This window comes from Plecotus auritus, assembly GCF_963455305.1.
Source record: "Plecotus auritus genome assembly, chromosome: 5".
NCBI classification, from domain to species: domain Eukaryota; kingdom Metazoa; phylum Chordata; class Mammalia; order Chiroptera; family Vespertilionidae; genus Plecotus; species Plecotus auritus.
In genome coordinates, this window is record NC_137776.1 from 89,349,375 (window position 1) to 89,420,740 (window position 71,366).

General features: G+C 49.0%; 1 protein-coding gene across 1 annotated transcript; it reads left to right on the forward strand.

The window, feature by feature from the left end:
* Positions 1 to 2,891: 2,891 nt before the first annotated feature.
* On the forward strand, positions 2,892 to 38,275 carry MARCO (macrophage receptor with collagenous structure). Its single transcript, XM_080669001.1, has 16 exons — positions 2,892 to 3,134; positions 14,037 to 14,138; positions 14,954 to 15,175; positions 16,487 to 16,522; positions 19,873 to 19,917; positions 21,033 to 21,077; positions 21,369 to 21,467; positions 24,822 to 24,920; positions 25,027 to 25,062; positions 25,472 to 25,570; positions 25,661 to 25,723; positions 33,509 to 33,553; positions 34,394 to 34,492; positions 34,991 to 35,035; positions 35,586 to 35,762; positions 38,021 to 38,275. Exons 1-16 carry the CDS (start codon positions 3,026 to 3,028, stop codon positions 38,149 to 38,151), a joined length of 1,452 nt encoding a protein of 483 aa, XP_080525127.1. The 5' UTR covers positions 2,892 to 3,025; the 3' UTR covers positions 38,152 to 38,275.
* The last annotated feature ends 33,091 nt before the right edge of the window (positions 38,276 to 71,366 follow it).

Sequence of the window (71,366 nt, forward strand, 5' to 3'; positions counted from 1 at the left end):
GAATCACAAGGTGATCACTTTGGAGAACAGCAGAGCTTGATAAAACTACAACAGAGCAGCTCTGAGCACACATATAGATTCTCCAATCCAGTCATAGGTAATCTGCTAGAAAAATAAAGCCAGCCCTGTATTTCTTGAACAACATGTAAATTGACCACTTCATCTGGTGCTTGGGGAAGTAGGGAAGTAGCAGCCAGATCCGTGCTCTCGAAGACAAAGGTGTCTGACTGCACAATTTCCCCAAATTGTGTGCTTTGTACATTATGGAAGATCTAGGGGGCTTTTAAGGGTAACCTTGACAATGCAGGAGTTTCACATTAGGACGTGCAGCTCGATAGTAGATGCTGTTCTCCTGAGAGCCTTTCATTCACAAATGTGCTTCCATTTCTATCTAGTTTCATCCTCACACCCACGCTCTGGGCAGACAGGGCAACTACTGGGACCCTGCTTTGCAGTGGGGTTGCTGGCATGCAGAGTAGTGCGCAGGGCTGGGGCCGGGGAGAGGGAGAGATCTGTCATTGCAAGTGCAGCATGGGATCCTGTCTTTACTGAAAACAACCATGATTTGTTCATGATGGGCTTTTTGCATTAATTTTCACTATTAAAATATTGTGTTCACATATTATTTACCTTGGTTACTGAATCTTTTGCACCCCAGGCGAGTGCCTCAGTTGCTTCACTCTAGTCTTGGCCCTGCAGGCTGGATGTATTAGCCTAAATCCTATGAAGTGGCATTTATCACATGTCAAAAGGGATGGATATCAGTAATTTTGTATGGTTCAGCCTAATGGATCCTCCCAGGTTGGAGTCGTGAAGGCCCACACGGGTCTGCGTGCTGCCTGTGACGGCTTCATTGTTCCATGCAGGGGCCTCAGCCTGGCTGTGCCTAGAACCCACCAGGGGCTGTTAAAGCCAGAGCCCCCGGCTGTAGGTGGGGACTGGCATGTGTGTTTTCAAAAAGCTCCTTTGGGAAAACCTCTGGCTTCCAGCTCCTGGATCAAACTGGGCTTCTGGGTTTGAATTCTGGTGTCAACACATTCTAGCCACAAGATCTGAGGCAAGTCCCAAGTTGTGAGTGTTGAGTAATGTGGGTAAAGTCTAGCACAGTGCCTGGCATCTAATAAATCCTGGGAAGTGGTCGATGGTTCTACAAGCCATTACTGAGTGCTGAGGTTCAGAGAAGTTACGTAAGTCAGTGAGGTCACACAGCAAGTTAAAGAAAGAGTTGGATTTGGATCCCAGGTCTGTCTGGCCCCGTAGCCAGAGCCAAAACAGCTATACTTGACACCCACTAAATGTTCCCTCCATGGCTGGTGGAATAGGAATGGGCCCACAGAGTTTTCCAATGAGCCCCTTTCACACCGCCACCCAGGAGGATGCCCCTGGCCAGAGCTGAGCTGGCCAGGCAGAGAGAGGAGGCACTGCGGTCTAAGCAAGGGGTTTCTTAGCTGGGGGAATTTCCTCCTGCAGGGGAAGCCCCCTGAGCCTCTATTAGCTTGTGCGGTCCACCCAAAACTTCTGCCTGAGCTACCAGCTGCCTTCCCGGATTCACTTCCCAGAATCTCCTTTTAACATTTCTGTCTGGCTTCCGTTCCTAGCCCTCAGCCCAAACCAGAGACTTCCTGAAGATTGAAACTATGGGCACCACTGGGACCTCTGCCTCATGGGACATTTTTTCCCTTTTCCTTTCTGCCATGCCACAGGGCAAAGAAAGTGAGTTAGCTGGCCGAGGCTCATCTCCCATCACTTCTCCTCCTCACCTTCCATCCCAGGTGGCCCAGACGCCAGGGTTCCCTCCTATGTGAGGCCGTGCTTGCCATTCCTCCTGCCTGGAGCCCTGTCTTACCTTGTTCTCCAGGTAAACCTGTGGTCATCCCGCTAAACCCAGATCTGATCGAAGCTCCTTGTGGTATTCCCAGCCCTGCCTCCCCCTCAGGCCATGTCCATCCTCTCCAGCGCTCCCATTCCCACCACACTTCACAGAAATCTTCTGGAATTCAGGTGTACCCACCTCCATCCTGCAGACTAGAGCGCCCCTTAGGGCAGAGGCTGTTTCCTTCATCTCCCTGGCACCCTGCATGGCCAGTGCTAACGGTGCTAACGGGCAGCAGTACCTTAGTGCTCATTGCCCACCAGGCACCTTGCCTGACTCATTCATTTAACCTGCATAATAATTATTACACTCTTTCCTATTTTACAAATGAGGAACGTAAGGCACCTAAAGCTGCAGTGACTTGCCCACAGTCATATGGCTGCTATGTGGAAGAGGGGAAATTTGAACCCAGGCATTCCAGCTCTCAGGGTCTGTGCCTTAACCACTGCCCCACACGACCTCCCCTCAAGTATCTCAGCTCTTACTGGGGCCAGAGCAAGCACATATGTGCACACATGGGACATGAGAACACTGTAAGGGGAAATGTAGCTGCCTGCTAAACCGTGTGGCACAGAGCAGTGCTCTGCAATACTAATGTGTACATACATCAGCTGGGTGTCGTGTTAAAGCACACGTCTACGTCAGACCTGAGACTTCATTTCTAACAAGTTTTCAGGTGCAGCCAATGCTGCCAGTCTGCGGCCCACACTTTGAGTGGCAAGGATGAACTCCAAGAGGAGAAGGAGACAGGGGAGGGAGAATTCAGTGTGGGCTGGAGAGGCCCTGGGGCAATGAGTTGGGTCTGGGCTTAGGTAGGAAAGGGGAGGTAGAGAACAGCCTTCCGGGGTCATCAGCGATCCGCTCTCAGGAGCCTGGGAGCACGGACTTGTGCCAAAAGCTGCCTGGACGCCCCTTGACAAGCAGCTGTACTAAGCAGGAGCTGCACACGTGAATGGCCCGTTTCTGGGAAATGCCTGATCCTGATCATGGCAGGAAACATTTTGCAAATTCAGAAGTCAGAGCCAAAGGGAAGTGCTCCGTGATCTACAACCAACTACCACAGTCAAATGGGAACAATCTTCCCCCAGTGGTTCCCCAGGAGGGTTGCATTTCTGCTGGCTCCAGGACTTTGACCCTCTATAAAGCTTAGCGATGGAACAAAAGGAAATTCTCAAGGAGGAAGAATGCCTAGCTAGCACTGGAGAAGCAGCTGCTCTGGACCAAACCATGTTCTCTACGATGGAGTCCTTTGAAATCAATGGTAAAGTACTACTCCCCAGTGACGACCTTGCCTGGTGAGGTAGGCTTTCTGTTGGTGATGAAGACTGGAGATGCCAATAGAAAGTCTGGGGTAGCACACAGACTCCCACTAATACATTTCTGGAATGTTCAATCGAGAATTTGTGTGACGCTAATAAAGGATGCTGTATTTTTAGCATATTGTGGGGTTTTTCAAGTTTCACAATTTCTTTCAATTGCATTTCTATAAGATTAATGTTAATGCTTATTATACGCACCTTCTTTTTATTAGTGTTTTGGTCTGACACACAGGTTGTGTGATGAAATGGCAATGCAAGAGGAATGAGAAGCTTCCACAGAATGGAAGCCAAGTGCTTCATATTTATTTAATGCATTCCTTTGAAATGTTTTAAGGTGACTGCTGTTCTAGCTGTTGTGTTGACTAGGGAGTGCTTTCTCTAGCTTCATATTTAGTTTGTTTAGGTTAAACTCAGATTTTAAAAATTCAGTCAACTCTGTTGTCTTTATTTATTTATTTTGCTCAGTGTTATGCGGGTGTTGCATTGTTTAAATCTTCTAGAATTTGTAGCATTTAAAGTCACAGGTGAGTGCTTCCCACAGGAAGCTCTGGTCTCCCATTCTAGAATATCCTCTGCAAATCATCTTCCAAGTTGATCAGCCTTTCCCACTCCCAGTCTTCCCTGGAATGACTGCAGCTCTGTCCGCTGGCCTCGGTGCCCCTCTCAGCCCGCATCTGCTTGTGCAGCTTGCTGGGTGGATTTACGGGGGGACAAAGATGAAGGGTCTGCTGTGCTGCAGTGCAGGAACCGTGCTTGGGAATGACTTTAATAACTGCTGGCTGTTCAGAACTTTGGGGAATGCAGCATTCTGGATATATGACTTCTAAGATACTGAAGTGTTCAAACAAAGTCAGCCGGTCAAACATATTCAGCACCTGCTACCTGCTGGGCATTGCACCCAGCACTGAGGAAACTGACACCAATAAACACAGCCTCTGGCCTTAGGGAGCCCACAGTCCTGTCGGCGGTGGCAGGAGGCTGGCAGGGTGAGCCCACCATAAACTACTTCTATACAGTTTACCCCCGGCTAGAACTGATACTTGCACAGGACATTACATTACAGATGAGCCTGGTGTGGGCCCTGGAGGTCAGAGCTGAGATTAATGGATAAAGGGGATTAGTTAGAAAATGGTGTGGTGGCTGGGATGGGGAGAAAACCATATGTGCAAGATATATTCGCAAGATATAAAATGCAAACAGCTCGATGTTGTTGGACCAAAATTGGGTGGGGAATGCTCAGTGGGGATTGAAACGAGGGCAAATTTGAAAGGGTTGAAGCTGGGCAGAGCGGTATTGGTGTGCATTTAAGATTACTCACCATCATAGATGGGGACAAGCTAGAAAGAGTAATGCTGAGGACAGAGGAGCATGGCAGCGACAGATGAGCAGCAGTAGTGAAGAAGGAAAGGGAGAGTGGTCTGGGGAAATATTAGAAGCCAAATCAGTGGGACTATAATGGTGGGACCCTGCAAGTGAGGGAGATGCAAGGGTCAAGGGTGAGTCTCAGATTTCTGACTTGGGTTGTGGATGACACTGACTAAACAGCTAACCAAGAAACAAAATCACTCCAGTTTGGATGGAAGGACTATTTTCCTGAATGCATTTATGACTGCCTGTCTTCTTGTACAGAGATCCTGGAACAAATGGAACTTTCTAGACGAGTGCCATTATGGACAGTAATCTCTATGGAGCTCTGTACTATAGCGACTCCTCAGGTCTGTCACATCACATGATTATCAGTTCTTGTAGTGTTGAGAGCAATTAAGACCTAGTCTCTCAGTAAGTTTGATCTTCATAACAGAGTTCTGTTGTCTATAATCACTGTACTGTGTATTGGGTCTCCAGGATCTACTTATCTACTTGTTGCAAGTATGTACCATGTCTTCCAGCCCCTCCACTTCAGTCCCTGGTAATTTATATTTATCTGCATCTATCTTTCCTCGTCTTTGAAGAACATTCTTCTTGACAGAGAAAACCCCCAAAAATAGAAGTAGAAAAGTTATAATTTTGCTTTTGTTTTTTTAAAATATTCACCTGAATATATGGTTTTATTGATTTTTTTAGAGAGAGAGGAAGAGAGAGAAAGAAACATCAATGTGAGAAACATTGATTGGCTGTCTCTCATATGGGCCCTGACTGGGGATTGAACCCAACAACCTAGGTATGTGCCCTGAATGGAATTGAACCTGTAACTTCCAGTGTATGGGATGACGCTCTAACCAACTGAGCCACCTGGCAGGGCTGTTATTCGTTTTAATTAACATTAAGCATTGGCTCCCAGCCATGGGCCTAGCTCTACAGATCATTAAAAAAATTTCCCAACACCTTAACCCTGGAGTCCATTCAGGGTCAGCCCTGATGATGTGACTACTATTTGTTCATGTCACTGTTCTGACTTTGTCCTTTGTTGTGTCACTATTTCTCAGCATCCTTTAAACATCTGGCTGTACTCCAGAAGTTTTTTTAAGCTTTATTTAGAAATAATTATAGATTCACGGAATGTTGCACAAAAATGTACAGGGAAGTCTCTGTGACCACCCCAAGTTTGCTCCGGTAATGACCTTTGGATTGCTGTGGTACAATATCACAACCTGGAAATTGGTATTCTGCAACCCACAGAGTTTATTTAGATTTCATTGGTTTTACATGCACTCATTTCTGGGTGAGAATATAGTTCTTTCCAATTTAATCATATGTGCATATCTGTGTAACCACCACCCAAAGGTACAGAGTGTGTGTTCAATCACCACAAAAATCTCTCCTGCTACTCCTTCGTAGCCACACATACTCCTCACTCCCCAATCAGCAATCATCTCCCACAGCCACTACTCAGTGTTCCGTTCCTATAATGTTGTTATTTAAAGACTGTTATATAAACAGAATTGCACAATATGTAACTGTTTTAGGATTGGCTTTTTCCCACATAGCATAATTCCCTTAAGATTCATCCAAGGTGATGTGTGTATCAATAGTTGGTTCTTGTCATTAATGGTTATTCCTTGATGTGAATGTACCACAGTTGAACAGTTCACCCATTGAAAGACACTTGGGTTGTTTCTAGTTTGGGCTATTACAGATAAAGCTGCTATGACTATTAGTAAACATTTTTGTGTGAGCATGAATTTTTATTTCTGTAGGATAAATGCCCAAAAGTGCAATTGCTGGATTCTAAGTGTGTGTTTGGTTTGCAACAAGCAGCTGATTTATTTTTCCAGTGTGGATGTAACATTTTACATTCACACCAGCAATGTACAGCTGATCCCATTTCTTTGCATCCTTTCCAGCAATTGGTATTATTACTATTTTTACTTGAGCCATTCTGCTAGAAGTATGACAGTGATACCTCATTGTAATTTTAATTTGCATTTTCCTAGTGGCTAATGATGTTGAATAATTTTTGTGTGTTTATTTACCATTCATGCACTCTCTTTGGTGACATGTCTCTTCCTGTTTTTGCCAATGTTCTAATTATATTGGGATTTTTTATTGTTTACAAGTCCTTTGCTGCATATGTGGTATGCAAATATTCTCTCCCAGTGTGTAATTTGTCTTTTCATTCTCTTTAACAGAGTCTTTTGCAAAGCAAAATTATTTAATTCTATTGAGGTCCAACTTGTCAATTTTTCTTTTCTTGAATGTGTTTTTGGTATCAAGTCAAAGAATTCTTCATCTGAGGGTCTTCTCCAAACCTTAATCCTAAAAGGTGTAGAGTTTCACATTTTAAAGTTAAGACTATGGCTTACTTTGAGTTGACTTTTCTATAAGATGTGAAGTTTAGGTCAAGGTTTTTGTTTTGCTTTGTTTTGTGGTGTGTGTTTTGTTGTGGTTTTTTTTGCCTATTGATGCCCAATTGCTCCAACACCTTTTGCTGAAAAAGCTATCCTTCCATTAAATTACTTTTGCCCCTTTGTCAAAATCAGTTGGGTATATTTGTGTAGATCTATTTCTGTCTTGATTACTGTAAATTTATTATAAGCCTTAATTTCAAGTTCACACATTTTATTCTTTGTTTTCAAGATTATTTTAGCTATTCTATGGCTTTGCCTTTCTATTAAATTTTAGTATAAGCATATCTATATCTACAAAAAACCTTGCTGGACTCATATAGGAATTGAATCACATTTACATACATTTAAAGAGAATTTACATGTTTACTATATTCAATATTACAATCCATGAACATGGCATGTTGCTACATTTATTTAAGTCTTTTGCTTTATTTTTTTAAATCAAGATTTTGTAATTTTCAGCATATATTCTACACACTTTGTTAAATTATATCTAAACTAGGGGCCCAGTGCACGAATTCATGCACCTTGAAAGGAACTGTGGGCTGTGAAGCTGCAGTGGGCACAGGGGCAGGTCTTGTCCCATCCTCTGCACCCCTGCCCGGCCCCTCCCTCTGCACCCCTGCGGCCCCCCGGTTCCCTGTCTGCTGGCAGCCCTGCTCCCGTCACCATCGCTCCCACACGCTGATGGTGCCAGCCCCACTTGCACCTGCTGATGGTGCAGAACGATTGGGGCTGGCACCAGCAGTGGGTGCAAGTGGGGCTGGTGCCATCAGTGGGTGCAAGCAGTGGCTGCTGGCCCTGATTGCCCTTCAGGATCAGGGGGAGGTGGAGAAGCCCTAAGGGTCGATCAGGCCAGCAGCCGCCACTGGCACCTGCTGATGGCACCGAGCAATTGGGGCCAGCGCCAGGTGCCAGCAGCGGGTGCAAGCTGGGCCGGTGCTGGCAGCAGGTGCAAGCGCTGGGTGGGACCACAGCGCAGGGGAGCAAAGAATTTTCAGTAACCACCAGAGGCTCTCCCCGATGATAGCGACAGGCACCCTGCCTTGGTCTGGCACCCTCACTCACCTGCTCCACCATCCCACCATGGCCAACACCTGTCATGTTCACGCGCACCCCCTGGTGGTCAGCGCACATCACAGCAACCAGTTGTTCCACTGTTCGGTCTATTTGCATATTAGGGATTTATATATATATACTAGAGGCCCAGTGCATAAAATTCGTGCACTCAGGGGGTCCCTCAGCCCGGCCTGTGCCTTCTTGCAATGCGGACCCCTCAGGGGATATCTGACTGCTGGTTAAGGCTCAATCGGGCCTAAACTGGCAGCTGGACATCCCTCTTGCAATCCAGGGCCACTGGCTCCTAACCACTTGCCTGCCTCCCTGCCTGATCGCTCCTAACCACCTCTGCCTGCCTGCCTGCCTCATCGGCCCTAACTGCTCACCTGCCTGCCTGATCACCCCTAACTGCCTCTGCCTCGCCCCCTTCCCTCCCTCCTCCCCCCCCCCCCCCCCCCCCGCTGAAGCTTCATCCAGACAGATATCCGGAATGACATCCGGAAGATCGTGCAGCTGTCCAGTCTAATTAGCATATTATGCTTTTGTTATTATAGATAGATATTCTGTTTTCTTTGGAGTGATTGTAAATGCCATCGTGTTTTAATTTTTATTTCCACAGGTTTGTCAGTAGTTTGTAGATATGTGATTGAGTAAGAGAGTGAGAACAGACATCCTCATCTTGTTCCCAATCTTAGGAGGGAAGTGTCTGTCTCACCATTATTTATCAAATTAGCTTTAGGTTAGAAAAAGCTCTTAATTGATGTTGCGGGAATAAAACAGTCACTCGGAAATGCATTGATAAGGCACTTTACTTCTGCAGAAGGATGCTGCAACTAGCAGCAAAAATAGGCAGCACAAAGCAAGGGAGTCTGCTTCCCTTTTATCCAGGACAGTTACTGCACTGACCCCAGATTGATTTAAGGGCGTAGTTTCACAATCTGGTATGAATGTCTAACCCAGTGGTTCCCAGCCTTTTTGGGCCATGCCCCACATAAGCATCTCTAAAATCCTGAGGCCCCCCCTTCCCCATGACATATAATTCTTATTATTTAAAAAGTGAACTATTCACATGGGGGAAACCTAAAAGACCATTAGCTTGGTCTAAACAAGTTTCCAAAGAACGTGACATCCATGAAAGAGAAAAATAAAAGAACAAAAGGACAGTTGAAGTACTGAGGAAGAAATCACTAAGAAATTGTTAAAAAATAATAATAATATGATGTGATATGAAAAAATTTATACTAATAAAAGGGTAATATGCTAATTAGTACAGACATCTTCCGGATGTCCTTCCGGACAAAGCCACAGTGGTAGGGGTCAAGGCAGAGGCGGTTAAGGGCTATCAAACCAGCAGGGGAAAGCAGTTAGGGGGCCATCAGGCTCGCAGGGGAGGGCAGTTAGGGGATGATGAGGCTGGCAGTGGAGCAGTTAGGGGGCAATCAGGCTGGCAGGCAGAGGTGGTTAGGGGTGATCAGGTTGGCAGGCAGAGGCAGTTAGGGGCGATCAGGCTGTTAGGGGAGCAGTTAGGGCACCAGGCTGGCAGGCGGAGGTGGTTAGGGGTGATCAGGCAGGCAGGCAGGCGAGTGGTTAGAAGCCAGCAACCCTGGATTGTGAGACGGAGCAGGCCAGGCTGAGGGATCCCTCCATGCACAAATCTTGTGCACCGAGCCTCTAGTAGCAAATAAAGTTTCAAAACATATAATAGAGAACTGAAATGCATAAATATGTCACTATATTATTATACTGTATATGAGGCCCCTAGAACCATAAGAAATGCAAAAAATTCTCTGTTAATAACTCATTCTTGAATTGCCCCCCTTAAAAATCAAACTGCCCCCCTATGGGGTGTGTGCCCCAGGTTGGGAGCCCTGGTCTAACCTGAGGAGGGCGGTGCAGCAGGGATGGGGGCTGTTTCAAATGCCTTGCAGGGAAGTGGTACAAAACTACTGGTATATCTTTGTCTCCCACAGGAATGTTTGTAGTGTTAACTACCTGCTAAGCTTTAACTGCTGCCAGAAAACGGGAAGCACTATGCCTTTGTCTTTTCCAGGAAGGGAAGCCCGGATTGATTTGAGTACAAAATGGAGGGGAGGTTATAAAAGGGAAATGTAGTTAATATCTAAACTATAACTTTTGATAGAAAAGACTTCCTAATCCTTACATTTAAATATTTTGTAGATGTTCCTTTTTTTAAAGTTAAGGAAGTTCTCTATTTCTAGTTTTCTGAGAAGTTTTATTATGAATTTATTATTATAAGAGTTGAGATTATGAATTATAATTATGAGAGCTTTATTATAATTGTATTTTGTCAACTGCTTTTTCTGCATCAATTAGGTGATTATGTAATTTTTCTGCTTTAGTCTGTTGATTTGGTGAATCATATTGATTGATTTTTGTATATTGAACCAGCCTTGCATATCTAGAAATCCCATTTAGCCTTGATATATGAATTCTTTTTATACATTGCTTGACATGGTTTACTAATACTTTATTGAGAATTTTTGTGTCAAATTTCATGAGAGACATTGATTTTTTTTTTTCTTTTCTTGTACTGTCTTTGCCTCATTTTCATGTCAGAGTATTCCTGACCTAAAAAAAAAAAAAAAAAAAAAAGAGTTAGGAAGTACTCTCTACTCTTCTATTATCTATAGGAGATTGTATAAAAATAATGCTTATTCATTATTAAAGTTTTGTCAAGATACTCCAATAAAATCACCTGAGCCTGGTTATTTCTTTTTCAGAAGTTTTTTAATTAAAATTAAATTTATTTAATAATTACAGGTATTCATACTATCTATTTCATATTGACTGAGTTTTGATAGCTTATGTTTTTGAGCAATTGACCCTATTTCTTCTAAGTTGTAAACAGAGTTAGTAATTTCATTATTTTCTTTTTAATGGCTGCAGGATCTGTGGTAATATCCTCTGTTTTATTCCTGATATTATGATTTGTACCTTTTTAATAAAATCTTTGTCAGTCTTGCTAGAGCTTTATCAATGTTAATGATTTTATTCAAAGAACCAGCATTTTGTTTTGTTAATGTGTATTTTTGTATTTCTATTTTAAATCTAATTGATTGCTGCTTTGATCTTTTTTTTTAATCCTTGCCCAAGGATATGTTTATTGATGAGAAAGAGAGAGAAAGAGAGAGAGAGAAAGAGAGAGAGAGAGAAACATCCTTCAATTGGCTGCCTCCTGTATGTGCCCTGATTGGAGATGGAACCCATAACCTCAGTATGTGCCCTGACTAGGAATCAAACCCTCAATCTTTTGGTGTATGGGACGATACTCCAACCAACTGAGCCACCCAGCCAGGACTGCTCTGATCTTTGTTATTTCCTTTTTTCCTGGTTGCTTAGGATTTACTTTGCTCTTCTTTTCTAGTTTCTTGATGTTGGAATTTAGTTTATTGATTTGAGATCTTTTCTCATTTGTAATGTAAGCATTTAGTCCTATAAATTTCCTCTTGGTGCTGCTTTAGCTATATCCTATAATTTGATATGTTGTATTCTCATTTTCATTCAGTTCTTTTTTGTGTTTTGTTTGTTTAATTTTCTTTGAGACTTTCTCTATGACCTTTCCATTATTTAAATGTGTTTTGTTTGTTTGTTTTTTAACTAAAATAAAATAGAAACAGACTCATAGATAGAGAACAGACTGGCAGCTCTCAGAGGGGATGGGGGTTGGAGGGTTGGGTGAAAAAGGAGAAGGGATTAGGTTAAAAAAATACCAGCTCATAGAGACAAACAAGAGTATGGTGAAAGGGGGGTGGGAGAGGTAGAAGAGAGTGTGGTGGGATAAATGATTATGGAAAGAGACTTGACTTGGGATGGTGAACACACAATACAATACTAGTATACAGATCATCTATTATAGAATTGTACACCTGAAACCTATATAATTTTATTAACCAATGTCACCCTAATAAATTACATTAAAAAATAAAATAAAATAAATGAAAGTCTTTAAAATTTTTTTCAAGTGTTTTGGGGATTTTCCTATTGTCTGTATGTTATTGGTTTCTATTTTTATTCCAGAGAACATACTCTATATGACTTCGTTTATTTTACATCTTGTTGAGGTTTGGTTTATGACCCAGGATATGGACTGTCTTAGTGCATGGAAAGAATGTGTATACTGCTGTTGTTGTGTGGGGTAGTCTATCAATGTTGATTAGATCCTGTTGCCTTGTGGTGTTCAATTCTTCTATGCTTGTGCTGATTTTTTGCCATCAACTGCTAAGAGTGAGTTGTTAAAGTCCCCGATTATAATTGTGGTTTTATCTATTTCTCCTTTCACTTATATCTATTTTTACCTCATGTGAATGGAAGCTCTATTTTTTGGTTTCTTGTAAATAGTATATAGTTGGATCTTTGCCAATTTCTATTAGCTATAACTTCTCTTAGTTTTTGTTCATCTGAGAACCTTTTTATTTCCCATTCATTCTTAAAAAGTATTTTCTTGGACATAAAATTCATGGTTGATAATTTTTTTTCTTTCACCACAGGGAAAAAATAAATGGCACTTCCACTTGATCTCCATGGTTTCAGATGAGAAATCTGTTATCATTCAAGTTGGTATGCCTTTATAGGCAATGTGCCATTTTTCTCCTGGCTGCTTTTAAGAGTTTTCCTTTTACTTTAGATTTTTAATTTTCTTTTTATCTAGATTGTTTGTTTGTTTGTTTGTTTGAATTTTACTTGTGATGTATCTTAGTATTGATTTTTTTGCATCTATCATGATTGGGTTTTCTCAATTTCTTGAATTTGTAGGTTTATGTCTTTCACTAAATTTGAGAAGTTTTCAGCCAACATTATTTCTTTGAATATTTTTTTCAACCTCACACTCTTTCTGGGACTTAAATGGTATCAATATTATGTATTTTGTTATTGATTCAAAGGTCTCTAAGGCTGGGTTTGTGTGTGAGAGAATTGTATGTTTTTCAGATTGGATAATTTTAATTATTTTATTATTTAGTTTATTGATCCTTTTTTTGTCATGTGTATTACACAGTTGAGGAATGTCCATGGAGAATCATTCATTGCAGAAAGCAAGGTGCTATATTATATTATAATATGATATCATTTATGTAAAATTAAAAGAAAAGTAACTGGACTTAGGAGTATATGGGTATTAAGTTTCTTAGAGCAAGGGGAATGGGAGGAAGGGCACACCCCAGAATGCTAACCAAGCCCACCTCCTCAGTTCGGAGCTCAGGGGGTTGAGGGAAAATCATTAACTCTTGTAATGCTCTCTATATTGTTTAATTATATTAAGATGGTTTTTTATATATGTTTTATTGATTTCAGAGAGGAAGGGAAAGGGAAAGAGAGATAGAAACATCAATGATGAGAGAGAATCATTGATCAGCTGCCTCCTGCATGCCCCACACTGGGCATTGAGCCTGCAACCCAGGCATGTGCCCTGACCGGGAATCAAGTCATGACCTCCCAGTTCATAGGTCAATGGTCAACCACTGAGCCACTCTGGCAGAGTATATTAAGAATGTTTTACTGTTATAACTGCAAAAGCTAAAGACAAAGAAAACAATGGCCTGGACATGAATTCCAGGTCTGCATCTTAAAACCTAGTAGGTTTTTCAACTTCTCCAAACCTTTTTTCTTGTTTATAAAGTGGGAACAATGATCCTCCTCTCTGGGTTTTAAACAAACACATCGATGTACTAATTCACCTGATAAACATCTTCGGAGAACCCCCTGTGGCCAGGTGCTGTGCCACCAGCTTAAGGACGACCCTCTTCCATTTATGATACGTGTCACGGGGGTTTGTTCGCTTGGCCATAGAAATGAATGCACCACAATGGCACTTCCTGTGCTGGGGCAAGAGGGAGGGTTTGAGGGTAGTAGGCCTTTGGTGTCCTCTCCACTCAACTTTACCGGGAGCCCTCTGCTCACTCACACAGAGGGGATTCCGGCCGCTGTGGGGCCCCTGCTCCCCACCCTTGACAGCAGCCACCTTCCCCCGGGTTGTTTCAGATCCAATGCCCAACAAGAGAAATGGGGTGAAGTGCTTCTTGATCATGGTGGTCACCTACCTGATTCTGCTCTCCGCGGGCACCGGGCTGCTGGTGATGAAAGGTAATGCAGGCTTGATCCCATCTGGTCCCTCTGAGAGTGACCGAACATGGCCCTGACCCACAGAGCTGCAGCTGAGTGCAGAGCCCTGGGGCCCCTGCTGCCCCTGCTGGAGGTGGAAGGGGGAAGAGTGTGTTGTGTTGCAAATGTGTGTGTGTGTGTGTGCATGTGCGTGTGTGTGCGTGTGCATGTGCGTGTGTGTGTACGTGTGCGTGTGAGAGAGAGAGGAGAGAGAAAGAGGAGAGAGAACGCACACGGGAGCCTATGTGTCCAAAGCAGTGAAAGGTGCAATGCTCTCACATGGTGTGCCGTGAGCACCTTGCATCAAGGTTCCAGCCTCTGAGCGGGAAGGGGCTTTGCTGATCAGTGTGCGTTTCAACATGACTTGACTTTCAAAGTGTTCCAGTCCAAATGTGAAGTTCATGAAGCAACTCCACCAGCAGACACCGAAGTCACGCAGGAACAGTGTGTGCCTGGATGCCACAAACACATGTCGCATGCACATTCAGGTCACACATGAATAAGTCAGACCAGCACAGTAGTTGCCATGCATTCACGCTCAGAGCAGGCACGTGACACTGTGGGTACGTGAGTGTGAACATGTAATGTCATGCCTGCGTGGAGCACACACGTGCAAGGTATATAGCTAAAGCTCTGTGCCCACATGGTCCTCACAGCATAGGACATGTGTTTGTCTTCAGGGCCCACAGGAGTTATGCACCTGCAACATAAGCCGGTCAGGAATGGGACCAAATGCTTAAATGCCTGGGGCTTTAATGTGGTCATAAAAGAATGCTGTGGGGCGGGTGGGTGTCTAGTTCTGTATCTGCAGGAGCAGTTCAGGGCCCTGGAGATGCACTTTGACAATGGAACGCTGGCCGCTGAAGACAGCCCGTCCTTCGCCTCACTCTGGTCGCAGCACAGCCCTCCGCTGCCTGTGGGGGCTTTGAGGCTGCAGGTGCTGCAGGCCCAGCTCAGCCAGGTCCGCGCCCGGCAGGAGCACCTGCTGCAGCAGGTGGACAACTTCACCCGGAGCCCAGGTTTGGCCGCTCCCCTCTGGATTGGGACTCCTCAGATGAGGACGAGAGAGTAGGAGCTGCTAGTTCATGGGCCCTTCCCAAGGGGGTTTTGGGCCTGAATTTCATTCCCTGGCAAGATCTTCCCAAACCCTGGCCTGGTATGGAACCCTGGGGTTTGAGACATGGGTGAGAGCCATCTGAGAGGGACATGAAGCTGCAAGTCCCATGGGTGGTGGGAGAGTGGGGCCAGGAACATAGGAGCCACAAACCTGTCCAAGCAGAGTGTGACCTCAGGAGCTAGCGCCTGAAGCAACCAGCCACAGGCCGAGTCTGAGTCACAAAGCTGTCAGCCTGATCCAGAATGTGTCTGAAGTCGGGTAAGACACAGAAGCTGGGGTACCTCCTGGGACCCTATCCATACATACAAGGAATACTGGCCCATGGCTGGCAGAAAGTCCTGGTGCACACCAGGCCAGTGCAGGTGGTGGGGGGACCGTGGAGGGGAAAGGACAGCTGGGCCTGCAGGGAAGACAGGTCGGCTTAGCAGGTAGGGCCACAGGCAGGAGGAAGTGGAGCCAAAGGGGTCCCCTTTCCCCTGGCCCCTTCTCTCAGGCTGTCCTAGAGTGGAAAGGGCTAATCCAGGCACATCCAGCTTCTAGGTGCGATCTGGCTGCCTCAGGGCTGGCACTATTGCTTAGAGCCCGGGGCCTTGCTTGTGTCTGGGTGTGCTGGGGCCTAGGAGGTGAGCCTCTGCCAGGGGCCATGCCCACGGACCACGTGCCAGACACAGGAGCCGAGGGCAGGACCGGGAGAGGCTGCTGCCTCCCTAGTGAGCAGAGATGAGAGCCCAATGGGGACGCGAGGGGAAGGGACAGTGGGGCAGAGGGAGTCCTGAGGATGCGAGGGGAGGGAACATTGGCCAAGGAGCAGAGCCCAGGCTCTAGCGCTCAGACACAGGCTGGTCCCTCTGCCCCTTGAGAGGTGAAGGACTATCTCTGATCATACGAGGCCCTTTCTTTAACCCGAAGCACTTGCCCAGCTGGTTGGGCTTCATGGTCTTCTGATGACGTGGGGTGCTCTTTGGGGTCCTGCACTCTGGGACTCGCAGGCTCTCCTGTGTAGACCAACTAAACATCTGGCCCTTCATAAGGACTCGTCCTGAAGAATGCTGGGCTCGGCTCTTGGGACCCAGTGCCCCTGCCCGCAGTGCTGCATGCCCAGAGGGCGGTCTGGCTCCTGTGGCCCAGTGCCCCGGCCTGCAGTGCTGCTTGCCCAGAGGGCGCTCTGGCCGCACCACAGCTCTGGCTGCAACCCTCTCTCCTTCCCTCGCAGAGCTCCTTGGGACCAAAGGTGAACGTGGCGCTCCAGGTGGGTTCATTTCCACTCTGATCCCCTGCCCTCCCGCAACCTTCTCCCCCAGCCCCGTGGCCGGTGCCTTTCTTGGCTTCCACACCTGACCCCAACTTACCTTCCCTGGGTCCCCACCGCCTCTCCATCAACCCCTGGTCCAATGGGAAACGGCTCCCCGCCAAACATCACTCCAAATCCAGCCTTGGCTAAGAGAGCCCAGTGCATCCCTCAGCGGGCCTCTCCCCCAGGGCCCCAGCTTCAGCAGGTCACCTTCTTCGTCTCCCATCACTGCTCTTTCCAGGCCCTATTACCTGACACCTAGCACTCAGCGTGCCTCCGGCTGTGGCCACCGTGATGACGGGAGGCAGCCTGTGGGTCAGGCTGGCCTGCCTGGGTCCTAGGTCCACTACCTGCATGGCCTTGAGCCAGTTATTAGTTTTTCTGGACCTTTGGCTGCTCACCTGGTAGGAAATAATGGAGATAAATGTTCGCCATCGCAGGGTTGCTATAAGAGTCAAGGAAGGTGACATGAAATGTCTGACAGTAACGTGCTCTCTGAGGACGGAGCCTGGGCTTAGCTGCCTGTGCTTCCTACCTCAGCACACACAGTTACACACACACATACACACACACACAGTCCAGTAGCTGAGTGGTAGAAATTTCATCTTGAAAATAAACGTACACAACGTTGTCAGGCAGAACTCTTTGGCCTCATAATTTTTCAAGTGTGGCCCCGATCTCACCACTGACCTGGGGGGAGTGCTGAGTAAGCCTTGCTAGTGGCAGCAGCCTGGGCTTGGACTACGGGACCTCTCAGGAGCTGGGTGGCCTTGAACGTGTTGCTTCCCGCTCTGAGTCTGCGTCCTTCCCTAGAAGGTGGGGATAAGGATGGGACCTCTGGACTGGTGTCAGGTAAAAGGATGAATGGAACAGTGCTCAGCCCAGTGCCCAGCTCCAAGTAAGCACTCGCTGGTGTTGTTACATTTGCTTCATTGTTGCTGCTGTTGAGAAGGTTCAATGATCTCATGCTCAGATGCCCCCGCCGGATGAATGGGGCCCCTCTGCTCTAAGGACAGGCTGTTCCAAACTCCAGGCACTTTGCTGACAGAATCCATGCTTAAACTTCTTCAACCAGTGGGTTTGGTCAGACCCTTAAAATCTGCTCCATCACCCGCCCTAGGCATGGAGCCCACCTTCCCCACACCAGGGTGTGGACAGGCTCCCTCTGGCCCTCTCTGTCTCTCTATAAATATATATGTTTATGATCTCCACTGCTATGTCTCAGTGTCTCTCAATCTCTGACAACTTCTATCTCTGTCTTTCTCTCTCTCTTCCCACTCTCTCTTTGGAGCCAGAAACCAGAGGCAGGAAACAGCAATTGCAGCAGCACGAGCTGCAGAAGGTCTGGGCCCCCTCTCACGCCCACCTGCCTTCCCAGGTCCTCCACCCCCTTGGTTTCCCCCACCCCCGGGAGGCTGTGGCCGCTCCCCTCCACCATGGCCTGCCTTGCCTGGGCAGGGCTCCCCAAAGAGGCATCCTGCTAGAAAGCCCGATGGAGACCAATAGGTGGCCAGAGAAGATTGGGGGGTTGGGGGGAGGGGATGCAGTGCTTGGCCCAGGCTTCCAAAAACACAGCTGGGAAGGTGGAGGAGGGGCAACTGCACCTAAGTCAGGCTCTGGGGAAGGTAGTGGTCCCCGGTGCAAAGAGCACGGAGGGGACTCACCTCCCCAGGCGCCAGGCCAGGCTCCCGAGCTGCCTCTCAGCTGAGACGAGGGAAGCAGGGGCCCAGGCAGAAGGAATCCGAGCGCAAGGCCCTGTGGTGGGAAGGGAGTTTGGTGACTCAGGAAAGCTAGTGCCTGCAATGCAAGAGCAGGAGAAATATGGGTGGGAGGGTGGGGAGCGGCGGGGACTAGGCTGACTCGGGATGGGGTGGGCCCCTGGTTAAGTGAAGGCACATTTTGTCTGTGCTTTGCTGATTCTCACACTAACCCCGAGTGGCTGTTGCTGTCATCCCCATTTCACAGAAGAGGAAAGTGAGGCTCAGAGATATTATAAGAATTCTAGACATGATTTAAAGTACACAGAAGGATGCGTGTAGGTTATATGCAAATACTTCACCACTTTATATAAGGGACTTGAGCATCCATGGGTTTTAGTACCCACGGGGGCCCTGGAACCAGTCCCCCTTGGATGCTGAGGGGCAACTGTAGGAGCTTCTCCACCGTGGTGCCCTGGCATGGGCGCAGGCATTGCCATTAGGAAATCCCAGATCTTTGGCCTCTTTCCAAATGTGTCACCTCAGGCAACCCCCCCTGCCTCTCAGAAAGTCATTCTTCTCTGTGGGGATGTGGGGATGTGCTATGGCCTGAATGTCTGTGCCCCCCGGCCCCCTCCCCCCAAATGCATATATTGAAAGTCTAATGCCCAAGGTGATGGTGATGGTATTAGGAGGCGGGGCCTGTGGAAGGGGACTAGGTCACGAGAATGGAGCTCGGATGAGTGGGACTACTGCTCTTACAAAAGAGACCACAGAGCATCCTAGTTCCTCCCATCATGTGAGAACACAGCCGAGGTCAGCTGCCTGCAGCCGGCAGGGGCCTCACCGGGCCTGGCCTTGCTGGCACCCAGGTCTTGCCCTTCAGAGTCCAGAACCTTGAGAAATGGATCTGTTGTTTCTGAGCCGCTGGTCCGGGTGCTTGGTTTCAGCAGCCAGGCGGACTGAGGCAGGACAGGAGTCCTGTCCGTCCTGCCCACGAGCCGTGGAGAGACTGGAGCCGCATAGCAGGCGACCCTTGGAGAGAGAGAGAGCTGCATGCGCGTGCAGCAGTGATGGTGCCACGTGCCCCGACCTGCCGCATGTTCCGTGTGGCCACCCTGTGACCACCTCGGGGCAGCCCTGTGGAGCTGGTATATCAACATCAATTTACTGACCAGGAAGGTGAGGCTCAAAACCACGGGTGACTGGCACGAGGTCCCCCTGCTGCTGCGGGCCCAGGTGTCTGGCTCAGAGCCCTAGGGATGCCCCCTGCACCCCTGCGCCTTGCCCGCCAGGCCATGGGCTCCTTGCGGGAAGGAGCGCTGTGTTGTTTTCTTCCGCACCATTTGGCTGGTCCTGAACGCTCAGTGTGTTGAATGAACAATGGCATTGAGTGGCATTGGACACCCACCTTGTTGGTTGGCTCATTGCTGTCTCTGCTCCTTTTCCTCAGGTCTTCCAGGTCCCAAGGGCCTGGCATTCACGGCTGAGAAGGGGCCAGGGCGGCCAGGGATACACTGGAGCCACTGATACCCGCCCCTTGTCTCCTGGCCCATAGTCCCCTTTCTCCTCCTTGTCCCAGTGACATGCTGAATGCCTTTTCCTTTCCAGGCCCCCCAGGACTCCCAGGCCTGCCAGGAATCAAGGGAGAGGCGGGTAAGTGGGGGCCAGTGTGTGTGCCAGCACCCACAGCAGGCTCTCAGACCAACACTCGGCAGGCCCTGTGTGCTGGAGGCCAGTTCAGTGGGTTACCCTGGCTGGACTGGGAGTGCTGAGAAGAACCCTGTGTTGTGGGGACATGGGGGGAGGGCTCTGATGAGGCTGGAGGGGGTGGACGCTCCAACCTCTTCCTCAGGGCTCAGGCGTCCAAGCCTCTGAGCATCACTGGGGAGCCAAGCTCAGTGGCGTAGCAGGGACTCCAGGGTCAGACACATCTGCCTGCAACATGCACTAGCTCTGTGATGCTGGGAACATTCTCTTACCTTTCTGAACCTCAGTTTCTTTGTCTGTAAAATGGGGATATGTGTGCTTCCAAGGGTCACTGGGGGATTAGCAGTAATGATGAAAAGCCCACGATTGTTTCTCTCTTTTAGGCTGTAGCCTAAACCTGCCCAGCACCTCACAAATGACCATGGCATAGCTGGGGCAGAGAATGTGGGGAGCTCGGCTGCACCCCCCACCAGGGAAGGGGGAAGACCGAAATGTCAGAGCCAATGACCCTTACAGTCCAGTCCACTCTCCACTCAGACTCTCCAACATCCCCATCCCTGGAGGGGCTGAGGCTGCTGAGATGTAAAGAGGATAAGACGTTGTTAGAGAAGGAGCTGAGGGGAGGGTTGCCAGCAAGGGCAAGTACACAAACCAACAGTCACTAGGCCTCTGGGCCACTGTGGCAGGAAGAAACACCAGCAGTTATGGGAGGGAAATTTGTTAGCAAATAAAATCTTTTTGGAGGAACTAACTTGGGAGAGGAATTTAATAGGATCCCAAAGAGTCTCCCATTCTACGTCTGCAGCAGGGGTTTTCCAGGGAGGTTTTCAGGGGGGAGGGTGGGCAAACAATGGGAGGAATTGATGGTGCAGTGAGGAACCTATGCAGGCGGCTGCACACCACATGCTCACACAGGCACGCACATGTGCCTCTGTGTGTGCATGTGAAGAGGAGACACAGAGACAGAGAGAGAAAGAGACTTGCCCAAGGCAGGGCCCAGAATGCCTGCTGATTGAAGACCCCAGACCACAGAGTGACTGACGCGTCCTCCTTTCTCCCAGGCCTCCAAGGACCGCAGGGTGCTCCAGGGAAGCCAGGAGCCGCTGGTAACTTGTGCTTTCTCTGTTTGGAATCAGTGATGCACGGGCCCAGGCACCCATCCGTTGTCCCCTTCCCCTCCGCTCCTCCCCAGCCCCAGAGCATTGGCACCCTCCTACTGTCCTCTTCTCCTGAGTCTTACTGGGCCACTGTGAGATTACCCACGAGATGAGCTACACACCCCAGACTTCCTCTGGGGATGCCCTTCTCTTCTCCCCAGAATGCCTCCTGCCCACCGCCCAGGAGCCCATGCCCAGAAGGATGCTGGGAGCCCACCTCACTGGCCGTTCCCTCCGCAGGCACCCCAGGACAGAAGGGCAGCAAAGGCGATGGGGGTCTCATTGGCCCAAAAGGGGACACTGGTGCTAGGGGAGACAAAGGAGACCCTGGCCTCCCAGGTAAGGGCCTTGCTGGGTGTGGGTGACGCTGGGAGGCCTGGGGGCCTGGGCCCCACTCAATGCAACCATATCTGTTCAGTGCCTACTGAGGGCGGGGCTATGCTCTGCCTACCAGCATTCTGGGATGGGAGATGTGGTAGCTGCCATCCAGATGAGCCAAGGGCAGGAATGTGACATAAGAGCAATGCAAAGGGGCAACATGTTGCACCAGGTGGCACCTGGGGACAGGGCAGCTAGGAAGTCACAGGAAAAGAAAGTGAGGTGCCAAAGTTGGTCCTGAAGTGGGCGTAGGGAAGGCGGGAGCCTGGGGGGGCAGTAGGCAAGGGCTGACACCCCAGAGCATTGACACCTTCCTACCGTCCTCTTCTCCTGAGTCTTACTGGGCCATCGTGAGATTACCCATGAGATGAGCTACACACCCCAGACTTCCTCTGGGGATGCCCTTCTCTTCTTACCAGAATGCCTCCTGCCCACCTCCCAGGAGCCCATGCCCAGAAGGATGCTGGGAGCCCACCTCACTGCTCTCTCTGGAGCAGTGCTTCTCACGGCCTCGGGGAAGAACTATCCTGGGTGCTTGTTCAAAATGCAGACCGGGCCCAGCCGCCTGCCGTAGGGACCCTGGAGGTCGAGGAGCCAGGGCTGGGAGCAATGCCCTGGGGCTCTGGCCTTGACGGAGCCCGGTGCTCCTTGTCACGTGGCCTCTTTTGTGGCCCCTCAGGTGGCTCTGGAGTGCAGCAGGTGAACAAGGGCTGCAGGGCTCGCGGCCTGGCTGCCATCGCGGCTCTGCGCCTGTCCATCTGTGTGACGAGGCACATGACTTCGCCTGCTTAGATATGAGTTTTTCATTTCAGAAAAAAGACAGTAATTCCATTAAAATAATAATAATTAAATTACACACACCTTGCAGGATAGTTATAAGGGTTAAAAATCATGTTTTCAAACTGCCACATGGTTGACACTAAAAAAGTGACAATCGTTACTAATAGTCGTGTTAGTGATCCTGTAAGATGGGAAGGGAAGACTCTGTTCCAAGATCAGACAGATCTAGTTCCAATGTGGCTCACTAGCTGTGTGACCTTGGACAAATGACCTAACCTCTCTGAGCCTCAATTTACTCACCTAACCAAAGAGGGGAACAGCAGTAGCCTTTAATGAGGATTAATTACAACAGGAATATAAGACATAGAAGAAATGTGATTCTGTCACCGCAAACTGAAGTTACTTACATGATAAGAAACTAGGTACACTTGCCTTGGGGAGAGAGCCCTTGGCAGGGCCACCAGCCACCCACAGATCTTAGGAAGGCACTTGTGGAAGAGAAAATGGACTCGCTCTAGTGGTGCCCAGCAGAACAAGGACCGATGGGCAAAGGTTTCAGGAGAAGCAATTGTGCCGGAGTGAGGGAGGAAGAGCCAGGTAAGGCTTGGGCTGCCCCTGGTGAACTGAACAGACGAAAGCTTAGGGAACAGCTGCTGCTGGGATGGGAAAACGAGGTGCTGAGTTCTCCCAGGTGGGACTGCAGAGGGTCCTTGCATCAGGCGGATGGTGGACAGTTGGCCTCTAAGGTTGGTTCCCAAGGTGGCACTCTGATCTCTCTTTGCAATAGGAAAGGGAGGCCCAAACTTTTCTCAAGGTGGCACTGCCAGACCCAGAGAGGGGGCAGCAGCCAGGCCTGTGTGCTCCAGGCCTGTCCCAAGGAGTCTGAGCATCCTGTTTCCCATCCCACTCACCACTGCCCCATAGGAGGGCATCATGTCCACACCCCGGCACAGCCTGGGAACACTGTGGTTAGCGAGGGGAAATGCGGCAGTTTCAGTTCTTCGGAAATCAGACTCTGGCCTGCCCCTCCTCTGCCCCTGATCTCCCAGGACCACAAGCCCTCCTACCCACTGCTTGCCCCACCTGGGGGACAGGGCTAGCCCGCCACGTGCAACCTGCCCTGGTGGTACTGAGCTATGTCCCAGCAGACAGTGGTGAAGTCCCAGGGGACACGCTCCATCGTTAGCTGTGATTGGGAAGGTCTGGGGTCAGACCCAGCTGTGATTGCTCAGTTGGTGCCTGGTCTTTCCCCGGGCGCTGCTCTGCTTCTAGGGTTGTCCCCTCTGATGGAAACATGGAAGTCATCCACCGCAGGCCCAGGCCCAGGCCACGCCCAGAAACCCCATGCAGCCCCTCAGCGGTCACAGCATGGTGGTCCTGGCTGGCCCAGAGCGGTGGGGCCCCAAGCAATTCCTCCAGGGAAATCATTTCTGGAATCTTCTAACGAGTGCCCTTTGGCCCTTGTGCTCAAGTGAACACTCTGAGTGACCAAGAGCTGCCTTCTCGCTGTCTGTATCAAGCCTGCTGTAAAGCTGTCAACTCTAACCAAGCTCTTCACATTTGTTTTGTCTTCCATCGAGAAATAATCATTCTTTAAGTACCCGAAGCATCTCCAAGAACCTGATTTTCCGGCCTTGTCCCTAACATCACTCAAAGCTTAGACTGAGATAGGTTTGTACAAACTGCATCTCTCCTCCTCTTTACCAGGGAGAAAGCCTCTGGCCTCCTGGGCCCTCTCCAGCTCTGATATCATACATGAATGGTATGGAGGCTTTTAACCGATTCTGTCCCCATAGGCCAGCCCCAGGGCCCGAGGGAGTTGCTTGGCTGGGTCTTTGCTGATGGTGGGACTTCAGCAGCTTCCTGAACACCAGCCAGCCCATGGGTTCTAGCCCGTGAAGAGCCAGCCCACGTGGTGCACTGGCAAGGGCCATGCAGCCTGCTCCCAAACCCGACTTGCCATGTGGGGAGGGGTTGATGGGTCCTGCCCTGTGAGGAGCTGCCCTCAATTGATATGCATCAAGCACTGGCAGGAAAAAGGAGGGAGCAAAGGAGGATCGAGGAGTGGACCGGCTGGGGCAAGCCTTGAATGCTGATGACAAGTGGAAAATTTGAAACCTTGGGCACAAGGAAAACTGATGGCAGGAGCACTGGCAGGAAAATGAGCTGCTGCAATGTTTTTCTCTCCATCGATGCTTCACAGTTTTGATGCTCAGCATTTGGGGCCTGCCTTTTGGAATATTCAGATTTCAGTTTGGGAGGCTTGAAAAAATAATTCCGCACGTGAGCCGGGCAGCATGAGTTGAGCCTGGGCTGTGGTCCCTCCCAAGGAGATCTGAGCACTGATCTGGGCCCATAGACCTAGACCTTCCACTGTCCATCAGCTAGGCCAGGTCATCTCATCCATTTCTGATGAGTTTATGGCTGTCTCTGAGGCAGCTGTCGTGTCTTTGAGGGCGACGAGATGTGTCAGTGGGACCTGGTGCCCAGGCTCGCCCTCTTTCCAGGCCTGACTCTGACTCCTTGGTTTTTTAGGAAGCAAGGGGAGCATGGGCGTGAAAGGAGACATGGGGGTCATGGGGCCCCCTGGAGCCCAGGGCAGTAAAGGGGATGCTGGAAAGCCAGGCCCTCCAGGTAAGAGGCTGCATGGTCAGGTCCACGGGCTTCTACATATTACATTTATTTTCCCTGGAAGGCTGAGCGACAGGAAAAAATCTCTAAAAGTCCTTCTTAATTGTAGGTGTGGCTGGAATTCCTGGAATCAAAGGAGATCAAGGTAAGAACTGTAGGAATGTGGGCACCATGCCAGCTCCCACTATCCCTGGGCCAAGTCAAGTGCAGGGCCTGCCTCCAGTACTGTATCCCATCGTGGTATTAATGCAGAGCATCTGCTTCTAAAGCCTGCCCCTCCCCAGAGGAGCAACGCAGCCGCATCACTGATGCTCCTCTTTAGGGCTCACCCTCTGCCATCAGGGCGGGGCTGGACCTTCGTGGCCCAGCTTCCTAGCAAGTCCCCAAGCTGAGACTGTAATTCCCCCACTGCGAGGGCTGCCTCTTGGCTTCCAGGGAACACATTAGGTGTTAGGACATCCACGTGTCACTGCTGAGAACAGAGGTGTGCGGAGGGGACGGCAGCCAGGCCCTCTGCTGGCCACCCAGCCATGCAGTCATGACTTAACTTTCAGGACCACCTGGAGCAGAGGGTCCTCGAGGCCCTCAGGGTGCAGCAGGATCCCCAGGTGCCAAGGGTGAGCCTGGCAGTGCTGGAGCCACTGGGCTAACAGGTGAGGTCTCTTCTGGTGGTTGGCATGGGGAGTGATGTCTGAAGGTCCATCTACCCAGCTCTTATGCTCACGGTGACGTCTGTTGTCCAGGACCACCAGGGAGACCAGGGAGTCCAGGACCTGACGGCATGAAAGGAAGCAAGGGAGACACAGGTGACAGAAGGTGTGGGTAGGCGGGCAGGCGGTGATGGATGGGACGGAGGACTGGCTCCCTGCGGGCTCACCAGGAGGCAGAGCGCCACCTGTATGCTGCCCTGTGAAGGTCCTAGGGCTGTTCTTCCTCTGCCCAGGGTTCCTTAAAGGCAGGGGTCCTCAAACTTTTTAAACAGGGGGCCAGTTCACTGTCCCTCAGACTGTTGGAGGGCCGGACTATAGCTAAAAAAAAAAACTATGAACAAATTCCTATGCGCACAGCAGGCCTGGGACGAGTCGGTGGCTAAGCAGGACAGGCAGCGGCACCTGGAGGGCCAGATAAATGTCCTCGGCTGGCCGCATGTGGCCCACGGGCCGTAGTTTGAGGACATCTGCTTAAAGGCCTTGAATGCCACGACCAAACCTCTAATGTCCCAGAGGAGAGCAAGGCACCTTGGCCATGCTGTCCCCCTGTTCTGCCTTCCAACTGTGGGCATGGTTTCCACTCTCCCCTGCTGACCTGAGCGGGGCCCCAAGGGCCAGGGATTCGAGCATGGGGTGTCAAGAAATCCCTTCTTGCATATTCTCCCAGGGTTCTCAGGCTGGGAAGAGCAGCCCACAGCAACTGAACTCACAGAGGCTACTTTCTAAGCCACTGTGCCACCTTAGCTACGTTATAGACTGTCATGTCAATTTAGTCTGTGTTATAAACCATCGTGCAAACTTGGTCTAGCTTATAAACCATCACACCAATGCGGTCTAGTCTGTACACCACTATGCCAGTTTTATCTAGTCCAGGGGTGGGCAAACTTTTTGACTCGAGGGCCACAATGGGTTCTTAAACTGGTCCGGAGGGCCGGAACAAAAGCATGGATGGAGTGTTTGTGTGAACTAATATAAATTCAAAGTAAAGGAGCGGAGGTGAGAGCAAGAGAACCGGATAGAACAGCCGGATCCGGCCCGCGGGCCATAGTTTGCCCAAAGCTGATCTAGTCACTACTCAAGTCTGGACACCTGCAATGGTCTAGAAAGTTGGGGCCACCGTGTTAGGTGCTGGCTCCTGCCCTCAGACATACGGGTTAGTACAGACTTGCTATACTGTGTCAGGCACACTTTGATGTGGACATTTGCATGGAAAATAGTCACTTGCCATTTAGAAAACTGGGTGCAGGCCAGGAGGTGCGGTAGCATGTGGGGCTGTGAGAAAGGGCTGCCTGTCTGCCAAGGATGTCTGTGGGCAGCCTGCTGCAGTCCCCTCCTCTGCCAGGTCCTGCTGGTATTAGCAAACCTAGATGCCCTCACCACAGGGCCATGCTATGGACCCACACCAGAGGCAGGACCTCTCAGTTTTCATTGAGCAAGTGGTTGACTGATTAATTCCTTAAACAAATGTGACTTAACCCTGCTAAATGCTTCAGGTTAGCAGTGGCTGGGGTCTGGTGGGGGTGGCGAACTGCAGTCCAGTGCAGGGGCGGTGTAAGAGCATGAGCTGAGTCTTGGAGGATGAGTGGCGCTCAGACATGTGCAGGAGGGGAAGGGAAGTCTAGAGAGAGGACACAGAGTCACTGAAGTCAGTGCAGGAGGGGAAGGCAAGCCTAGAGAGAGGACACAGAGCCGGTGAGTCATGGAGGAGAGAGGGCTCTGTAGGGTGTATCCCTGGCACCTGGTTGGTGTCTTGGGTTGGGATGTGGAGCTCTGGTCCAAGGGATGGGTGAGGCCAGCTCCTGGTCAGCTTTGGACTTTGGGCCTTTGACATCTGAAGGTTGTTGGGAGCCATGGCACAGGCAGCTCCTATGCCCACTCTTCTTCCAACCCATCCAGCCTTGGAGCTGCTTTCTTTCTCACAGACTGTGTGTCAGTACAGGAGGAGCTCTGCTACCTGAGGCCACCTGAGGCCACCTAAGGCCACCAGCAAGGTCTCACCTTCCAGAAAGACTCCATCTGGGTGCAGCTCCCCTTTCTGATCCTATACCTCCCTTTTTCCTGAAGATCTTAGGGTGACTGATTTTGGCACCTGAAGCTGTCTTGCCTTTAAGTTTTCTGCTTGGCTTCATGGAGATGATGGCTTTCCTCCCTCAGTTATAAACAGAGAGCATCCCTTCACCTCCCCCCATCCCGCCTTGCTAGACTAAGCAAGAATATTTGTGCTAAAACATGATTTTACCCAAAGGGGTGCTGTGCCCACTGTCTGAGAGCAGGAACCCTGCCCTGCACCCTGCATCCTGGAGCATTTGCGTAAGAGCAGCTCCTGACCGTGAGCACTCTCAGGACAGCCCAATGGGCTACGCACTCTTGTGAGGGCTGTTTCACAGTAAGAGAGGCAGCCTGGCTGGCCCAAAGCTGGGGCTTTAGCCATTACACTTTATCATACCATCTCCCTTCCCCATCAGCGCACTCTGATGAGTGACACTTACCCTCCAACCCAGTCCAAAAGGATGAGAGCAGAAGCTGCAGCAGCCTCTTCCACTCTTAGAAGGAAACCTGAAGCTCTCAGGCCCTGTTTTGGCTTTTTCTCATTCACCCACAACCCCATCCCCAGTTTAGCCCAGTCTGGGACCATTTTCACTTCATCATCGAGTCCTTGTCTATTCATTGGGCACCCTTCCAGGGACCTCCATCCATCAGACTTAGTGGTAAATACCAATCAGGCAAATTCCAGCTGCCCAAGTAAACATGGTAAATGACAGTTTCATTTTGAGGCATGTGATAATTACAACTTAAGTAAACTTGCATAGATTTCCCACACAAATCCCAATGATTGCCTTGAACAAGTAGCTGATGGTCCACATGAACATCTCAGAAGGGAATTCCACAGATAGGACCATATCTGGCCCATCAGAGCCAGGTTTAGATATCATCCTAAAGGAAAAGGTTAATGGACTTTGGGGGAGGTTAGCTTTCTGAAGTGGGAGAAGGAAGGATGGGTGGAGAGTGGTGGCCAGATCTCACCATGGAAGATAATGCAGACTTTTCAATGTCAGGACATCGGTATTCCCCAAACAAGAGGTCCTATGGGGTTTGTCCAGTTTTGATTCTATCAAACCCATTTTTCAAACTGATGTATTTTTCCCATTTTGTAAATAAAATCATTAATCTCTCAAGAGGATATCTGGCTGCATTGGATGAAAACAGAAATTACAGTGCCTTGGCTTGACCTGGGCAATAGCTAGCTTTCAATATCATGTGTTAATAATAAAAACAAGAGGTTTGTTCATTATCAACAATGCCTCTGGGCCAGACACTGTGCTTGGGACTTGATTCCCACAGTGTTATTTCATTTACCCCCACACTTGAGTTTCACCATCCTTCTACCTTACAGCCAAGGAAGCAAAGGCTGCCAATGGGTAAATGCTCTCCCCCAGGAGCTGAATCTGGGACTCAATCTCAAAGTCTGATTCCAAGTCAGTTCTTTTCCAGACTTTGTTGTGTAGAATAACACAGAGGATAGGACTCAAAATGAACAGAATTGCCCATACCTCCCACCCCACAGTAGGAGGGTAAATCCTGGCTTAGTCACCAAATTTCCCTGCTGTCACTAACCACACGCCAACCCATTCTGGTGAAATGTTTCCTCTCGCTCACACCTCTGGAGAAAGAGGAGCCATCTGAGATGAAGGATGGTGGCGAGGACCCCTTTCATCTGTGGGAAAGTAAACTGCGTAGCTTAGTAAGTAGGCATTACCACCCAGCAGAGCTTCTCCAATGGAAGTTTCCATTACCATTCACAAAGCAGAACTTAGTTTTTCTAACTTTTGTCTTTTAAACAATTGTCTTTTATCCAACCCCCAGAACTTGGTTTTTCTAACTTTTGTCTTTTAAACAATTGCAAAATCATTTAAATAATTTTTTTTTTTTTTTTTTTTTTTTTTTTTTTGCAAAAACAAACAGACAACCAACCAACCACACCTAAATGAATTTTAGCTCAACGTTCCATAAAGTTTGTTTGGAAATGAGGAGGACTCGCTTCAAATCTCTATTTTCATCTCATGGGCTAATGTTAGAAGCAGCCAAACCTTTAAGCTCCAAAACACGAATCTGATCAGAAATTTTGCATCTCAACAGCCTTCAAGTCCAAAATATAACAAGAACATGAATTTTCTGTTCTTTTATTTTCCTCTTGAGGCAAACCCAAAGTGCAAAATAACTTGAAATCTACTTTCTCATCTGTATTTTACAATGTTTTATTTTAAAGATAAGCAACAAAAATAATCCATAATAGCAATCAAATCCTATATTGTGAATTTACTTTCTCCCCATTCTAAGTACTGAGTTAGTCCAAGAATTTATTAACTTCTACCATCATATTAATATATTGTCACTTAGAATCTTTTCCTTGTTTTTCTCTAAGTTTCTTAGAAACATTTGCAGGAGTCTACGTGCCTCCCAGTTTTGGGTCAGCTACCCCCCCCCCCCCCCCCCCCGCTTACTTCTTGACACACAGCTCCATTTGTCGGTTATGAAATTAACCCTAAATTTGCCAGGCTGTACTTAGTCTGTATATCATGATGGGATTGAAGGAAGTTTCCTAATGTGCCGGAAATTTCTATGTTCGATCAGAGTCAGGAGACCTGCACTTCAACTTGGACTTGCCATTGACTATCGAGGTGACAGTGGGTGGGTACCTGAGCTCCCTGGTCTTCGTTTTTCCCTCTGTGAGGTGTGAGGAGCATTCTAGAATAATATCTGGGTCTGGCCAGCCCAGCAGCACTCTGGGATTGAAATAGCCAATTTTCCCCTAGAGCAGGAACAGTCTAAGACATTAGGCAGGACACCAGCTGAACAGTAAACAGTAGGAATGATGCTAAATGATGCTGGGGGGAGAAATATTCCCAAGTAAAGACCTGAGTAGATACATATGTTAGGCCCTCTCAGCTTATACGGTTGTGAGACCAGGAACCAGTCTGTTGTGGTCAAGAGGAAAAGCCAGCATCAGCCGCTTTCCAGTGTTGTTTATAGACATCTAGATCCTGTTTTCAACCTTTTCTCCCTGATGCAATCGGGTGCGGCATCACCTTGATTTGTTGTGAAGCAATTTCTAGTCCTTCGATGGGACAGCTGATGCCAGCCACTCTGGAGCGTCCTCTAGAGTCCAGAGGCCGAGAGAGAAACCATACAAACCCAGCTCTGTTCCTCCGCCTGAAGAGGGAAGTTTTGAAGACAAAACCACCACCCATTACACACATACTAGCAGCATTCAAGGCCAGAGGTTCTGGGAGTGTTCAGGCCTGGGAGGGGCAGGGACTCCTCACACACAGGAAGGCAGCTCGCAGGAGACTGACCATGAGCTGGGCCCAAAGATCGAATGAGATATGTTTGGGGAGGTGCCACTCCAAAGGCAGTCCCTGGACCAGCAGCAACACTCACCTGGTACTTGTCAGAAATGCAGTCTCAGGTCCCACCCAGACCCATCCACTGAATCAGCCACTCCAGGTGGGGCCCAGCACGTTGCTTTTTAAAAACCCCTGGGCAGGCGATGCTGAGTCACCCTCAGTCTGACTACGTTCAGGAGAAAGGAATGGCCCAGGCCAGCTGGGAGTATCCTTGGATCCAGGTGAACAGTGAGCCAGCTGGCCGCTGCAGGGCCCCGTGGGAGGCCGGCCCTGCAACCCAACCCCAACTTCACCTTAGAGAAATCCCTCCATCTTTGCATGAGGGCTTCCTTCTCCATAAAAAAGGGAAGTGGCCTGCCTTGCTGAGAGATGGAACAAGGCCGTGCAGGTGAAGCCCCTGGCAGGGTGCCTGGCCAGTGCAGCAGAGGCTGAGTCCCGGGAGGTGAAGGGTTGGGAGGAAGGGTGTGAGAAAGGAGGGAGGGTCAGGCCAAAGGGACCATGGACCTCGTGAATAAGGGCCTCCCTGTGGCTCCTTCTGCACAGGGTGTCTGTCAATTGGTGCAGCGGAGGCAGCTGGAGAGGGGAACTTCTTTGAGGGGTGAGGGGGCAATAAAGGGCGGTCACAGTGCTGGTGTCCCCGAGCCTTGCTTCTAGGGACAGGGTCTTAAGGTAGCGATGTCTGCAATGTGATGTGCCTTAGGATGCAGACAGAGAGGGCCAAGGGTCTACAAATGGACCATTATTTCACTTAGTCACAAGCAAAGACTTGTTTCCAACTGTGTCTTCACCTCCCTAATCTTGACACGTGATTCAGATGCAGGTGAGCAAAGAGGAAACGTCTGCCGCCCTCTGCTGTGACCTTGGGTCAACAGCAAACGGGGGCTGGCTGGACAGCAGGCCCAGAGGAGGAAAGGGAGGCTCAGGGAGGGACACCTGCTCAACGTCATAAGTGGGCACAGCCCAGGGCGCCTGACTTTGGCCACTTTGCTGCCTTGGGAGGAAGTGTGGCATCAGTGGGCAAGGCCAAAGGAGGCTTCACAGTCGGGAAATCTGACATTTTAGCAGGTTTTACAGGATTGATGGGAGTTCTCCAGGGCACCAAAGGGGTGAGGCATTCTAGACAGAAGGACCAGAGCACGAATAAGTGGCCTGGGTGAGCTGGGGCCTGCCTGCCAGCGTCAGGCCTTTAAGGTTCCCCTCCCCACCCCAACTCCCCCCTCTCCTAGAAGCAGCTCTGAGCCTCAGTCCTGTCTCCACACCGACGAGGGGCTGGAGCAGCTGTCCTCTCGGGACCTTCCAGTGCATCCTGCTTCTCTTGGTGCCAAGGCGTGTAGAGGCAGCTCGTGGCTTCTTGGACCTCAGTCCCTCCTCCCTAGGCAGCGCCTGGTCTCAGGCAAAGAATCTGAAAGGCTACCGGGAGCCAGGACTTCCTTGGCCCGTTATTCCAAGGTGTCCCAAATAGACCTGCCAGGCCTCCAGCTTGCCCTCCATTGACCAGCACACAGTAGGTGCTCAAAAAAGGCAGGCTCTGGGAGGTAGAAACTTCCCCACGTAGGAATTTCCCCCAGGCAGTTGGCAATGAAGGGAACTGTGGTTCCTGTTGAACATCAAAGGGCGGCCTTTGGTTGAGGCTGGGCTTACATCACGGTCAAGGGCATGGCGATGATCACCACCGCTGACTGCATTCCTGTGTTCTTCTCTAGTAACTGTTACTTCACATCAATATAAAGTTTCATTTTCCCAAGTTTGTGTAACTGATTTGGAGAGTCCTTTTTCTTTGAAATGACACTAATATTGGTCCTTATAATCAAGAGGCCATGATGTGGCTAAACCAATAAATTATTATCCCACAGCGGCCCATTCTGGTGCTGGGAACAGTGGACCTTCCATGGAAGTTAGTGAATGAGCAGATGAATGGGAGGGAGGGAGGACTTTTCACATTAGAACTACAAATAGTATCATCATCAGTAATTGCAGTGATTATTTTTCCATTTTCTGGACATGAGACCCTTTAAGCTGTACAAACCTTTAGCCACGCTGGGGGTCACAATAAAGTAAACCAACCAAACTATTGAACATCTATGTGGGTGAGGGCCCGCAGAGCTCCTGACTCTGAGTACCCTCCACAGTCTTTTGAAAAAAACAATAATTTTATTTTCAAAATATCTCTCAATTCTTTTCCAATAAATGCAACAGGAAGGAATGGACCTAGATTTAGATACCAAGTCAGGCTACCACTGGCAAGGAAGGCCAGCCAGTAAGTTCAGGGTCTGTCTGTCTAACTCAGATGTCTACCCAGAACATTTCTATCTCACCCCAACGCACGGTCCCATTTATGTGCTCTGCGGAACAGGCTTTAAAGAATTGTGAAGAACCAACATGTCTTTAATCAGACAAAGGTAGAGGTTGTCTAAGATTAAAAGTGTCTAATATCCAAGTTTTATTATCTTCTCACCTTCCTGTATTTTGATCTTAGGACTTCAAGGACAGAAAGGAACAAAAGGAGAATCAGGAATTCCAGGTAAAGGGCCGACTCTATTTTAATTTCCTTGCAATGATGACTGGAAAGGGCGAGGCTGGCTTGCTGACTTTGAACACACCGCTGTGACCTTCCCCCAGGGTGATCGGCCCAAGACCATTTGAGGCGAAGACTGCAGGGCACTGTTACACAAGCCTCAGATGTTCTCCCTGGGAAACCTGGGCAATGACAGGAATTCAGTGAAGTGAGGGGATAGGGAGAAGGTGGGGGAGGGTGGTAAAGGGTGAAAAGTGCCAGGAGAGCAGGTGGTCAGGTAGTGGCTTAGGCTGTGCAGCCACCATGGCGCCTCCAGTGCCCCCTCCCGCCCTCCCCCATTCTTCTCACTGGATTTACAACCTCCTCGCTCACAAGCCCTTGCTGGGAGTTGTTGTTGTGCTGGGTACTCTGCTCAGCATCTCTGTCTTCTCAGTGCCCGACCCCAGGGAGCGCCACAACAGGGCTTCTCAGACACAACGCTTGAGCAGTCTTCCTTCCTCCAAAACTGGACACTCTATTCCTATTTTAACTTACTAAGGAGAAAACGAGGCCTAGCAGCATTCTAGCATCTTCTCCCAGAATAGCTAGAACTTCCACACAATGATGTAGCCCACTGAGGACCAACCACTCTGGACTCCCGTCAGCAATTTCTCAACCAGCATTTACATGGGAATTGGGTGATTCGAGCGGCACCCTGCCCCTGAAGTTGGACCAAAGACACCAGCTGAATTTCCAAACAGTTCAGAGAGGAAACCTGCTGGTTAAGATCCACTCATGAAGCACCAAGGCTCTGGGGCCCCTTGTAAAGCAGGGCAGAGCATCTGACAGATGGTCCTTCTCCTCCAGGCCCTGCAGGCATGAAGGGAGAAAGGGGAGGCCCAGGCCTGGCGGGCCCCAAGGGTGCAACTGGACCAGGTGGCCAGAAGGGGGACCCAGGAATGAAAGGTAAGGCCCTGTTTCTCCTTTGTGGTTTCGAAGGAGAGGCCCTGATGTAGGGTCGTGGAGTTTTCAGAAGCAGAAGGTCAAGGTCTGTGGGTTCAGTGGGTGAGTTCTGAGCTGGGTTTGGTCTCAGCACTTAGCCTGCAGGTGCGCGTGAACGTGCACCCACTCCACACCCAGCGTGTCCGGCCACCCGCACAGCCTCTCAGCTTCCCACAAAGGAGATGTGTCCCCTCCCTGTCTCTTACTCGTCAAATGTCCCTCGCTAATCTAGCTTAAATCCCTCCTGCTGTGGCTTAGGTCCGTTTCTTCATGCTTAACTGTCGGAGCCTGTGGAACCTCCTGTCCTCTTAATGCCAGGTCACCGGCAAAGCTGGGACAAGAACCTGACCTCCTCCGCACGCTTCCTCCCTTCCCCCCTCTCCCCCGCTCCCGCTGGCAGAGGAGGGTGAGAGAGTCCTGGTCTGTTTCCTTCAAATCATGTGGTTTTTCTCCTTGTGACAGGATCTTCTGGGCCGCAAGGAGTAAAGGGAGAAAAAGGTCAGAAAGGTAATTGCTGTTTTTATTCTCTTTAATTTGTACTGTAGGGTCAGTTCTGTAATTGAACATTTGTGTGTGATCTGGGAGAGGCCTTGGTTCTCAGAGAGATGCCTCCTTTGGGGAAGGTTAATGGGCTTTCCCTTGAATGGGCCTGCTCATAGCACAGCTACAGCACAGCAACTCCCCCCTCCCGCCCTGCTCCCTCTTTCTTCCTCTCTCTTCCATTTCTTCCTCCTGTCTTTTCTCTTGCCTTCTCTTCATTTCTTTCTTCCTTTTTTTCTCTACTTTTCTTTTTTTCTCCCCACCACACAGTTCAGATGTGGTCGCCTGGATTTGCTAGACAAGCCACAGAGGCACCTGACCCTGTGGCCTCGTGGCTGTGGGCTCAGGGGCTGAAGGCTGCTAGCCAGGCCATGTTGGTGCCATTGGGGGTCTTCCTGGCCAAGCAAGGTCTTTTCCCCTCTAACTATAGAATATCCTTCATTGAAGAGGCAGAGCCTACACTCACGCAAGCCCCAGGCGGCCGTCCTCACCACTCGCACATGTGTTTTTCACTCAGGTGAATCCCTGGCAGCTGTCAGGATTGTCGGCTCTGTGAAACGAGGCCGGGCTGAAGTTTACTATAACAACGTCTGGGGGACAATTTGCGATGATGGCTGGGACAATTCGGATGCCACCGTCTTTTGCCGCATGCTGGGTTACTCTTCGGGAAAGGCCCTTTTCAATATGGTCCCTGGTAAGTGGTCCTCCACCAGCTGCCTCTTGCGGGAGGAGCGGCATGGGCTTTCTCTCCCTTTGGTTGCAAGTGACTCCATGTGGTTTGGGTTAAAAGAAAAAGATTGGTTCAAGCAACTGAAAAGATCTACAGCTCAGGGCCCTAGGCTTCCATCCTTGCGGCCTGGCAGACCTATGACCTTCCTTCCCCTGGCAGACCTATGACCTTCCTTCCCCTGGCAGACCTATGACCTTCCTTCCCCTGGCAGACCTATGACCTTCCTTCCCCTGGCAGACCTATGACCTTCCTTCCCCTGGCAGAACTGTGACCTTCCTTCCCCTGGCAGACCTATGACCTTCCTTCCCCTGGCAGACCTATGACCTTCCTTCCCCTGGCAGACCTATGACCTTCCTTCCCCTGGCAGACCTATGACCTTCCTTCCCCTGGCAGACCTATGACCTTCCTTCCCCTGGCAGAACTGTGACCTTCCTTCCCCTGGCAGACCTATGACCTTCCTTCCCCTGGCAGACCTATGATCTTCCTTCCCCTGGCAGACCTATGACCTTCCTTCCCCTGGCAGAACTGTGACCTTCCTTCCCCTGGCAGACCTATGACCTTCCTTCCCCTGGCAGAACTGTGACCTTCCTTCCCCTGGCAGACCTATGACCTTCCTTCCCCTGGCAGACCTATGACCTTCCTTCCCCTGGCAGACCTATGACCTTCCTTCCCCTGGCAGACCTATGACCTTCCTTCCCCTGGCAGACCTATGACCTTCCTTCCCCTGGCAGACCTATGACCTTCCTTCCCCTGGCAGACCTATGATCTTCCTTCCCCTGGCAGACCTATGACCTTCCTTCCCCTGGCAGAACTGTGACCTTCCTTCCCCTGGCAGACCTATGACCTTCCTTCCCCTGGCAGAACTGTGACCTTCCTTCCCCTGGCAGACCTATGACCTTCCTTCCCCTGGCAGAACTGTGACCTTCCTTCCCCTGGCAGACCTATGACCTTCCTTCCCCTGGCAGACCTATGACCTTCCTTCCCCTGGCAGACCTATGACCTTCCTTCCCCTGGCAGAACTGTGACCTTCCTTCCCCTGGCAGAACTGTGACCTTCCTTCCCCTGGCAGAACTGTGACCTTCCTTCCCCTGGCAGACCTATGACCTTCCTTCCCCTGGCAGACCTATGACCTTTCTTCTCCAAGAGTGACAGCAAAGGCTTGGGTCAATGTCTGTCTGCCCTGGAGCGGGAACGCGCATGGCTGCGGTGCCTGTGAGACGGGACTCTCTGAAGGGCTGCTGAGCTGCTGGGGCTTCAGAAGTGGGAAGCATGTCAGGGAGGATGGACCCAGGCTTCCCTTCCAGCTCCCTGGAAGCTAGAGGCCTGGAATGCCCACGCTGTGATCACGTTTAAGGAGAAGGTGGGAAGCAAATCAGAGCCGGAACTTCCTAAAATCAGTTTGGGGTGTTAGAGACTCAGCCTGTGTCCTTCAGCAAAAGGTTCAAACTTTCAATGAAGGAGTGAAGCCTGAGGCTGACACCATTTCTTCAGCTGTAAGGGCTGACCTGGCCCCTTTCTCCTGCTCCCACCCCCAAATGCTCTCTTCCCTTACCCCACCCCAAAGTGCATGACTGTGTTTTATTCTGAGTCCAGTTAGTTTGTAAACCAACGTTAAAATACACATTTCCCTTACATAGATTGCCACACTGTGGTGTAAATTTCTGCAGTCAAACAAACCAACTGGTTTCCTCTGAGCTCTGGGTCTGAAATCAGCTATATCAGAGAAAGAGGTTTGAGGAAGGTGAAGGCTTGGCAGGAACATGGATAGATGTGCTGTAGCAAGTTAGTGGGAAGAGAGGAATGCTGGGAGCGTGCAGGAGGAGATTTCAAGAGTTCATGGATTAGTATTAAATAACTTGGATGAGACTTTTGTCAAAAAGGATAGAAAACAGAACAGAGGCAGAGTCATTAAAAGAAAACAGCCCATGGGTGGGGGGCGGGGGCCGGATGGGAGAGATCAGTGGGGGGAAAAGGGGACATATGTAATACTTTCAATAACATATTTAAACAAACTAACAAACAAGTAAATAGATAAAATTTTTAAAAATGGCATCTTTGAGGAATAGCAAAAGAGAGCGAGAACAGTCCAGCGTCAGCACCTTGGGCCTGAGTGGGTGTGGGAGAAAGTGCAGTCTACCCACACTGGGAGCCCCCAGCCACCAACGGGCCACTTGGCTTCCAGCCTCATCCCATGCTGCTCCCCCTCCTGTCTCTGTGTCTAGGCTCTGGGTCCATCTGGCTGGACGACGTCGCCTGTCAAGGGACAGAGCTGACCCTGTGGAACTGCAACAAGAGTAACTGGGGCTCTCACAACTGCAACCACAACGAGGACGCGGGGGTGGAGTGCAGCTGACCTGCAGGCTGCTCTCCCCCCAATCCCCCGTGCCTGGGGGCATAGACACAGGAGGGCCGGCGCTCTCGGAGGCTCCCTGAGAGTGGGTCATTAATAAAACGCAAAGTGCTACCTGGTATTTCATTGGCCTTGGCTGAAATCACTAGTGTGTACTTCCCACCCCTTCTTGATGTGCCCACTCAGTGCACACAACACCGCATCGAGTTCTCACGTGCCCCTGCGCACAGGGACCTTGGAGTTTCAGCGTATAGCCAGGGGAGAGTGGGGGGCTGGGGGATCTAAGCGCAATGCAGTCACAATTAGTTGTGACCATCCCTTCAATCACTCAGATGTGACATCTCTCATAGCGAGTGGGTTCTCCCTCCAGCACTGGAACTATTCTCCAGCAAATGAAGAGGTTGGCATGTAATTGGTACCATGTTGCCTGATCAATAGGAACTGTACCTTTAAGCATGGAAATCAGCTCTCATTAGGATGTGAGCTCCAGCAATGCAGGGACTTTTGTCTGCTGTGGCCATCCCTTAGGGACTCAGTAAATATTTGCTCAGTGAACAACTGAATTAAACCAAGAAGGCAGAGCAACTCACCCTCTACGAGGAATTTGGATCCCTTTTCATTCTTCCCCTGGGATATACACTCTCTCTGAGTGCAATCACATTCCCTTCCTCTCTCTCTCTCTCTCTCTCTCTCTCTCTCTCTCTCTCACACACACACAGACACACACACACATTCAGAGGGACAAAAGAAGTTTATAAGCACAGAATAGTCAAAATCCTGGCATGGAATGTACTATCCGTGCCACTTAGCAGGGCTGTGGCTCAGCCATGCCCAACACTTGCCTTCCAGGGCTTTGGTTTTTATCTCTGAGCTGCTGATGATGTGCAGCTCTGTCTCCTGAGCTCCAGTCATATATGTCTGCCTAGCAACTGCCTCCATACAGGACCTCGCAGGCCCGACAGTTGGATCCTGACTCATCATCATCCCTCCTCTGTTCCCATCTCAGCCAGTGGCTCCCTCCATCCAGAGCCCAGGACAAACACTGTCAAAAGCCATGCCTGCCCTCTGTTACCCCCCTCTTCCACCAGGCACCAAGTCCCCCTAATTCTACCTCCCAAACACCTCTCCAGTCCACCCACTTCTCCCCAGCTTTGCCATCACAATGGTCTTGGGGATACTTGGAGTATCTCCTAACTAGACTCTCCCTCCAGCATTCTCCAACCACCACCCATTTCTTCCCCACACAGCAGCCTGAGAGACCTTCAGAAATGGCAAAGCTAACCATGCCACTCCCTGCCTAAAGCCTTCAATGCTCTCAGTCCCTTAGGCAGTGGGCCAGATGCGTGACTGTGGCTTACAGGGAAGTGACCCTGTGGTTTCATACAGTCCTCCAGCAACCTTAATGTTTCATCCTCTCTATTCCGTCTGGCCCTGTGTCCATGCAGCTTCTCCGACTCAGCGTCCTTTGCTTGTTACTCTAGCGGACCCCTGAGCAAGGACCTTGCCCTTGAATTCTCGCTCTCTCAGCTCCCTTCCTGCGATGCTGCCGCTCCATTGTCACTTCCTTTGTATGCCCCTTCTTGGCCTGCAGACCCTGTTTCTCTAGGACCTGGGAATGTAATCACCTTTGTTCCCTGCACCTCTCCTATGCCCACTCTTGTGGCCACACCGGACTAACCATCCCCCAAAGAACACAGAGCACTAGAGCATCATGGGATACAAGCAAATCACCGCTTCTTTAAATTAGCAAACTGTGTCACAGAGAGGTTAAGCAGTGTGATCTGTTGGCTTCAGTTCACACCCTCTGTCTAGCGCCTTTACCCTGTGACTTTGCAGCTCTTCTCATCAGGAGCCAGGTCTGTTGCTCCTTCACTCTCTCTCTTGGAATTCCTGCCACATTATAGCAACAAGCCCAGGTTCGCCCTCCAGAGGATGAGTAGGCATGTAGAGCAGGGGAGGTGCGCCCCTGAGCCCATGCTCCATCAGCTGAGACTGCTCAAGCCAGGCCCGTATCAGAAGGACCACTGGCCAACCAACCCATCAAATAATGAGCAATCACTGATGGTTGTGGTTTAAAGCCACTAGGCTTTGGGATGGTCTGTCATATAGTAGTAACCACCTGATAGGGTTAACCTGACGACACACAGCTGGTAAGAGCAGAGGGGGATTCGAATCCAGGTCTGTCTGACACAAGTAAGATTAAGAGATAAAGGAGATTTGCTGCCACCTGCCCCTCTGTCGGGCAGTTCCTCTGAGAAGTTCTTAGGACAAGCGAAGCTGAGGAAGCTCCCCTTGCATACACAGGGGCTGCAGTGCATGGCAGCAATGTGGGCACGCTGGCTCTGCGCTGGCCGCCTGGAGGCTGATGTGGGCGGAAGAGGAACTGGGTAAAATTAGCACGACAGCATCCTGAACTGCTAGAGAGCAGTTGCCTCTAACTGCGGGGCATGGCCTCCTGACCTCTGCATGACACTTGGCTGTGATGTCTACTTGAAATAATTCTCCTTTCCCTTCCTGGGACAGTATGACCTGGCTGAGGCCTGTGGGAGAGATACTAGCACCAAACAAACTAGCTGGGCAGGACAGGGATGGCCCCTAAAGGACCCTCTGTGCACAAGCCCCCGCCCGCCCCCTGCCCAGAGAGTTTGCCCGCATCCAGCTGTAAAGACACAGCTGAGAATGAAGGTTCTGGGCTAGGATCCCGGTGCTATCATGTAACATGTCTTTACCTGGACAACCAAGTTATTGAATTTCTCTGGGCCCAGTTTTCCAGTCTTAACATAAAAATAACAGCCCTCTTCTCTCAGTGTTCTTGTGAGGAGTAATTAAAATGAGGAGCATGAAGGGAGCATTTGAAAGGGTGCCTGGCACATAGAAAAGACTCAGTGTTAGTTATTATGATCCTTCACAGTCCCCCCCTCACCCTAGCATGGCCCCCTAAGCCCTGCACACCGAGCAGACAAGTCTCAGGGCCCTCTCATCGGGACTCGGGCTGGGGTGGGATGATGAGGATGGTGAGTCTGTGGGTCCCCCAGAGGCTGGCACACAGGGAGTTGGGAGCAGGAGAGGTTTATTGGGGACAACGCCTGTGAAAACGTGAAGGGACAGGAGTGGGCAGGACAGCCTCAGAGCAACCTGCAAACATGACCCAGTCTCAGCCAACTCTGCAGGGAGTTCCGGAGCAGAGAGGAATAGCCAGGCCCTCGTGCAACCCTGCTTGTCCCTGCCGGGAGGGGGGCTGCCCACGGAGTGCGTGGCCTTGACCAGAAGTGGAGGTGGCCCCTGAAGATGTGCAAGGAGGCAGGCGGCTCCTCCCTCCTGCAGCTAAACTGCAGTTCCCTCTGGAATCCAGAGACTCAGAAGCACCTCCATGGCTTCGAGAGATGGTTTGCTGAAAAGAGGGTGGTGACCAAGTCTGTGGCTTTAGGGAAGTCACACAACCTCTCTAGTTTCTGCTTCCCCACTTTTAAAATGGAAATAACAATGATGATAAAAATAAAATGCTTCTTTATGTGAATAACTGCTGTGCTCTTTGCACCCACTGGGGACTGGAGAGCAGTCACATTCATTAGAGCAGCTTTGACTCCAAGCCTTGGCCTAAGCTTTGTCTGCAAACCTAGGATATCTTCCCTTTTCTATCCACCACTCACAAACTATTCCTCTCACTTAGAGAAATCTTTCCTTTCTCTCAGCCCTGTAGCTCTTCCATGTAAGGAAGGAAAAACCACTGCAGATCTGTTTGGAGGGCCTACTCTGCAGGATGCCACATGCTACATGCATTATATTTTTGTGCTGGTTGTCCATAATCTTATTTATTCTTCACAGCAACATTGACAGAAAGGTTCCATTATTATCTCTATTTTACAGCTGAGAAACTGAGGGCAGGAGAAATAAAATGAGTTTCCTTTAGTCATTATAACTCATCTCTAGGTCTTCTAGTTCTGAATACTTTTTCATTTGCACCCTGATGGACTCAGGAAACATTCAGAAAATATGTGTTGTTGCAACATAGGAATCTGCATTATTAAAATAGTACACAAACAGGGTTGTTTTAAGTCTGTGGGGCTGAGGAGGGGATCAGAACTCAAGGAGTGCGTTCATTCAAACCCTTTCAGTTCCCCTCTGTGGCAGGGTAATCAGAGGTGAATAAGGTCAAGTGCCAGGAATATAAACCATCAGTTCACAGAAGAGAAACCATAGGCCAGTAAATATATTTAAAGATGTTCATCCTCACTTACAACAAAAGAATTGCAAAAAAACCTAGATCATTTATTTGCATGTCAAATTGGCAATTTAAAACAATCCTTGGTGTTGGACAGATGGGGGAAACAAGCTGCTACCCACTGTGAATAGAAATATAGATGGATTTCCTGGGGGCGAGAGGGATTTGGCAAGATGTGACTTACGCTTTTTGGAACAGAAAAAGAAACTACAGTTGACCCTTGAACAACATGAATTTGAAGTGCACGGGTCCACTTACATGTAAATTTTTTTCAAAAGTACAGGGTGTTCCCAAAAAATCTATACACACTTTAATAGCTGACAGCTCAATTTTGAAAATGAAATGTATTTTAATAAACACTGCCTTTATAATTATTCAAAGTATGTGTACATTTTGAGACACTCTATATTTTCTCTTCCTTATGATTTTCTTGATAACATTTTATTTTTTCTAGCTTACTGTATTGTACGAATACAGTATATAATACACATAACATACCAAATAGGGTTATTCAACTGTTCATGTTATCAGTAAGGCTTCCAGTCAACAATAGGCCATTAGTAAAGTTTTCAAGGGAGTCCAAAGTTACACTTGGATTATTGGTGAAGGATCAACTGTAATTAGAAATGCCTACTGTATTGATTAGTTACTGCTGCATAACAAATCACACTAAGACTTGATTTGTGGCCAGGCTGGTAGGCTGCAATTATTTGTGCTCATTCATGTATCTGCCAGTCGACTGGAGATGGGCTGCTCTGGGCTGGGCTCAACGAGGCAGCTCTGCTTCAAGCTGCAGGTCCAGCTGGGTTAGGCTCCTTGTTGTAGGGCAGGCTCAGGCTGGTCCACCTGTGTTCCCTGCAGAACCTGCCTCCTGGTGAAGGCAGCAGCACAAAAGGGTAAGCAAGAACACATGATGCCTCTTAAGGCCTATGTTCAGAGGTGGTGCATGGTCACCTCTGCCCACACTTCTATTGGCCAAAGCAAGTCACATGGCTGGGCCCAAAGTCCAGGGCAGGGAAGTTCCCTCCAGCTCTAATGGGAGGACAGACAAGGGGCAAAGGGCCTGTGTGGGAGGGGTGCAGACTGAGGCCAGTGAGGCAGCTGCCAACTTGCAGAAGTGCATCGAAGTTCTTAGGAGCATTGGGTGGAGCAGTGTGGAGTCATAGAGATGTACCTTTAACTTAATTCAACTACCTGTGTTCAGAAAAATTAAAAGAAAATGACTATTAAATAGTGGTCTAAGGTCATGTTTTGCACATAGCTTCTGTATCAGATGCTGTACATTATGTTTTTACACATACACCTTGCTATACATTTATCAGATGCTGGACATTATGTATTGACACATACACCTTGCTATACACGGCAGAACAAGAAAGACTGTACATCATGGGTGATTTAAAGGGGTTTCAAAGGTAGTTTGACTGTATGTGATTTCCCCCTTATGAGCTGAGGTTTGCTTCTCTTGTAAAGAAAAAAAAAAAAGGAAATAGCCAATAGCTGACAGTAGAGCAGTAGAGTTTGGGCTAACTGACTGTACATGAAATGCAATCACAGACTATTTGACCATTATAAACCACATGAGAGGGGATATTTAGGAATATGGGCAAGTGTTCATGTTACATTTATTTTAAGAGAAAAGAGTTATAAAACAGCATTACAGAAGGACCACAATTTAATAAAAAGTTTCCTCCTTATCCTCACCACCCCTACCCCAGGTTCACTTGAAAACATGTGAGTCCTCCCACAGATGCCTCTCTGGTGAGCCCTCTCTCTGCACCAGGCCCAAGTCACATGCCAATAGCCTAGATGACTGCAACAGCCCCATATCTGGTCCCTCTCCCTTCAGACTTCCCTCTTCCTAGCCATTCACCCAAACAGCCGGAGTGGCCTTCGATCCTGTCCCTCTCCTTGTTTCACACCCTTCTAAGACCACCCACTGCCATTACCAGGAAGTGCCCACTCCCAGCCATGGTCATCTGGCCCCTGCCGACATCTCAGCCTTGACTTGCCACTGGCCAGCCAGCCCACATTTACTCTCCAGCCTGAGGGATGTCATTCATTATCTCCCCTTCCTCCGATTTCCCCCTGCCTTTTCCTGACCTCACACGCCTGAATTCAGCCAGCATGACCACACTCGGCTAGTTTGTGGACCTTATTGTGTTGCCTCTGTTTTCCTTTCCACCTGTCACAACCTGTCCAGCCTCACCATTTCACCCTGCCTCTCTCTGCAAGAAGGCAGGGACTGTGTCTGTCTTGATGTAGTCCCATTATTAATCATATATATATATATATATATATATATATATATATATATATATATTACTATATGTCATATGCATTATATTATATATATATATATTTAATAAATTGTTTTTTAAAAGTATATGCTTAGGGAAAAATTGGGAAAAAACACACCAAAATGTCTCTTTTTGGCAATAGAATTATGATTAATTTTTTATTTTTTACATTTTCCATAATTTGGGGGTTGGCTACCATGAGTATATATTTATAAGCAGAAAATAAATTATTTAAAGTAAACAATAAAAGTACAATATACATCATCAAAGAGCCCTGAACCTTCCTCCTTCTGAGCTCAGACTTCCAGCCCTGTGAGGCGCTGTGTGGCGTTGGTGGAGGACCAGGATTGGGGGGGCTTGGGGGAGTGACAAAGTCTGAGAACATCTCTGCTGTGTGGGCTGTGAGGAGAAATGGGGCTGCAGCTAGAGGGAGACAGGTGGGGTACAGGGGAGGACTATGTATTTTATAACAAGATATAATAAGTCCTGTTTGCATGCTGATGGCAATGACCCAGTAGAGAAGGAGAATTTAATAATTTGGATTGAGGGCATAATTTCAGGAGCTGAGTCTTTACAATGACTAGAGGGCAAAGGATTCTGAGCAATTGGTGGGAACAGCAATAGTTCTCCAGGAGAGCAGGAAGGAAGGAGAAAATATGAATACAGATGCAGAAGCCGTGGATTTGGCGGTGAGGAGATATGGACGGGGAGTTCTCATCTCATTGCTTCTACTTCCTCCAAGGGCATGAGCCAAGGTCAGCAGCTGAGCGGAGGGGGGGTGGAGTAGTTGGGAGGGGGGCGCGGGCGGTGTCGAGGGGGAAGGATCCAGCTTTGGGGTGTGGACATGTCATGCAGCCACCCACTGAGGGCTCACCCTGTGCCAGGCTCGCATCCGCTCATTTAATCTTCACAACAGTCTGCAGGGTGAAATCCTGGACCACTTACAGAAGAGGAGCTGTGTGTTCAAGGTCACAGAGCTGGTAAGAGGCAGCGGCCGATGTGCAGCCAGGGGTGCCTGATGGCAGAAAGGAGTGGCCCTGCACTCAGGCCGCCTTGCCTTCGTGGAGCCTCACGTCCTGCCTCCCACTCTGCCCAGCTGGGCACCACCTCATGCCGTGACTCACCTCCGGGGCAATTCCTGTTTCCTGAGGGCCAGCAAATTTGGGAGCTCTAACTATGGGCAGCTGCCAAAAGCTTAGTGTCCTACCAGGAGGGGGTAGGGTCCCTCACTTACCTGGACCTTACCGTGTTGCCTCTGTTTTCCTTTCCACCTGTCACAACCTGCCAGCCTCACCATCTCACCCTGAGATTTTGCCTGGTTTGGCAGCCATTTACCTGTGCCTCTATGAGCAAGACTCTACGCTGGGCATTGCTGACACAAAGGCTAAAGACCCAGTGCCTGTCCCCTAAGCTCAGGGCCACGGGGAAGCCACAAGTGAACACAGGCTCAGTATAGAGTGCTGGGCTGGGCTGGCCTGTGGGGTCTCTGCTCCAAACCCCCAGTAGGCTTAGGGCCAGATTCATTCCTTTCCTCAGTGCACTCCTCAAATGCATGGAGTAAAATCTCAGTGAATAAATACAAAACAGCTTTGTGGTGTCCCCTCGTTAACCACACTCAATCATACAAAAGATAAACAGGAAATATGCATGGTTGTTAAAACAGTATTTTTCTGAATTTTCTGGTTGCAATCATCCGGTAAGCTGAGGGAAGCTCTTCTCTGGTCCTCTGCCCCATGGTGGTGGCTGAGAAGAACACAGTAGGTGCACCATGGAGCATAGTGGGTGCTGGTTACATGCAGGCTCCTGGCTTCCAGGGAGAGTTGGTAAACACGGAGAGATGACTGACTATTGCAGGGTGGCCAGGCTGAGACTGAGGAGCAGTCGGGGAAGTGGGGGGCCTGAGGCATAACCAACATAACCGGCTGCCTCCCTCCAGGCCTGCCAGCTGGGCCTGCTTTCCCTCAGGGCACCAGGCCTGGGGCTTCCTTTACCTGCAGACACTGGCGGGGTTTGGGAGGTCACCTTTTCTATATCTGGACACACGAGGGCGCTGCAGGCCTGCTTAGCCCACCAGGTGCAGACCTTGATCTCTTCCCAGCTCCGCTGGTCTGGACCTGGAGCAAAAGGCTGGGGTCTGGTCCGCAGAAGATTCCAGGGAAGGTGCCACTTGGGACCCAGCCCACCCGCCTCATAAGAAATACACCGCCTTCATTGTGCCCAGTCCAGGTCTCCACCAAAACTCCCTCCTCCTCCCCTCCTTCTAATTCCCAATAATAGCCCATGTGCTCCTTCCCATGCACAGAACGCATTCTAAAGGGCATGTTCAGGGAGCCGGCTCCCTTAGGAAGTAAGGAAACTTCCATTAATTAAGCACGGACTGTGAACCAGTACTGTGTGAGGTTCTTTCTATACATCAATCCCGTGAGCTTATAGCTAAGCTCAGAGAGGTTAGGTTATTTGCCGAGTGCCACACAGCAAGCTGGAATGCAGCAGAGCTAATGGTCCAAGCCCAAGTCTGAGGGTGTGGCCACTCCGGAAGGTTTTATGGAGGGGGATCTGAAGAGCTTGGGAGAGGCTGAGGGATCTACAGTGCAAAAGCACCAACATAGTCAGGGACCTGAGTTCTAGTCCTCCGTCAAATACTGGCTTGGGACCTTGGCCTCCAGCACTGATTCCTTGTTTGAACAAGGAGGGATGGGACTAGGTCATTCCAAGCCCCCTACCCACCAGCATCTTCAACAGTGTGCACACGTAGGACTCCCTGACAAGGGGCTTCCTCTGGCAGCTGGCCAGTGAGGAAGAAGGGAGCCAAAGGGGCCTTCATGCAAACAGTCTCAGGGCTATGACGAGGGGGCGGGGCACCAGAGGACCGGAGCCTCTGAAAAGTGCCCCCATCCCAGGCCTCCTGAAGGGGTGGCCGGTGGTCTGAGAAGGGAGGCAGCAGGGCAGCAAATGTATCCCCAGCGGGTACTCACCATGGTCTTGGTGGGCTCTGATTCTCTCACCTTCCCTGCACCAGGAGGTGCCCCAGCATCTGACAGCCCACGCTTCCCTCATTGGAAGTGTCTCTTTCCTCAGGCTCTTTTCCCTGTGAGTACTTTGGGTTTAATTCCATTCCAGCAAACCCTGCCAGAGCCCATGCTACATGCCAGGACCTGTAACAGGTGCTGGGCATGGAGAGGAGCTCAGGAGCTCCTGGTCCTGCTGGGGAAAGACTCGTCCACAGACACTGCCGATCCATTGCGGGGTCCAGGGACACAGGGGGCAGCGAACCCGCTGGTGGTTTTGGAGGTCAGGGGCAGCTTCCTGTGGTGTCCTATCTGAGCTGTGAGGATGAGTAAAGTCAGCTAGGGAGTGAGGGCAGAGGGAAGATGGTCTCGGAAGAGGGAGCTGGATGAGTGGGGCCTGGGAGCTGGACATTCAAAGGGACAGGACCAGTGCAGCTAAGAGGGGATGAGGCTGGAACAGGGCAAGGGGCATGGGATGGGCCCTCGCTGCCCAGAGCGTAGGGTGGACTCCAGGCTGACTCCTGGCTGAGGTGCCCAGTAGTGCAGTTGCACTGTTCACAAAAACAAAGAATCTAGAAGAGGGCAGGTTGGGGTAAAGAGAAGCGTGGGTGTGACTTGTGAGACCCGCTGGAGGAGCTATCTGATGGGCTGTCTGGGTCTGCTGAGGAGGCCCCCCAAGGCACCCAGAGTGTGGAGTTCTCAAAGACAAGGCGATTCTGCGATGCTGATTGTGGCCCCTGCTGTCACTGCTGAAGAGGCTGTGATTAATCCAAAGGAGCCTCCTCCACTGGTGAGCAACACTGACAGATGCCGCCCTGTAGCACCTGAAGGCTCTTTATCCCCTTGCCTCTCCCAGCTTCTCCCAGCTGAAGACTGAGTTCCCACAGGGCACAGGCCGAAGGGCCACTGCTGACACCATTTTGCCTAGAGAGCCCTCTCTGCCCCCATCCATGAGGGAACCCTCCTGGGTCTGCTCAATCGGAGAGAGACGTGTGGGCCAGACAACAGCTTGAGGCAGAGGCAAAACTAACCTCCAAAGCCTGCAGGCCTCTCAGGCCTACCTGTGGCAAGAAACCCCATGGGTACACATGCTTGACAAAGATGTATCAGGCAGCTTCTCTGTGCCAGGCACCGTGCCAGGTACTGGGGATCAGGGGATGAAAGTCACAATCCAGGACCCCAAGGAGTCCATAGTCTATTCGGGGAGACAGAGAGCTCAATGGACAATTGAGTAGTGTGTGACGCAAGTCAAAGGAGTGGTGATGAAACGCCCTGGAAAAGCCAGGAGGAGGGGAGGGGCAGGCATTCTGTGTTCTACCTTTGCTTTCTGGTACAATTATAAGAATTTCCCCAAGGGTATCTCCTCCTAGGCTCAGATTCTGCGCCCCAGGGTGCCATCTACTCTACCCCCCCGCCCCCATAGGCTCAGCCCTAACGAGACTCCAGGGGTAAAGTAGAGAAATGGAAGAATGTACAACCATAGTTTGAGTTGGGATCTAGAAAAATTGTAGAAAACCCAGAATGTCCGGCCTGTGAGACTCATCAGAGGTCCTGATGTGAGTTGAAGTCCTTCACTTCAGAGACAGTAACGGCAATGCAGCTGGCCCCAGAGCTCAGCTGTCAAGTGCTGAGCTGGATTAGAATCCAGGTCTCCTAACCCTGATTCAGGGCTCCTCCCCCTCATCAAGCTGTGCCACTCACCTTGGGAGACACACACACACACACACACACACACACACACACACACACACACACACTTGCCCAAATTAGTGAATCATTCTATCTTTGACCAAGACAACACTTCACAGGATAGAGAGACAACGTGGTGCCCATCAGAAAGACTTGGCCCTTGTTGGCTGAACAAGTGACTGGTGTTTCTCCATGTGGCTTTGAGCCAGCTATTCATTTATTGTCTTAATATGTAATTTTGTTTAAAGTCTATTCTAAAATAAAAGTAGCACATGCCCATAATTAAAAAGTTCAAATAGTGTTTGAAAAAATAAAATAAAACAGCCCCCCCTTCTACATGAAGCCCCTTTTAGTATTCCTCCCAAATGTAATTTACACTCAGTGGTCAAAAGCCAGACTCATGCCCTGGCCAGTGAGTTTCCATCACCCATTGGGGCGAGCACAGGAGGCAGCCGATCAATGTTTCTCTCTCACCTCTTTCTCTCTCTTTCTCTCTCTCCCTTTCCCTAACTCTGTCTCTAAAATCAATAAAGATATCCTCGGGTGAGGATTAAAACATAAATAAACAAGAAAAGTCAGATTCATGATTTCCACCCAAAGACCTGCTCCTGAATTTCTCATCTCACTTGATGAAACAACTATTCATATAGTATCTTAAGCCAAACATAGTTGCCGGCTTTACATGTATCCTTCCAAAAAAACTTTGCATGATCCATACATAATATATATGTTTGCTGTCAACATATGACATAACATTAGAACAGTGTTCTCTACTGAGCTGTTCCACGAATGCCTCCTCCTTCCTACTGCGATTCCACAGAACAGATGCAGCACAGCTCACCTCCCCAGGCCCCTGTGGACACCAGGTATTTGCAGCCTTGGCTCTTTTCACACGGTGCTGTGGAAAGCGCCCTCCCAGGACCCCTTAGTAACCTCTGCAAGGACCCTGTGGAGCTGGTGCCTAATGTGGAATTGCAGGGCCAGTGAGCTGTGTATTTCAAATGCTGACATCATCCTGAAATAGCCTCCAAAAGGCTGGACCAGTCGACTGCCACCACAGTAAGAGGATGCTCTTGCCCCACACCCCGGATGACAGTGAATAGCAATGCGCATTTTTATATTTGCCAATCTGAGTTGTGATTATTGAAGACTCATTGCTGTTTTGAATTACATTTCCCTAATTATGAGTCGGGTTGAGAATACTTTCATATGGGCTTTCATTTTTAAGAACTTCCTGTTCACACCTGTTCATTTGGGGTCTTTCTCGCAATGATTCTTTCCATGGAAATTAAGGAAATTAGTCTTTTGTCTGTCATGCATTGCAAATACCTTTACAGTTTGTCCTGAAGATATTTTTCCTCTGTACTAAAGCTTTTAATTTTTGTGTAGTCAGATTTATCAGTCTTTTCCTTTTGGCTTCAGGGTTAAGCTGTTTTTTAAATATTTTATAGCTAGTCTCAGTTTCACTTGATTAAAGATTCTAACACGATTCTAAGGCATGACTTAAGTAGTTACTGATTAGATAGATGGGGAGATGGATGGGGGTTGGCTAGATAGATAGATGATAGATAGAGGATTCGACAGTGCTAACCATTACCCCTTTCAAAAAATGTTTTTAAAATTTAAAATGCTTTTGGAAACATTTTCTCCCCTTCCTTTTCTCAACCTTTTTTTTTTTTTGTAGTCTTACCCCACTTTTCTCCCTGACTCCCCCTCAGCCTTCCTCCCAGCTCCTTTCTTTCTGCCCACCCCTTGAAATTTACATTCACCCTCTTCTCTCTCCCATATCCACCTGTTCCTTCACAGAGATGACACCCAGGAGTGGCTAGGGGGTAGTTACTCCAATTCCTAAAGTCACCTCCAAAGCAGAGGAAGAAGAAAGAAAAAAGTAAGTGAAGCATGTGTTTTCTTATAGTTCAGTAAAGCTTGCATAACAATGTCTTAGAATACGGAAATTTCTATTCATGTGACCTAGGCAAGAACAGGACATGTACACGCAGCCCCAGCCCCACATGGCCTGGCCCTCCCAACATTGCTGCTGCTGCCACCCTCCTGGGGTCAACCCGCTGCCTGGGCCACCGTGCCCACCCTGCCACCATCACCATCCTCTGGACGTACCATGAGTGCCTTCGACTGCACAGTCCCAAACCAGCACCAGGGCTTTTCAAATCATAGGCCTCCTCTCACTTGAAGGTGTCGTTCATGCAATCATTCAGAAAGGAAGCAAAGTGCTCACTCCAGATCCCCTGGTTCTTCCAATTCATTCTGCAACCGAGTCACCCTCAGACCCGCCCCTCTTCCTGGCACCTCTCTCTTAACCCAGATCTCTGCCCTCTCTCACCTGAACCAGCCTCCAGTTTACCACCTGCTTCAGGTTTTACCCCCAGTCTCTGTGCCCCCTGCCACTCAAGGGGTTTTCTAACATTTAAATCTTACTCCCCCATTCCCTGGGGCAAAACCTAGCCCAAAGCCAGGCAGAGAGTGGGCGCCAGACAAGTATTTGTGGGTCTGAAGTGAGATGGGGATTCTAAGAGATGGGCCTCCAGGGCATGCTTCTCACATCCCTAGCTGCCCCTCCAGGCCCCACGCAGGCCCTGCATACAGTGGCTCCTACATGCTTGTTGAATAAGGAGTGACTGCCTGGCGGGTCTTGGGCTGCCCTCTTTCCCTTCAGTCCCACCTCCATGCTATTCCACTGGCTGCTCAGGCAGGACGTGCTCCCAGGGAGGGGCCCCTGATGCTTCTAGTTTGGACAGACCAACTCCTCCCGGCCCTGGGCGCCTGTGAGGGTGTTGCTGGGAAAGGAGTGGGGACAGAGCTTCGGGGAAGTGATGGGTCTTTACAGTTAAGACACCAAAGCTTTCATTTCTATCTTGCCCTTAGCTAGATTTTTTTAATTGAAAAGTTACTTTCACAAATGGTTAAGAAATGATGAAATCAATGCAACAGTAAGTGTCCCCCTGACTCAAGCCCTAGTCCTCGTTCACAGTGTCTGTGAACAGGATAGTCCCAAACCTGTTGCACACAGACAGCGGCATGTGCTCTGTCCCACACGATCCTCAGCTCCCTCTTCCTCCTGCTCTCAGTCGCCGTTTCACTCGTGGTGTCTGGGAGGTGGGTCCTGGTGAGCACATACAGCTCTGTGTTCCAATCCTTGGCCACTTGGATCCCATTAATCCATATACTGTAAGGATTTAACTAGTCCACTATTAATGGCCAGTTAAGCTCTTCAAGTTCCTTGCGGTTACAGATCATGCTTCTGTGAGTAGCTTTGCCTGTAAGCAGCACTGGAACATGAACTCCATGAGGCTGTGTGGCAGACAGCACAATGACCCCCAAAGGTGTCCTCATCCTAGTCCCTGGGCCCCATGAAAGTTACCTTTGGTGGCAAAAGGAACTTTGTAGATGTGATTACATTAAAGACCTGGAGATGGGAATATGAGCCTGGATTACCCAGGTGGGCCCAGATGGAATCCCAGGGTCTTTATAAGGAAAAGGCAGGCAGGTCAGCATCTGAGAAAGGACAAGGTGGCCACCAGCCAAGGAGTGCAGGAGCTTCTAGAAGCTGGAAAAGGTAAGAGAACTCCCCTGGAGCTTCCAGAAGGAACTCCGCGCTCCTGGCACCTTGATTGTGGCTGCCCTCCGGACTGTGAGATGCAAACTCGTGTTGTTTCTGTCACTCCGTTTGCAGTGATTTGTCAAAGCAGCGGTAGGAAACTAACCCAGGGGTCTGCCCTCCCCACGTGCATCCCAGTGCCAGGCGCAGTGCTGAGCACACAGAGGAACGGACCCCCGAGGACACAAGAGGTGACAGTGGTAGAGCCTCCTGGCTGAGCACTGCCTCTCAGAGGGGGGCTCTCGGTAAAGTCGTGAAACTGTCATCCAGGGGCCCACACCAGCCCAGACCCCACAACAGGCATGCTGCATCTCCCACCCCACCCCTCGCTGGCTGTACTGTCATCATCACTTTGTGGATGTAACTGTAAAAATGGCATCACGGTGTTTTGATGGGCATTTTCAAACGAGTGAGTCTGCGCTTCTTCTCATGTATTTATTCATTGACCATTCGCACTGCCCTTTTTGTACACTGCCTATGTGTTCATTCACTAAATTTTTAAATGGAGTTATTACGCTTTTTCACTAATTTATGAGAGCGCTCTGTGTTGCATGGAGATGAGTATGTAAATGTATTCCCTTGGTTTGTCCTCTGACTTGGTCCAGGTATGTGCCATGGAGAAGTTTTTAATTTGACAAAGGCATGATGAGGCAGGCGCTCTTCCCGGTTTGGCAGAGAGAAGAGGGGAGATCACTCAGTTGCACCTGACAGGAGCAAAGGCTCGGAGATAAGAAAGAACAAGGAGATTAATATGACTGGAGCAGTTAGGGGAGAGAAGGATTGATGGGGAGTGTGTTGTCAGGGTGGGGACGGGGGCGGGAGGTGGACAGGGACAGTGGAGACAGTCAAAAGCTGGAAGGGGATTTGGATCATCCACTCCTTGTAGGCACGTCTGCAGGCAAGAGAATAACCTTTTAAAAAAATTCTTTGTAATATTCTAGGTATTAGGTTAGGTGTTTAAAGCACTTTACCCTATTGTATCTGCACAGCCCCAGGAGGTAATACTATTATGCCTATTTAAAAACTGAAGAAATGAAGGTTCAAGAGACGTTAGATAATTGTGCAAGTTCACACAGCCACCTGCCTGACCTCTGAGTCCATGGTCTCAATCATTGAATTCATGACAGTCCTGTGAGGCATAAGTATCTTGTTTACAGAAGAGGAGATTGAATCTCAGAGAGGTTAATTAACTTGTTCTAAGTCACACAGCTCATAGGTGAGGAATGAGGATTTGGACTCAGGCTTGCTGACTTCAAAGCCCTTGCTGTTCTCATCTCCTCTCTTCATCTATTTTCTGAACCATAAGTCCCTGGAGATTCTGACTTAAACTGTTCTGGCAGGGCTCTTGGAACAGCACCAGGTAACCCCAATGAGCAACCAGGTTGGGCACCCCTGCCCTGGACAAAAAGGCAGGGCCCGGGGAGAAGCACTGACCTGTTGAGCAGCCTCCTTGGTGGACCAGACTCTGCCCATCTGCCCCACCGCAGCCCAGCCAGGCCCACAGCCATTAGAGTAAGCACCAGTCAAGGCAGAGACATGCTTATGCATTTCAGTTTTTCATGAACCTTGGATTTATAATCTCAACCAGCATTTTCTTTGGAAATACCAGCCTTGGGTCTAGGAAAGCAGACCCCTGCCCTGGCCCTGTGCCTCAGGAGGCCCACTTTAGGATGCCTGCCTTGAAATTCTCTGAGTCCCACTTGGGTACTGACAACCAGCTAGGGCTGGGAGTTCTATCCAGCAGATTACCCCATGCCGCCCAGGCCCAGAACTGGGTTCCAGGTTCCAAAGGACCCTCCTCTACATTTTCTTAGGTCCCCTCTGGTACCTGAGATGCTCCAGGGCTGGCAGAGTCTGTGAGAAGAAACCCTAGTCTAGACCGAGACCAGCATGAGCCTCTGGCCCTGTGTCTCCCCTCCCAAGTGCTCTCAGACCCTCTACCAGGCACACGGGATTTACAGGTTAGTGGAGGAGCTCCAGTGCCCATGACTAGGGGATCATCCCAGGGCCCACGGCCAGGCCTTGGATCCAGGAGGGTGTTTGAGGAATGCAATGCAACTGCTGGCTGGCATGCTATTTCTTTCCCTAGATGGCATAACCTGGGCTCCTAGAACGGTGCTGACATACTGATTTCGGGTAGCTCTTGTTTATGCCAGTCAGAGGATGAATTTGTGTCTCTGAGCTATCCACAGTTCACCGTAGACGCTTAGGCTCGAGCCACCATGTGGCCCACGTGCTGGTTCTCAATGAGTGTGTTTCAACTACGGTGCTGCACAGGTCCACCGCACCGAGGCTGGTGGAAGTGGTGGCAGGCTCTCTTTACTCTGTGCGTCTCCCACCACTGGCATCCAGGGTGATGCCCACATCTCCTCCCCAGACTCCAAGTCAGGCAGCTTCTGGAGTGGCTATGCTTCTCTTCTCCTGGGCTTTGGAGAAATGCCAATATACTTTTCCAAATGATGCAGCCTCCTGTGGCTGATGAGTGTGGTGACACCAGGCTCCCCTGGCCTGGCTTAAGAGGTGCCAGAGATGGGAAGGACACTGTGTGTGTGAACGCACCAGGCTCTCCACATACCCTCACCTGTCCTCCAGCGGGTGATGGTCTGTGGAGGGCAAGGACTGGGCCACAGTGAGAGTGATCACATTCTGGGGATGCAGTACTTACAGCTTAACAAGTTCAAGAGAAGACGTGGACAGAAGACGTGTTGTTTCATGTTTATGCTACAAAATTCCAAGTGGCTGGCAAATTTAACGTGACAAGAAAAGGAATTACTGGTCCCATTTCCCTGCAATCTTTGGGCAAGTCTTGCACATGCAGCCATCAGTAACAAAGCACAGACACAACCTAAGTCAGTGAGGTCAGTACTCATGGGCAGCACATGGAGCTCTGTGAGAAATGACCAAAATCAGCATTAAATAAATAGCATTAGGGAACTGCAGAGGCAAAAAGATTTGCATGGCTTCAGCATACACAAGTTCTAAAGAACTTGCCATTGTGAGTTTAATGGCATTGCCATCTTTTCTTTGCAGTGGGAAATATAAAATTATTGAGGAATGTGCAATCGACAACAAAGAACACAAGAGATGTTTCCTGGGGTTCTGGACAAGATGGCAAAACAAGTAAACATGGTACTCAGAACCTCCCACAACCACATGAAAATTACACCTAAACTATAGGAAAAAAAAAAAAACCATCATTCAGAATGCCTGAAATCTAGCTGAACAGAAGTCCTAAAGCTAAGGCTACAAAGAAGAAACCAGGTCAAGACTGGTAGGAGGGATAGAGACTACCTGGTGCCATTCCCGCATGTGGTAGTTAAAAATCAGGAGAAGGTCCCCCCTTAGGAGTCAGGGGTCCCAGCCCCACACCAGAACTCCCATACCAGGATTCCAGTGCCAGGAAGAAAAGTCCCCATAACTTCTGGCTATAAAAACCAGCAGAGTAAGATAGAAGGCCTGTGCATGGACTTACTTGGACTCACGGGTTCTGGGCTCCAGATCTGGGCCAGCAGCTCAAAAGGCTCCAGAGATGTACAGGGAGGAACTGAATTGTCTGGCTTTAGGATGAGAGCTGGAATGGGCAGCTTTCTCCCAGACAGAAGTGCTGGCAAAGGCCATTGTTCCTTTGCTGAGCCCAACCCCTACAGAGCTGGCAGACTGGTGCCATATCTGTGTTTCCATTACCCTGGCTAACATTGTTTGCCCCTCCCTGATACCCCACCCCATCCAACTTACAGGCCCACTCAAACCATTTCCAGTGTATTTTCCATACAGATGGCCTCTCTTGGCTCATGTTTTGAACTTTCCTGAAATCTCTCAAACAAGCAGCATCTGGCCTCTGCATACCCCATACCTCATGCAGACACTAGTGGCAGCCAGCCCTAGTTCACAGCTTGGCCTCTCCCATGCATCTCCAAGCCCAGCACAAGTAGCAGCCATCTGCAGATCACTCTGTAGCTCATGTCAGGTGGCCCCAGGCAGGCCACAGGTGATGGCCAACCTTGGCAGATAGCTACCTACAAGGGAGCTCCCATAAGACTGTCAACTGATTTCTCAACAGAAACTTTGAGAGCGAGAAGGGAGTGGCACAAAATATTCAAAGTAATGGAAAGCAAGGACCTACAACCAAGATTACTCTACCAAGCAAAGCTATCATTTAGAATCCAAGGACAGATAAAGAGTTTCCCAGACAATAAAAAGTTAAAGGAGTTCATCACCATCAGACCAGGATAAGAAATCTTAAAGTGCTTTTTGAAGAAGAAGTAGAAGAAGAAGAAGAAGAAGAAGAAGAAGAAGAAGAAGAAGAAGACTTAAAATATGAATAATAAAATGGCAATAAATACATATGTATCAGCAATTACTTTAAATGTAAATGGATTAAATACTCCAATCAAAAGACATATAGTGACTGAATGGATAACAAAAAAGACCCTTACATATGCTGCCTACAAGAGACTCACTTTTCAAATCAAAAGATACTCAAAGACTGAAAGTAAAGCATTAACCCCTGGAAATGACATCTAGGCTCAGCTGTGTTTCAGCTCCAGGCCCAAAAGAGCAGCAAAACCAGGCAGAGCAACACCAAGGCTGACTCAGGACCAACTGCAATAACTAATGTCCCCTGCTCTGGTGCTGTCCAATCAGTGAAGGCCATGACCCTGAAAGGACACACCTGGAAAGCTGGTGAATGTTCTATTGATGTCCTCCCCTGAGTCTCCAGGTAAACACCCTCAAGACCAAGGACCCAGTGCAGCTCTTTTTGGAGCACACCCCACTACTCTCTCCACCCTTTTTTATCCAGTGAGGCTTTTTCTACGAAGCATGCTCAAACTTCTCCTTCCTCTTTTGTCTCTCAAGGCCCATCTCTCTCTCTCTTTCCCTCTCTCCTTTCTCTCTCTTCCTTCCCTCCCCTAATCTCCATGGGCCTTTCTTTTGCTGTTACTTCTTTTTTGAGCCCATTTCTTCCATGGCTCACTTCTTCTACCTCTGTGACTTCTGAATCAACTTTCTCTTACAGTTTGAGTCTTGGCTCTAAATTCTCTCTTAGCCAGAACTCAAGAACTGAGGCTGCTGAACTGAGTGCCAGTTTCCGCGAACAGGTTCTGTTAACATTTGGTCCCGTATTAACCAAACCTGTCAAAGTGTCCTGTTAAGGAAGCTTCACCAGTCTGGGCCAGGCCTAGTCAGGCCCAGGAAGGCTCAGCTGGACCATGGAGAGGTGGCAGCGATGGGAAGACAGGCTGGAAGGAGGTGGGTGGGGCTGCAGGAGCAGGACAGGGACCGGTGAAGGGAGCCAGGCATTGCAGAGGGAAGTGGATGCTTATGGAGGGACTCCAAGGTGCCAGGCACTGGGCTACGGAAGCGTCATAACAACTCTGTGTGGAGATCACACTATGACCACTGACAAGGGGAACCTGAAAGCTGAAGAAAGTGGCCCAGGTGTCACTGGGTATAAGTGGCAGAGCCAGGCCAGCTCTGAAGCTGGACACCCCCCAATTTCTCCAGTGCCTTCCAGCAGCAGGGTCTGAGGAGAGCTGGAAGGGAGGAGTGGAGGTGCAGGCGGTGAAGCAGAGGACCAGTCTCGGGATAGAAGGGGCATATGCTCTTCTTGCACACCTGTGCTGGGCACTGCGGGTCAGAGGTGAGGAAGGCAGGTCATTGCCTGTCCTCAGGGGGCTGGGGCGGGGGGAGGGCCCAGTGGAGGGAAGGAGAGGCAGTGTAATCCAGGCGGCAGATGGCAGAGGTGTGAGGAGCAGAGTGGTACAGGAAGAGGTGATGCCCTCTCCTGGTCTGTGGGCTTCAAAGAGAAGTCCGCCTTGTAGGGCCCACCTGCAGTCCAAACGGCTCTGCGCACCTCTCCCGTGGCTTGGTTGTGCCTAGTCTTTGTCTCCCCAAAGCATTCCAAACTCCTCGAGGCAGGACCTCTGCCTTCTAGTTCTCTGAAAACTGCAGTCCCTAGCATAGGACAGGGCTCAGGTGGATGGGTGACCTCCTGGCTGATGGTGGCGGATGTGCTGGCTGCTCCTCAGGCCACAGAGGGAGACGCAAGATTCCGATGCAGCTGGAGCTGGGCAGCACCTTGCAGACTGCTCGAGGGGCCTTGAACTTACGGGGAGGGACTGGCCAGAGTAGGGCACCAGATTCTGGATATTTAAGGAGAGTCAGCTCCCACCCGAGAGGCTGGGACGCGAAGAGGCCCTGCAGCAGGCGGTGCAGCAAAGGGAGAGGCCGCAGCTGCAGGCTCTTTACCCTTTTCACCCAGCACTCAGCAAATTCCCACAGCGCAGGGAGAACCCGGGCATCAGGAAGACAAACGGGACACAGTGTTGGGTGTGCCAGGGCACCCGGCACTGGGCATCTGATTCCAGGGTGGAGGTCGGAACTGGCTGGGAAGGTTGGCTGCCCCTTCGGGGATCAGCCATCAGGACTGCCAGCATGTCCCCAGCCAGCATTCTGGAGTGCCTCCTACCGGGTGGGCACTGGGTGCAGAGCTGAGCAGGAGGACAGTGGCCCACTCCAGGGGCTCGCCCCTGCTTGGTGGAAGATGCCGCCCTCCTGCTCCCCCCATCCCCAGCTTGCTCGTAGGCAGAGTCTGATGAAGTGTTGGTTTAAAAGCCCTCTCTTCTGTTTCATGAGGAGTGTAGGCTGCAAGTGAACAAGAGGGAGAGGAATAAAATGTCCTGTTTAACAGGCAATTGGGCATCTAATAGGTGAATTTTATTGATAATAGAGACCGGAGCCCCACAGTAAGATCTGTGGAGGGTGCTTGACTATGGCCTCTACAGACTAGGCCGCTGGCCAGCCCTCTCCAGCAGTAACTGGCTGGCTTCAGATGAGCTCTAAATGCTCATCCAATCAAGACAGTAACTTTATCCAACTGGTGTCTCCCCGTGCATATTTCTATAGTGTGCTAGTCTTCGCCACAATTTTCTAGGCTCTTCTTTTAGTGTGCTTGTGTTTTATGGGTAGTAAATGAAAGCTTAGTGGTCCTACAAACTTCATTCATTCTCAATGATCTGAGAGTTTGATCTGAGAATAATATGTGGCCAGGCTCTCTGGGAAGATTAAAACCCCACACATGTCATTCCTGCCCCCTGTTGACTACTTGACGTTGAGAATCAGGTCTCATTTATCTGGTGGCACCCGGCAGAGTGCCTGGCATGCAGTAGGTGATCCACGGGTGTAGAAGGAATAAATAAATGTTCTTAGAGGCTGGTGGCACCCGCAAGATGTGCTGCTTAGAAAGCCACAGGGCTCTGCTCCACATGAAGACTGCCAGGGTGACAAAATGAGGGTGAAACGTGTCTCAGCCCCTTTGTGCTTAAACTGGTGAGTTACTCCTGTGCTCCTGAGACTTGTTCAGCAGGCAGGTCCCTGGGACCGGGCGTCTGACTTTCTAGGGTTGAGGTCTGGCCATGGGCCTGCATTTTAGCGAGCATCCCTGATTCCACCACTGGCGGTCCCTGGACCACACATTTTAAAAAATCACATTTGTCCATCCCAAACCTCTGGGGTCCGTATGGACACCTTGCCCCTTTTTGGCTATATGAGGGGGACTCAGCACAGTGCCTGGCAGTCAGTATCTTTAAACACATGCAGTGATGTTGGTGGCTTTTGTCACCCTAGTTCTCCTCTCTTCTGACAATACCCCCACACACACATGTGCATGCACACATATATACACACCTATGCACACACATATATGCATACATTCCCTTGGCAACTGCTCTTCCTCACTCCAACTGCACCACTGGTTTGCCAGGTCTGGTGCCACCATTAGGGGTCCAGAGGGCAGGCACATAGTCCAGAGTGGACAAATCAGTGGGCAAGCAGAGGAAGGCAGAGCAGTGAGGTGGGGGTGAGAACGGGTGCAAGGCGTGAGAAAGCCAGGGGCTGGGGAGAGAGCAAGGTGTGTCCGAGGAACACACTCTGTCAGCCCAGGCTCTGGGCCCACCAGGGCCCACGTAGCTCTTCCGCCTTTCTATGAACGTGCCCACCCCCATGTACCTTTCCTCTTAACTCTCTTTCCTCTGGGTTTCTGCCACTGGAACCTGGAGGAATTCTCAGCTCACCGATGCTCGGCATCCTCATTTGTAAAATGGGGGTAAGGATAGTGACTGGACTTTTTTTCGTGAGAACTGACACTTGAAAGCCCATAATGTATGACAGATGCTCAACAGCTATGAGTATCCTTCATTTTCTTTTACTATCGCATAGTTTTTCCTTGGGATCCAGCTGGATGCCTGGGACTTGCTTAGCTCTGTGCTTCCTGCATTCAGCTGGCGGTTCGGATGGGGGCCGGCCTTTGTCCCACACGCAGCAGCTGCTCACAGGGCAGGACTGCGTGAGCGGCAGATATAGCAGGGCCTGGAAGCCATGTGGGCGGGGCGGGCAGTGCTCTGCTCTGTCCTAATCAGAAAGCAGGAGAGATTTAAATGTATGGAGCAGTGACTTTTGTTTTTTAACTGCTGTCTCAATCTATCTGTCTATAGAATAAGATTTGCATAGTGGTGTCGGGGAGAACCCAGCAGCATGTGATTTAGGGATGTAGATTGCTTTTTAATTTGGAAGAAAAACCCACCTGGCCTCCAGCAGGATTTCTCTCCAGACGGACAGCCCAACCTGGTGAATTACTCCCCCAGCCACAGGGCATCAGTGAAAGGCTCTCTGGTGCGCCCTATAACTCTGGGAGGGCTGTAATTGCCTCACTAACTCCTAAACTTCCCTCTGGCCAGAGTGCCACGATCCATTCTCATTTAGCAAATCTGCTTAGGATTTATTATTTTTTTTTTAAACTTATTCCAACCTTAAATTTTCCCCGTTCATAAAGTGCTTGATGTCCTCATACATTTGTGCCCTGGGGGCTGGCCACACTCGCCTTTCAAGGACATAAGCCCCTGCCCCTGCTTCCTGGAGGAAGAGGTGACAGTGCACTTAGATAAACAACTGCTACTGGTGCCGAAACCGGTTTGGCTCAGTGGATAGAGCGTCAGCCTGCGGACTGGAAGGTCCCGGGTTCGATTCCGGTCAAGGGCATGTACCTTGGTTGCGGGCACATCCCCAGTGGGAGGTGTGCAGGAGGCAGCTGATCGATGTTTCTCTCTCATCGATGTTTCTAACTCTCTATCTCTCTCCCTTCCTCTCTGCAAAAAATTAATAAAATACATTTTAAAAAAAAAAAAAAAAAAAAAAAAAAAAAAAAAACAACTGCTACTGGCAATCACTGGCTCAGTCCACTCAGCACTGAACACCTGTGCTAAGCATGTGTAGTACATATAGGATGTACATATTATGTAGATATTTATGTATGTATGCATATGTATACACACATCCTATATAACAAAAGGGTAATATGGAAATCGACCGAACAGTGGAATGACCAGTCTCTATGACACGCACTGACCACCAGGGGGCAGACGCTCAACGCAGGAGCTGCCCCCTGGTGGTCAGTGCGCTTCCACAGGGGGAGTGCCGTTTAGCCAGAAGCTGGGCTCACGGCTGGCGAGCACAGTGGCGGCAGCGGAAGCCTCTCCTGCCTTCGTGGCAGCATTAAGGATGTCTGACTGTGGCTCACCGGGAGCGGGCCTAAGCTGTCAGTTGGACATCCCCTGAGGGCTCCCGGACTGCTAAAGGGCGCAGGCCGGGCTGAGGGATTCCCTCCTCCTGCACCAGGCCTCTAGTATACACATAAGTGTTTGTAGGTATGTGCATATGTATAATTTTGTAAGTAGGTAGAGTTATCTCCCATTTTACAGATGGGGAACTAAGGCTCACAGAAATAAAGCAAGTTTTTTGGTCACATACCTGCTTAGTGACTGAGCCAAGATTTAAGTGTAGAAGGTTCTTTCAAGTAAAAATCTGCTTTTAACTACTGTGCCTCCCGGTCTCCCTATTAAGTAAAGCAGGGCTGCCTAGAAACAGGTCCTTGTGGTTGACCCCGGGAGACACTCTCACCAACACGCTTCTGGGATGCTTTTCCAACCCACAAAGCCTGCTCCTGCCGCGGTGCCCACATGCTTCCGTCTCATGGGCCAGGCCATGCTGACAGACAGAAATGCTTTGCTGACATTTGGATGCCCTGATCAATCAGGGTCACCTCGCGAAAACAAAATGCCCCGCACTGCCATACTTTTCTTCCCGACCCTCACTGGCCCACCTGCTGTCTTCTTTCGGTACTTAAAAACGAAAGCTCAGCCACCGAACTTGCAGGTTTCCCAGGGATTGACACGAGGGTCAATGGCCTTCCGTTGCCTATTTGGAAACGGACTTTGTTTTGGTTTTCCGTTTTGTATCCACAATGCTTTTATTTGGGTGAGCATTCCCTGCCCTCTCTGTCCTTCCTCAGTCTTGAGAGATTCCAGACACCAGGTTCTTTGAGGTCCTGTTATTGAGTTCTTTTCATATTTAAAACACAGTTTGTGTGAGCCCAGGACTTGAATGAGAGGGATGTTTGCAAAGCAAAGCTCAGGCAGGGCTGGGTGCAGTGAGCTCCATGCCCCTCTGCCTGCCCCGTAGCTGGGTATGCCCTCTGCATGCCCCCACTTCTCCCTGCACCCCACCAAGCCCTTCATCCTTTCTTGCTGTGTGAAACCTCCTGAGAAAATGATGACGGAGGTGTGGGCACTTTGTTTCATTCGGTGCCTGTGAGCCATGCAGCCTGACAACCCCGCACTCCATGGGCTGAGGGCCCAGCAGAGACAACCCAGTGGCCCCCAAACAGCCGTCAAATTCCTATTTTCCTGACTCCAAACAAAATGGAAAAAGAATTAATTTTCACTTGTCCTTGACTTTCTCTTCCAAGCTCAGCTCATTCAATACCATCGCATCTCTGACGAGGCTCTTACCGCCCAGAGGGCACTTCAGCTTTTGTCCTTGGCTATGCATCTGCCTTTTGTATGTCTCCTTCCAACATCGTGCTCAACAGAGCCTGCTGCGCACCCCAGGCGCTCCCTCCAGCTTCTCTTCTCCAGTTCCTTCCCCCTTCCCTGCAGTCAGAACCCCCGGGGGCTTTAACCCTCACTGCTGCTGTGGGTGCTGGAGCTGCCTTTTGGGGGTCAGCACCATCCTGCTCCTCCATGAGAGGCCCATTTCAATGACCACGTCCGTTCCCGAGCTGCGAGCTATCTGTTAGCCTCTTCTGCCTTAATAAGGAGCCTCCGTGCTTCAGCCTCCTGAATGCTTTTGGATTTTAAAGAATCTGGATTCACAGAGATCTGCAACCGGGGTTCATGCTCAGGAAACATTTTCACCTGCTCATATGCATTGATAAGACAGGAGGCTTTACTTAAACACAGAAACATTGATCTCTTCTGATAGAAGTCCATGCAGAGGACAGTCTCCAGGAGTCGCTCCTGGCTCCTGCCCTCGCTCACAGGTCCTGCCCTGAAGCGGTACTCTCAATGAGGGGCCCGTCTGGTGACTCATTAAACCGTTTCCTCACCTCCAAATGGAGTGGGTTTGTCTCTTTTCTGCCTCCAGCCCAGTCCTCACTGGACCCACTGGCTGCTGAGTTAGCATGTTGATTTCAGCTACTCAACTAACAAATTATTTTACACGTTTCTCACAGATACGGTGAGAACGTGGGGGAGGAAGCGTCGGTGGGGAGAAGGCAGCCTGTCTGGAGCTCTGTCCTCTCCACCATCAGCTCCCAGGTCACAGAGCTGCAAGGGCCTGTGGGTGGTCTGTGTAAAGCCTTGGGAACCATGGAGGGTCATGGTCAGGGAACTGAGGCAGGACTTTCCCCTCCAGGATGGAGGATGACAAGGATGGCAAGTGTGGTCAGGCAGCAGGGCCTGCAAGGAACTTGCCTGCAAAAATCTGTCCTCCCCCCGGGGATATGCCACCCTGCCCTCTCCCTGCTCCATGTGCCTGGTCAAGAGGTAGCTGAGCACCAAGTGCACTGAGTCCTTTGTGCTCTGGTGACTGGGAGAAGTGGAGAGGTCAAGGAGATGCCCTCCAACACCTCTGAGAGATGGTCACCTGCCTGCTGCTGCAGGATCGTCTTCCATGAGCGGCCTGCTCCACCGGCTTCCAATTCCAATATTGCCTCTTGCAATATTCCAAAAAACAGGCCAGAAATGTAGGGGTCACAGGAAAAACGATGGCCCATTGTCGTGGCTGCTGTAATGTGCCACCCAGATTCCTCTACAGGAATGAAGGACCTACTCCCTTACTCTCTCCCTGAGCCTCTGAGATGCCTATAGACAGACAGCACTCAACTGCTGCCAGCCCTATTTAGGATCACCTTGGCATGTCCATGGTCATGCCACTTTCCAGGGCAGACAACACCGAACACTTGTTTGGTACAGGGGTGTGCAGTACCCTCCACCACCAGCAGCTCTGGACAGCCCCGAAGGACCACAACAACTTCAGAGCTCTTACAGGGTTGGGCCTTGTGGAGACTGCCCATCACAGCTCAACTCCCCCTTTCCCCAGTCCTGCTTCCTTTCCTGCCCTCCACAGATGAACCAAGGAGAACTCCCACATAAACCTTCTGCAGGCTCCTCTCCATCCCACTTCCTTCCTGAGAACCCCACCCATGATACCATTCAAGGGGCCCAGGGACAGATGACCTATGAGATGAAATGCACACTTAGCCAAGGAACACTTCTCTCTTGATTCTTCAATGTTAGATAAAACCCAGCTGTAATCTCATTAGGCCCTGGCTATCCTATATAATAAAAACCTAATATGCTAAGTGTCCAACCGTTCATTCAACCGTTCGGCCAGTCACTATGACGCACACTGACCACCAGGAGGCAGATGCTCCGACTGGTAGGTTAGCTTGCTGCTGGGGTCCAGGCAATCGGGACTGGGCGAGACAGGCCAGACATGCCCTGGAGCCCTCCCGTGGTTTCTCCCTGGCCCCGATCGTGCACCGATGGGGTCCCTCAGCCTGGCCTGCATCCACTCGCAATCTGGGACCCCTTGGGGGATGTCGGAGAGCTGGTTTCAGCCTGATCCCCACAGGCCAGGCTGAGGGACCCCACCGGTGCACAAATCTGTGCACTGGGCCTCTAGTTTACTATATCTCTAGTCACTTCCTCTCTCCTCTTTTACATGTAATCTATGTATATATAAAAGGCTAATATGCTAAGTGTCCTTCTCACTGTCCGATCGGTCGCTATGATGCATACTGACCACCAGGGGGCAGACGCTTAATGCAGGAGCTGCCATGATGTGCACAGAGAAATGGCACTGCGGACCTGGCACCGGCAAAGCAACACTTGGCTTCCCCCAAGTGGGACACAGGCCCTGCCACCACCTCAGAGCAACAGCCCACCAAATAGCAGCCAACACTACCATGGTGCAAAATGTGGCCCACAGCCCAGCCCAGCCTGAAAATGGTGGCTGTGGACTCCAGGTAATGATGTCAAATTTTTGTTGACATTCTGAAGCCAAAATTATCGACAGAATATGCCTGCAGACCAACTATTGGCACAAAGTACCTCTGAAGCTGAAAGAAAGCAACATTGTTGACAGAATATATCTGAAGAACAGTCATCGACAAGTACTACCAATACTGGTAGGATCTGCCTTCATAGTAAAAATGAGGTAAATGAGGATGTAATTATCAAACGCAGTTGTGGTGGAATGACTGTACATGTCAATGTTGCCTATCTTTAAATGTCTCCAGTGAAAAACCATCTGAAGGAAAATTTACCCGATGTTGTAGCAAAGTTTGTCCAAATGATATAAATTTTCCAGAATACCTAGCATATTTTTTAAAATTAATGATAAACAAAGATTCTGACAGTAAAAATTTCGTGGAAAATAGTCATTGTTATATCATGTTGTTATTGTCTTTTATTAATCAATTTACATATTATTTTCATGTACATTTTACTGATTTTCTCTCATCTCTGACACTTCTATTATAGAGAAAGGGCGAATAGCAATATTAAAATATTTTTCTAATTAATTTCCTTTCAATGTGCATGAATTTGTGCACTGGGCCACTAGTTATTAAACAAGATAAAATATCTGAAGATCTTAGCACAATGCCCAATGTGTATAAAGTACTCTATAAATGTTAGCTATAATTAATTCAACAGATATTTGTGAAGCATCTACAAGGTGCTGGGAAGTATATCTGATGCCATAACAACAAGTATGAGCATTAAAGGTATTAAAGACTCACAGAGCTTTTCATCTCATAAGGGGCAGGAACAAGCAAGCAATTATGAATCACTAAAGTAAAGGTGACTCGGGGTGCTGTAAGGTACATTGAAGGGGCATCTACACCAGCAGGGAAAGATTTATGCAGATAGCAGTGTCTATACTAAGAAAAAAAAAGGGGAGGATTACAAATTCTGTAAAAGTCAATTAAAAGAATACTTTATACATAGCCCATGGGTCAAAAAACACTATAGAAATAAAATTAACAGCCTCTATTACTTAAAATTAAGACAGTCCAGAATTTAAAAAATTAACAAACATAAACAAAATAATTTTTTACAAATTTAGAAATAGGAAACTCATAAAGACAAAAGTTGAAATTGAATAAATAGTAAAACATTTCAAAAAGGGAAAAAGAAAAATAACTCTAAAATCAGGTACTTTGAAAAGAATAATAACATGAAATACTGTTAAGGAAAAATGAAAGAGATTATTAATGTGAAAGAAGACAAAAACAATATAAATTAAAATGATTATAAGAAATTAATATTTGCAACTTTTTGGCAATAATTTTTTTTAAAATTTAGAATAAATGAATGACTTCTTAGCACACACAAGTTACCAAAGTTGACACCAGAGAAACTAGAACACATGGACAGCAGTTACCATAGAAGAATTAGGAAAGTGATTAGAGAGCTACCACTTAGTAAATAACCAGGACCTTATGAGGTGACAGCTGGGCTTTATCTAATATGTAAAGACCAGATTGTTGCAATGTCAGGTAAACTACTCTAGGCCCTGTGAAGAGATGGTGCGGTCTCTTCGTTGATTCTATGACACTGAAACTCTCACACCAAAAACTGAAAAGGAGATTATTTTTAAAATGAATAGACGCTATGTCTATAGATGTGAACATTCTAACTAAACTATTAGTGAGTAGGTGCTAATGATGTTTCAAAAGAAAAATATGCTGTAATACAGTAGGGTTTATTCAATGAATACAGAGTGGCTCAGTATCTGAAAATTTATTAACATAACCAATGTATCAATACACTAAAGGAAAAATTATGTGACCCCATCAATAAATTCTTAAAGAACATTTGCTATGTCTGTAACCATTTCTAATTAAAACCTAAGTAAAACAGTAAAAAATGGAAATTACTTAAATATTAATCCTATCTAATAAAAGAGTAATATGCAAATTAACCATCACTCCGCTACACCCACAAGCCACGCCCACAAAGCCATTCCCACAAGCCAATCAGGAGCAAATATGCAAATAAACCCAACCAAGATGGCTACAGCCACAGAGAGCAGGAGGGAGGCTTGGGTTTCCCTGGCAATGGAGGAAGCCAAGCTTTCCACCTGCCCTTGCCAGCCTAGGCCTCCACTCAAGGCTACAAAGTTTCAATGATAGAAGATACATAAATCCAAACAGAAATGGCAGCAGCCATGGAGCTGGAAATGGAGGTGATGGAGGAAGCCAAGCTTTCTGCACACCCTGGCTGGCCCAGGCCTCTGCTTAAGGCTACAAAGTTTCAATTATAGAAGATACATAAATCCAAAAAAAAATGGCTGCCGCCACCGAGCAAGCAGAAGGCCTGGCTCCACTCCAGGCTACAAAGTTTCAATTGTAGAAGATAAATAAACCCCAGATACCAGGGCCTCTGCTTGGGTCGCCAGGGGGCGTGGCCGGCCTGCAAACCACCACAGGCCCCTCACCCAGGCCGCCCCACACCCCAAGGGAACCCCCACCCTGATCCAGGACACCCTTCAGGGCAAACCAGCTGGCCCCCACCCATGCACCAGGCCTCTATCCTATCTAATAAAAGAGTAATATGCAGATTAACCATCACTCCAACACACAAGATGGCTGCCCCCATGTGGACACAAGATGGCCACCACAAGATGGCCAGCAAGGGAGGGCAGTTGGGGGGGACCCAGGCCTGCAGGGGAGAGCAGATGGGGGGGACCAGGTCTGTAGGGGCGGGTAGTTAGGGGTGACCAGGCCTGCAGGGGAGGGCAGTTGGGGGGGACCCAGGCCTGCAGGGGAGAGCAGTTGGGGGTGACCAGGCCTGCAGGGGAGGGCAGTTAGGGGCAAACAGGCTGGCAGGGGAGTGGTTAGGGGGTGATCAGGCTGGCAGGCAGAAGCGGTTAGGGGCAATCAGGAAGGCAGGCAGGCGAGCAGTTGGGAGCCAGCAGTCCTGGACTGTAAGAGGGATGTCCGACTGCCCGTTTAGGCCTGATCCCACTGGGATCGGGCTTAAACGGGCAGTCGGACATCCCTCGAGGGGTCCCAGATTAGAAAGGATGCAGGCTGGGCTGAGGGACACCGCCCTTCTGTGCACAGATTTCATGCACCGGGCCTCTAGTGTAATATAATAAAGACATATACAGGGGGTGGGCAACTATAAACCTACTTTTGTTCACCCTGTACAATACATGTAACATAAAATTAAATGTTAGATTACATAAATATAACAAAAAAAAGGCAGACCCAGAAGTGAATGGAGCTGAACACACTCGGCACATTGTGCCAAGAAGACCCTGGTGTTCATGCAGGGATGTTTGTGCAGCAGGTGTTTTAGGTAAAATTACTTCTAAATCAGCTGTGTCACTGGAGCAGAGGACTTATCAACATCATGAGAGTGACCAGATCCAAATTCCGATTCCATCACTTATGGACGCTGTCGACCTTCAGGGATATGGCCATTGAATTCTCTCGGGAGGTGTGGGAAGGCCGGGACCCTGCTCAGAGGGCCTTTCCCCAGGAGGTGATGTTGGAGAACGACAGGAACCTACTCTCCTGGTGAGGGTAACTCCCCTCCAGAAATCGATAACTCTGTGTACATCTTTGCATTGTCCCTTGAGAGTCTCTGGGGAGCCCCTCTTTGCTGACTGAGTTTCAGATTCTTGTTTTTTAAAGAGATTCAGAAATGGAAAGCTTCTTGATTTGGCATCTACTTCACCTTCCCCTCTCTGCAGGTGAATGCTCACTTCACATTAGACTAGTGATTAGTGATGCTCCTAAAACCTGAGTAATCACAAAAGCTTGCAGGGAAAGATTTAAATATCTGATTGTCTGGTTTTACCCCTGTGCTTTTGAGTCAGTGATTCTCGAAAGACAACTAGATATCTAAATATTAAAATATTCCTTAAGCATTCTGAAAAAGATGTTCAGTGGCCAAATTTGTGAAATATTTTTCCAGACCCACCCCTAATGTCCTCTCTTGTCCAAACAAAGGGCTGGATTATATTCTGGAAAAGCCATATAAACAAACAAACAAACAAATGCAAATATTACTCTAAATGTCAAATACATAAAAATATTTAAATTAAAAATCAGTAACTAGACAGGGATGATTGTTCTCATTATAATTATTTGATTTTTTTGTTCTGATAAATACAATGAGCCAAAATAATGGTATAAACATTAGAAAATAAAAGATTAAATGCTCTCTTTCTTTGCTGAGGTGATTATTGTGTTTCTAAAAAACTCAATAGACTCTAATTAAAAAAGTTAACCAAAATATATAACAGAATTTGGGGAGGTGGCAGGGTATGGTAAATACACAAAAACTAATGGCCTTTTTTCTATCCTAGCAATGTATACAATAAAAGAAAATGGAAAAATCATGTCCTTTGCACAAACTAATGCTAAGGAATGAGGTTAACGAGAAAGGCTCAAGACCTACATGAAACAAACTATAATATTTTATCAAAGAATATAAATAAGATCTGAACAAATAGAAACAGATAAAATATTTTCAGATGCTTGAGAGACCTGGTATAACAAGTTGATTTTCCCAGAAATGATACCTATAGATTGAATGTAACTCTAATTTGAATAGTACTAATATTATTTGAACTGAATGAAATGTTTTTATGCTTTATATTAAGCAAAAATATAAATGTCTAAGATTAGACATTTTAAAAAAGAAAACAGTGAGTGAACACGCCTTGCCAAGTATCACAACATGCTATAAAGTTCCTATAAACAAATTATATATATATTTGTATAAATGCAAATAAAAAGGTCTGTGAAACAGAATAGAAAATCCAGAAATAGATTATAAAATAAGCAAAAAATAAAGTACAATACAGTTGGTATTTCAATTTGTAGTAAATAAGCTTTTGTAAATCTATTTACAAAAATAAATTTCAGATGACTTAAAGATTTAAAATTTAAAAAAAAAGATTTAAAATGAGAAAAAAGTAAAAGATTATTCAATAAAGTCTAACAGTCTACACATTTAATCCAGGGA

Coding starts and splice junctions, on each gene's coding strand:
- MARCO (XM_080669001.1), top strand. CDS start 3,026: ATGGAACAAAAGGAAATTCTCAAGGAGGAAGAATGCCTAGCTAGCACT. Junction 24,921..25,026: donor TGGAAAGCCAGGCCCTCCAG/GTAAGAGGCTGC, acceptor TCTTAATTGTAG/GTGTGGCTGGAATTCCTGGA. Junction 25,571..25,660: donor TGGAGCCACTGGGCTAACAG/GTGAGGTCTCTT, acceptor TCTGTTGTCCAG/GACCACCAGGGAGACCAGGG.